Source organism: Schistocerca gregaria, chromosome 7 (genome assembly GCF_023897955.1).
Source record: "Schistocerca gregaria isolate iqSchGreg1 chromosome 7, iqSchGreg1.2, whole genome shotgun sequence".
Taxonomy (NCBI): Eukaryota; Metazoa; Arthropoda; class Insecta; order Orthoptera; family Acrididae; genus Schistocerca; species Schistocerca gregaria.
In genome coordinates, this window is record NC_064926.1 from 251,041,978 (window position 1) to 251,114,066 (window position 72,089).

Genomic DNA, 72,089 nt, shown 5'->3' on the forward strand with positions numbered 1-72,089 from the left:
CTAGGTATCAGAGATACGAGCTACCCTGTAATTTGAGAATATGTCAAGAATTTCAATATTGTCTTATATACGTGGATGGGGTTGCCATAAAGGATTTTGAGAAACCCAATAGTTACAAATAGATAGGCGACAGCTTTCTCAAATATTCCGTAAAATCATGCCCACTGGTTTTAGAACAAGCTAATAAAATAGGTTCAGATGAGCATAGAAGATATTGCTACAAAGACAGCCAGGAGAATTCAAGACGCGTATTCGATGAAGATGTGCTAGGAAGTATACATTGTCACTCTTGCTATTAATTTCCTTGAAAAATTTTTGCTGTGGAACCAAGGACGACATAGAATTGTTCTTTGTATCGGATTACTAAATACAGATAAATTTCCGTATTCTTTCCAACAGATATTAACTTGTTCCTTGAAATGAAATGATTGTATGGCATTGTTGGCCAGGATACCCCATCTGAGGATGCTCAGTGGCCTGGTTTAAGACTCTCTATTTGACGCCATTTCGGCTTCTTGCATCTAGATCAAGATGAGATACAATGAGCAGTACAAAAGAAACATCTAGTCGCAAAGCGAAAAAAATATACAGTGCAACGGGGAATCGGACCTGGGACCCCAAGAACTTCAGGCAGTGACGCAAAACACTTTTACATATTTTTAGTTTCTCCAAGAAGAACATTCCGGTGATAAGAGAATAATCAGTTCTAAGAATGGAGAATGCGTGAATGAACTTCTCATTGCAGTAACACCCAAACTCGGTGGTGGGTTAAGACAAAGGTTCTAGGCGCCTCAGTATGGAACCGCGCAGGTTCGGATCCTGCCTCGGGCATGGATGTGTGTGATGCCCTTAGGTTATTTAGGTTTAAGTAGTTCTAAGTTATAGGGGACTGATGACCTCAGATGTTAAGTTCCATAGTGCTCAGAGCCCTTTGAACCATTTTTTTTCTTTTTTTTTTGTGTCCGCAAATCCACTTCACTGAGTTCGTCTTCGTTTGTGGAAAAAATCTCGATTCCGGAAAGAGGAACAGGTGAGGAGGTACCTTGTGGGGAGTCATACTGATAATAAAGGCCAGCATCTGTCGCACAAAGAAGCAGTAACCTATCGCCGATCAGCACACAAGGCGATGCTCGACAATGCCCAGAATATCACAGGTGGCACACAATGTGGCGTCTGCAAAGTTAAACCCGTGAAGGTTGTACTTGCTTATCATTGACAATAAAGTAATATGCAGATTGCACATCCGTGGCAAAATAGCGAGCGCACCCCGATCACCCTACGGAATGTCAGTAGACGTGGGTATGCTCCTCTCAACCACATTCGGTATCCTGTTCTACTCGAGAAAGCAACAGACCGACTTTTGACGCCAGGCGCGTTGGCAATGTACACTACGGAGATGGCTCAGTTCGAGGAAAAAATGGCGGAAGTAAAAGAAAGGCAGCGGAACATCTGAAAGCGAGATAGGGACTGAGAGAGAGTGTGGTGCAAGGGGCTTCAACAGGCTGTTGGGGTAAGTGGAACAACGACGCCACAGCATTATTTGAGCGCTGACGAATAGGGCTGTCCTCTGACAGAGGCGTGATTCAGTCTAGACCGCACCTGCTCCGCGGGAGGGTGAGGGTCTCGTACCGGATCATGAATTGCAAGTCATGGCAAACGTACAAACCCAATACCATAAATATAAAGCGGCCCGTGGATGGCGGAATGGAGCTGTGTCCGTGCCAAGTGTGGGATACGTGACGCTAAATATGTATAACCATATTGCAGAAGACCGAGGACTCGTAAACGATGATCTACCTGCTCGTTGGGACAGTAGGCGCTGGCGCCTGAGGGCAATCGTGGTCCGCAGATCGCCCTTGAAATCGAGTCCTAGGCATCGGACAGTAGGAGCTACAAGCAACGGAGCAGAGCTGTCCTCAGGAAACCCCGCACCTACAACCAGCGCACTCGATTTTCAGAACGTTACGGTAGCTACTAGAAGCTCCTTCGTAGGTGAGACCCATGCCAAGAACTCCCTGACCTCAGCACCGCTACGAAGAACGTGGGCGAGATCGACCGCATAAGCAATAAACAAAAGAAATGGCCACTGAGAAACGGCCCAGACAGTTGTTAGCGGAAGCCTCAGAGCAACGGTTCCGTGGCGAAAGCAATCAACAACGCAAAGGGCGAGCAGCCCCCGACGCACTGAATGATGGAGAAGTGAAACGGTCATTGTAGAGTACACGAGACGTCACTCCGGAAGCAGACGATTTGCGGTGTCGACGGTAGCGTCTGGGTATCCTAATGGGATACACCCCTTCCAGGTCGTCATGACCGTCCCGATCGAAAGTGTGGCTGAAGTCAAAACCGGCCAAAAGCTCAGGCACATGACGAGCTTGAGCAAGAGCGATTATGTCTCTATAGCGACAGAGGGCAATGCGAATGTTATTGGCACCACCCAGAGAGGTTTGATCAGGGGAAACCACGTACTGTGCCATCCGTTTAAGCCGTGCAGCCAACGCCAAGGACCGCTAATCGTATATCCGTAATGTTCCGCAAGGCTTCCATGTCGACAGTTAAGGACATCTACATCCATACTCCGCAAGCCACCTGACGGTGTGTGGCGGACGGTACCCTGAGTACCTCTATCGGTTCTCCCTTCTATTCCAGTCTCGTATTGTTCGTGGAAAGAAGGATTGTCGGTATGCTTCTGTGTGGGCTCTAATCTCTCTGATTTCATACTCATGGTCTCTTCGCGAGATATACGTAGGAGGGAGCTTTACCCTTCGGTGAAGGTATCTTCTCGAAACTTTAATAAACGCCCGTACCGAGCTACTGAGCGTCTCTCCTGCAGACTCTTGCACTGGAGTTTATCTATCATCTCCGTAACGGTTTCGCGATTACTAAATGATCCTGTAACGAAGCGCGCTGCTCTCCGTTGGATCTTCTCTCTCTCTTCTATCAACCCTATCTGGTACGGATCCCACACTGCTGAGCAGTATTCAAGCAGTGGGCGAACAAGCGTACTGTAGCCTACTTCCTTTGTTTTTGGATTGCATTTCCTTAGGATTCTCCCAAGGAATCTCAGTCTAGCATCTGCTTTACCGACGATCAACTTTATATGATCATTCCACTTTAAATCACTCCTATTGCGTACTCCCAAATAATTTATGGAATTAACTGCATCCAGTAGCTGACCAGCTATTTTGTAGCTAAATGATAAGGGATCTATATTTCTGTGTATTCGCAGCACATTACACTTGTCTACATTGAGATTGAATTGCCATTCCCTGCACCATACGTCAATTCGCTGCAGATCCTCCTGCATTTCAGTACAATTTTCCATTGTTAAAACCTCTCGATATACCACAGCATCATTCGCAAAAAGCCTCAGTGAACTTCCGATGTCATCCACAAGGTCATTTATGTATATTGTGAATAACAACGGTCCTACGACACTCCCCCGCGGCACACCTGAAATCACTCTTTACTTCGGAGGACTTCTCTCCATTGAGAATGACATGCTGCGTTCCGTTATCTAGGAACTCTTCAATCCAATCACACAATTGGTCTGACAGTCCATATGCTCTTACTTTGTTCATTGACCGAGTGTGGGGAACTGTATCGAACGCCTTGCGGGAGTCAAGAAACACGGCATCTACCTGGGAACCCATGTCTATGGCCCTCTGAGTCTCGTGGACGAATAGCGCTAGCTCGGTTTTACACGACCGTCTTTTTCGAAACCCATGCTGATTCCTACAGAGTAGATTTCTAGTCTCCAGAAAAGTCATTATACTCGAACATAATACGTGTTCCAAAATTCTACAACTGATCGACGTTAGAGATATAGGTCTATAGTTCTGCACATCTGTTCGACGTCCCTTCTTGAAAACGGGGATGACCTGTGCCCTTTTCCAATCCTTTGGAACGCTACGCTCTTCTAGAGACCTACGCTACACCGCTGCAAGAAGGGGGACACGACAGGTGACAGAACGTCTCGACAAATTTCTGTCCACGCCGTCAGAAAGAACTTTGCCCCTTGCGATTTTAGTGTCGTCCAATCCCTTCTCTCCTCATTTTAATGTTCTTCTTCTTCCTCTCCATCTTCTACTACTACTATCGCCTACTCTACTACTACTACTTCATTTCCGTTTTTCCTCACCCTCGCTCTTCCCCTTTTCTTTTGTCCTCCATCAGTTTATCGTCGGTCATAAAACTGTGCCATCACGAAAACGACGCCCAAGACAAGTGCTGAGGCTGATATACCGCAACTGTGCCACTGTGCACAGGTTGTATATGTGTAATGCTAGTTCAGTGTGTTGTATACATGTTCACTGCTTTGTATTTTTGTACCTAATACACTCCTGGAAATTGAAATAAGAACACAGTGAATTCATTGTCCCAGGAAGGGGAAACATTATTGACACATTCCTGGGGTCAGATACATCACATGATCACACTGACAGAACCAAAGGCACATAGACACAGGCAACAGAGCATGCACAATGTCGGCACTAGTACAGTGTATATCCACCTTTCGCAGCAATTCAGGCTGCTATTCTCCCATGGAGACGATCGTAGAGATGCTGGATGTAGTCCTGTGGAACGGCTTGCCATGCCATTTCCACCTGGCGCCTCAGTTGGACCAGCATTCGTGCTGGACGTGCAGACCAAGTGAGACGACGCTTTATCCAGTCCCAAACACGCTCAATGGGGGACAGATCCGGAGATCTTGCTGGCCAGGGTAGTTGACTTACACCTTCTAGACCACGTTGGGTGGCACGGGATACATGCGGACGTGCACTGTCCTGTTGGAACAGCAAGTGCCCTTGCCGGTCTAGGAATGGTAGAACAATGGGTTCGATGACGGTTTGGATGTACCGTGCACTATTCAGTGTCCCCTCGACGATCACCAGAGGTGTACGGCCAGTGTAGGAGATCGCTCCTCACACCATGATGCCGGGTGTTGGCCCTGTGTGCCTCGGTCGTATGCAGTCCTGATTGTGGTGCTCACCTGCACGGCGCCAAACACGCATACGACCATCATTGGCACCAAGGCAGAAGCGACTCTCATCGCTGAAGACGACACGTCTCCATTCGTCCCTCCATTCACGCCTGTCGCGACACCACTGGAGGCGGGCTGCACGATGTTGGGGCGTGAGCGGAAGACGGCCTAACGGTGTGCGGAACCGTAGCCCAGCTTCATGGAGACGGTTGCGACTGGTCCTCGCCGATACCCCAGGAGCAACAGTGTCCCTAATTTGCTGGGAAGTGGCGGTGCGGTCCCCTACAGCACTGCGTAGGATCCTACGGTCTTGGCGTGCATCCGTGCGTCGCTGCGGTCCGGTCCCAGGTCGACGGGCACGTGCACCTTCCGCCGACCACTGGCGACAACATCGATGTACTGTGGAGACCTCACGCCCCACGTGTTGAGCAATTCGGCGGTACGTCCACCCGGCCTCCCGCATGCCCACTATACGCCCTCGCTCAAAGTCCGTCAATTGCACATACGGTTCACGTCCACGCTATCGCGGCATGCTACCAGTGTTAAAGACTGCGATGGAGCTCCGTATGCCACGGCAAACTGGCTGACACTGACGGCGGCGGTGCACAAATGCTGCGCAGCTAGCGCCATTCGACGGCCAACACCGCGGTTCCTGGTGTGTCCGCTGAGCCGTGCGTGTGATCATTGCTTGTACAGCCCTCTCGCAGTGTCCGGAGCAAGTATGGTGGGTCTGACACACCGGTGTCAATGTGTTCTTTTTTCCATTTCCAGGAGTGTATTTATTCTGTAACTTAACTGTCCTAAAGTCTCAGAAAGATAGGTGTAATGTATAAGAAAAGATGCATAATGTATTACACGTATAAAAACCAAGAAGGAACAATAACAACACAAGATCAAGAACAAAGTGCTCACATTAAAAAGGGCGTACGACGAAGATGAAGACTTTTTCCCCTACTAATCAATCTGTAAACTAAAGAAGCAACACTAAAGTTGCCGAAAGTCCGATGTGATGTGAACACAAGCTCTAGCTCAAAAGGTATTCCTTGGGTATGCAAATTAAGTGTAATGCTAATTCTATCACCCCAGATCCTATAAAACGTTAAATTATCTACATGGATTAAACAAAGTGCCGAGTATACTGGAAATACCATAAAAAAAGTTCATCAACATATCAGAGCTTCGCCTATTGCTCGGCATTCAAATAGATAAGTTACTTCATTAGTCAGAGAACCAAAGAGTTTGATCTGGTAAATATAGCATTTATTCATAAAACATAGGAATAAAGCAAAACATTTTAAAGGTGAAACAAAAAAGAACTTTACAGTGAATTTACTGCAACAAAATGAAAGAAAAAAGACTATTTCTTAGGGTCGCCACCAGCAAATTGCTCGACGATTAAGGTTAGATTCGTGCCCAGACACATAAAGAACACAGACTATGAATTCAAATCATAATATAAAAATTTATAATAATTAAAAATTACAAAAGAAGCTTGTAAGAGGTCCATGAATAAGGAATTTATTGCCAGCGCACTCGAGCAGATGTAATTTCGATGGATTGCTCAGGCTCTGGCCTGCGGTATGTGTGCTACAGTAAAATCGCAGACCAGAGAGCAGTGTCGGCTGCAGTAGGAGCAGTGGCGGCTGCAGCAGTAGTAGTAGTTGTACCTCGCAGTGGGCGGTTGGGCCGGTCGTGCCTGAGCGATGTACACTCCTGGAAATGGAAAAAGGAACACATTGACACCGGTGTGTCAGACCCACCATACTTGCTCCGGACACTGCGAGAGGGCTGTACAAGCAATGATCACACGCACGGCACAGCGGACACACCAGGAACCGCGGTGTTGGCCGTCGAATGGCGCTAGCTGCGCAGCATTTGTGCACCGCCGCCGTCAGTATCAGCCAGTTTGCCGTGGCATACGGAGCTCCATCGCAGTCTTTAACACTGGTAGCATGCCGCGATAGCGTGGACGTGAACCGTATGTGCAATTGACGGACTTTGAGCGAGGGCGTATAGTGGGCATGCGGGAGGCCGGGTGGACGTACCGCCGAATTGCTCAACACGTGGGGCGTGAGGTCTCCACAGTACATCGATGTTGTCGCCAGTGGTCGGCGGAATGTGCACGTGCCCGTCGACCTGGGACCGGACCGCAGCGACGCACGGATGCACGCCAAGACCGTAGGATCCTACGCAGTGCTGTAGGGGACCGCACCGCCACTTCCCAGCAAATTAGGGACACTGTTGCTCCTGGGGTATCGGCGAGGACCAGTCGCAACCGTCTCCATGAAGCTGGGCTACGGTCCCGCACACCGTTAGGCCGTCTTCCGCTCACGCCCCAACATCGTGCAGCTCGCCTCCAGTGGTGTCGCGACAGGCGTGAATGGAGGGACGAATGGAGACGTGTCGTCTTCAGCGATGAGAGTCGCTTCTGCCTTGGTGCCAATGATGGTCGTATGCGTGTTTGGCGCCGTGCAGGTGAGCGTCACAATCAGGACTGCATACGACCGAGGCACACAGGGCCAACACCCGGCATCATGGTGTGGGGAGCGATCTCCTACACTGGCCGTACACCTCTGGTGATCGTCGAGGGGACACTGAATAGTGCACGGTACATCCAAACCGTCATCGAACCCATCGTTCTACCATTCCTAGACCGGCAAGGGAACTTGCTGTTCCAACAGGACAAGGCACGTCCGCATGTATCCCGTGCCACCCAACGTGCTCTAGAAGGTGTAAGTCAACTACCCTGGCCAGCAAGATCTCCGGATCTGTCCCCCATTGAGCATGTTTGGGACTGGATGAAGCGTCGTCTCACGCGGTCTGCACGCCCAGCACGAACGCCGGTCCAACTGAGGCGCCAGGTGGAAATGGCATGGCAAGCCGTTCCACAGGACTACATCCAGCATCTCTACTATCGTCTCCATGGGAGAATAGCAGCCTGCATTGCTGCGAAAGGTGGCCGACATTGTGCATGCTCTGTTGCCTGTGTCTATGTGCCTGTGGTTCTGTCAGTGTGATCATGTGATGTATCTGACCCCAGGAATGTGTCAATAAAGTTTCCCCTTCCTGGGACAATGAATTCACGGTGTTCTTATTTCAATTTCCAGGAGTGTAGTATAAGGTAAATACAGCCGCATGCATTTGTAACAACTGATTGTGTACTATTGTTATATCAAGTCCCATGTAAATGTTTTTAAAAAATCTTTTAATTATAATCTTTCGTATAAAAAAAACTTATGACAATCATCTGAATTTAAAGATTTTACTAATTTGTCCTATCCATGGTCATACCGATTATCGTAAAGAAAAATCAGTTGTTTCTTTTTAAACATGGCAAATCTAGCGGGCAGCATTGCACTGGGCTGTGCCAGAAAAATTTCTTATAGGAGCACATATATACGCGTTATCCGGCGACTTCATTGAGGTAATAATTTTCAATTTATTGAGAATTATCTTTCAGAGCCATGACGCAGCACTGCTGACGTCCAAAATTTACCAGTTTAAATTCACAGTCAGTTAATTATTGGAAGGTTATATGCGAGCCACAATTTTCATTGGGAGGTTAGTCACATTTTTCTTGAGAGGTTACGGAAGTAACCTGTTGGGAGATTACAAACTGTATGAATCAGAACTCAGCACACAACACATTAAGAAATAAAAAAGGAATTAGAAATATCATCGTAAGGTGTATGAACACCTGTGAATTAGCTAAAATCAAAATGTAAAACACATGCATACAAGTGTCTGAAGTGCATAGAGCATGCGATACAGAAGCTGAGAACAAAGGTCGGAAATGAATTTCTCTCCCCTCACTCTATCGTGATTTCCGAAATTTGATGAGCCCATTGAAATCGCAGTCTTATCGTGGTTACGACTGAGACGGTTGCTGGCAGGTTGTCGTTCGTCGAACTGCAGTGGCTGCTGGATGTGGCAGGTGTCCGACGGAATGTTCTAATTTTGAGTCACTGACCTCATCATCTTCATGATTAGGAATCGTGGATGCGACAAAGTCTCTAACTCCCAAATAATTTCAAAATTAAACTTTGAAAACTCGACAGAAGGCCGAGGTCAAAAAAACACGGACGAGTGTGAAACCATGAGTTCCATCCAGACCCAGAGTAACCGAAGCGTAAGTGTCTCTCTCCTTTTTGATAGCTTTCCTTCAGACATCAGAGAGGCACTGGCATGAACTTTCTAGCCAATCCCTAAAAGGGCGTACATGGTCTTCCAACGATGGATCCAGAAGTCAGCTCATTAGCTCACGCCAACAAGTTAATAATGTATGCCGCAATGAGCTTCATGCTTTCGGGAACAAGAACGAAATGCAGCGGCGGACCCACGGTCGGACTCTCTTGTAGGAAATTCTGGAAACTTTGGTGTGAGCTTCACATTGCGTTTCCAAGAACGAGGAGGGTCAGGAAGTTTTATAGAAACATGTGCGGCCATATGATTAGCTTGTGGAACAGTGTCTGGCGACGAAACACAATGGGATATCAGCAAGCGAACAGGTGAAGACTCCACCGGAAGTTTACTAACAGCTGAATTGTCACCCCTACCACTATTTGGCCCTCCTTCACCATGAAAGCTATTGACGCTCCTTTGACCATCCTTCCGTCCCATTGTCAAAATACCACAGGATTAGCGCTGAAAGGCTCGCTCGGCAGTTTGTGTGGTCTACCACTGCGAAAACCGCACTTTGAGCGAAGCAGGCCTGGCCAAACAGCACTCCGTGAACGAGAGTGCTCCAGCTGCCCAATGGCCACACTCCGGGCAAGCGGCAAATGGACTGAGGGGCGACGAGGAAGAGGGAACTAGACAGTCGCCTTGTCAGACAGCGAGCAGTTTGCTAACAGTACCACTCGCGTTAAATTAGGTTTACGTACTGAATTAGGAATGCTATACCATCTTCTAACTTTTCCAAAAAAGAAAAAGTGAAAAAGCAACTCATTCAATGCTGTTATGTAAATTGTCTTAATTTTAGTATGGTTTAAAGGCCAAGCAAAGAGCTTAATGTGCCATCACACTGCTATGAGGTAGAAAATCATTTATTGAAATGTCATTACAATACTGGTCACAAAGACAATACAATTCACATGTTTTCCTATGAATAGCAGTGAATGCTGGATGGACTGAGGCGGCCGTCAGGGAATAAAAATGAGTTAAGTATAAGCAGAGCGGTGGCAAATTATTTTACTGTTGGCATCACAAATGATTTTGAATTGTTTAAGTGTCTTAATGTAAGGAGAAACTTATTCTGTAGCAGATTTGGTGAACAAGTCTGCCATTAAACAAAAATTAATTTTATGAAAATAATCACGTTCGAGATCGTAACACGAAACGTTTCCCATAACTCAAGGCAGTCATCTGTGGACCTGAGATGACTGAATTGAAACATTTCATCATGAATTAGCAAAGAAATCACAATACATTGCACGACTGAAGCTTTCGATTTATCTCTCAGACGATTTTCGCTATTCGCTGCTATTGTACCTTATTACTTCCAACTTGAAGTGCAAGCTCAACGACCTATTTGTCCAGTCCAGAAATTTACAAGACTTTTATAAAATGTTACCCCTAAAGCAGTATCCTCGACTTCACAGACAAGCCACTAAAGTTGTTTCAGTGTTTGGTCCAAAATGTATGTGAATATTTTCTCTTCTCTTATTAAATTGAAAAAGTCCTATCAACTTGAGTAACTTCACCCATGTTTGACTCTATCACAACCATGGTTTCAGAATTATTATATTTTCTAAAACTGAACTTGTACAAGTTTATAGGCATCAAAACATAATGTTAAATGTCTGAGTGTAATGCTTTTTGTAGCTACGTTCACTGTGTTAGCACTATGTAAGATACTTATTTAATCTAGTGGTAAAAATAATTGCTACAGAAGAAAACTAAGAAGCTGAACATTGGCACATCCTGCTGATAAAAGTATGCTGCAATATTCGTCTCTTAGAAATAGCTACACGTCGTCCTATGTGTGTAGCCTTTAGCACACAGCCATCACACTCATACACCTGCTCAGAATAGTGAAGTGGTGGAGGAAGTCGGAGCACTCAGCAGACCCAACTGCTATCATGGACCGAAAATGTTGGCCAGGCCTGCTCTAAGAGCGTGCAAATGCTTCCACCTGTGGCCAATTCAAAGTGAGAAGAGTCCCTGTAGCACCCTGCCGCCGTTGGATAAGCAGCTGCAGCAGCAAGTCGTATACCCCTAGCTTACTTATTTGATACATAGTTTAAATCCTAATTTCTTTACGTGTTTTTGGGTACTTGCATTGTTTAATTCATAAATTTCGGGCATATTATAGTATTTGAGAGTTGTAGCATCGCGCTTTAGTGTTTATTTCGTAGAGTCTTATTTAAATTGCGTGTGAGTTTCGTATAGGAGGTGTTATTTCGAGTTTTAGTTACTATAATCGTAAATTCAGGCAGACTGTACCGCATTCGTTAGGCATTTGTACAGGTTAGTTAATACATTCTTTGCGTGTTTCCCTTGCGTTATCTAGGCACGGACTCGTGTTTCAGTAACTGTAACTGTTGTTCAACATCGATTAGAATGGACAGGGACTGTGATTGCTGTGTTCGGATGAGGGCTGACTTATACTTAACAGCCGAACTAAGTTAATAATTGGCTCCTTCTACCGACACCCAGACTCCGATGATATAGTTGCTGAACAGTTCAGAGAAAATTTGAGTCTCGTAACAAATAAATACCCCACTCATACGGTTATAGTTGGTGGGGACTTCAACCTTCCCTCGATATGTTGGCAAAAACACTTGTTCAAAACCGGCAGTAGGCAGAAAACATCTTCCGAGATTGTCCTAAATGCTTTCTCCGAAAATTATTTCGAGCAGTTAGTCCACGAACCCACGTGAATTGTAAATGGTTGCGAAAACACACTTAACCTCTTAGCCACAAACAATCCAGAGCTGATAGAGAGCATCATGACTGATACAGGGATTAGTGATCACAAGGTCGCTGTAGCTCGGCTTGATACCGATTCTTCAAAATCCACCAGAAACAAATGCAAAATAATTTTATTTAAAAAAGCGGATTAAGTTGTCACTAGAAGCCTTCCTAAGAGACAATCACCATTCCTTCCGAACTGACTATGCAAATGTAGACGAGATGTGGCTCAAATTCAATGATATAGTAGCAACAGCAATTGAGAGATTCATACCTCATAATATGGTAAGAGATGGAACTGATCCCCCGTGGTATACAAAACAGATCCGAACGCTGTTGTAGATGCAACGGAGAAAGCATGCGAAGTTCAGAAGAACGCGAAATCCCGAAGATTGTCTAAAATTTACAGACGCGCGAATTTTGGCACAGACTGCAATGCGAGATGCCTTTAATAGGTTCCATAACGAAACATTGTCTCGAAATTTGGTAGAAAATCCGAAGAAATGCTGGTCGTAAGTAAAGTACACAAGCGGCAATACGCAGTCAATACCTTCGCTGCGCAGTGCCGATGGAACTGTTACCGACGACTGTGTCGTTCAAGCGGAGATATTAAACGCAGTTTTCCGAAATTCCTTCACCCGAAAAGAAGAATTTGAAACACGGACATCTGCTAACATGAGTCTCTTAGAAGTAGACACCTTAGGGGTTGCGAAGCAACTCAAATCGCTTGATACGGGCAAGTCTTCAGGTCCAGATTGTATACCGATTAGGTTCCTTTCAGATTACGCTAATACAATAGCTCCCTACTTTGCAATCATATACAACCCTCGCTCACCGACAGATCTGTACCTATAGGTTGGAAAATTGCGCAGGTCGCACCAGTGTTTAAGAAGGGTAGTAGGAGTAATCCATCGAACTACAGAGCTATATCACTGACGTCGGTTTGCAGTAGGGGTTTTGGAGCATATACTGTATTCAAACATTATGAATCACCTCGAAGGGAACGATCTATTGACACGTAATCAGCATGGTTTCAGAAAACATCGTTCTTGTGCAACGCAGCTAGCTCTTTATTCGTACGAAGTAATGGCCGCTATCGACAGGGGATCTCAAGTTGATTCCGTATTTCTAGATTTCCGGAAGGCTTTTGACACCGTTCCTCACAAGCGACTTCTAATCAAGCTGCGGGCCTATGGGGTATTGTCTCACTTGTGCGACTGGATTCGTGATTTCCTGTCAGGAAGATTGCAGTTCGTAGTAATAGACGGCAAATCATCGAGTAAAACTGAAGTGATATCAGGTGTTCCCCAGGGAAGCGTCCTGGGACCTCTGCTGTTCCTGATCTATATAAAGGACCTCCTGGGTGACAATCTGAGCAGTTCTCTTAGGTTGTTCGCAGATGATACTGTAATTTACCGTCTAGTAAGGTCATCCAAAGACCAGTATCAGTTGCATAGCGATTTAGAAAAGATTGCTGTATGTTGTGGCAGGTGGCAGTTGACGCTAAATAACGAAAAGTGTGAGGTGATTCACATGAGTTCCAAAAGAAATCCGTTGGAATTCGATTACTCGATAAATAGTACAATTCTCAAGGCTATCAATTCAACTAAGTACCTGGGTGTAAAAATTACGAACAACTTCAGTTGTAAAGACCACATAGATAATATTGTGGGGAAGACGAGCCAAATGTTCCGTTTCATTGGCAGGACACTTAGAAGATGCAACAAGTCTACTAAAGAGACAGCTTACACTACACCCGTTCGCCTCTGTTAGAATATTGCTGTGCGGTGTGGGATCCTTACCAGGTGCTATTGACGAAGGTCATCGAAAGGGTGCAAAAAAGGGCAGCTCGTTTTGTATTATCACGTAATAGGGGAGAGAGTGTGGCAGATATGATACGCGAATTGGGATGGAAGTCATTAAAGCAAAGGCGTTTTTCGTCGCGGCGAGATCTATTTACGAAATTTCAGTCACCAACTTTCTCTTCCGAATGCGAAAATATTTGTTGAGCACAACCTACATAGGTAGGAATGATCATCAAAATAAAATAAGAGAAATCAGAGCTCGAACAGAAAGGTTTAGGTGTTCGTTTTTCCCGCGCGCTGTTCGGGAGTGGAATGGTAGAGAGATAGTATAATTGTGGTTCGATGAACCCTCTGCCGAGCACTTACATGTGAATTGCAGAGTAGTCATGTAGATGTATATGTAAATGTAGATACCTTAAGGCGAATAGCTACTAAAAATAAGAAATGTTAAATTAAGCACAGGGAGATGGGCTACCTACATTGCTACAAGCTGCGCCCTAACTAGTCATGTAATCACCGCTAAATACAAGTACCATGTCAGGAATTAAAAATCTAATCGAAAAGTAAATGCAGTACGAAGGATAAAAACGTCTGAAACAGACCGCTGCCTCACAAAGTTCAAGAATGGGACTAAAATTGATTGCGAAGGAATATTGGTGAAAAGGTTCGCTGATGACATTGCTATCCTCTGTGAAAGTGAGGAAGAATTACAGGACCTGTTGCTTAGAATGAAAAGACTGCTAAGTGCAGAACATGAAGTGGGAGGAACATTAGGTAACTAGCAATAACAGAATGAGATCAGTGACAAACTTAACATCAAAATTAGCGAACACAAAGTACATGAACTAAAAGGAATTTTGCTACCTTAGAAGCAAAATAATGTCTAGATGAAGCAAGGAAGGTATAAAAAAAACAGACTATCACACCCAAAAATGGGCATTCCAACCCAAAAGAAATCTACTAGTATCAAATACTGGCCTTAATTTGGGGTAGAAATTTCTGAGATTGTACGTATAGAGCACAGCATTGTATGGTAGTAAATGATGGACTGTGGGAAAATTGGTGAGTTGCAGTGCTAGGGAAGGATATAGAAAGTTAGATAGACTGATAAGATGGGAAGTGAGAAGATTCTCCGTAAAATCGGTGAGGTAATGAAGACTATATCTTGAAAACAACGACAAGAAGATTCAAATGGCTCTGAGCACTATGGGACTTAACAGAAGACGTCATCAGGCCCCTAGAACTTAGAACTACTTAAACCCAACTAACCTAAGGACATCACACACATCCATGCCCGAGGCAGGATTCGAACCTGCGACTGTAGCTGTCCCGCCGTTCCAGACTGAAGCGCCTAGAACCGCTCGGCCACTCCGGCCGGCGCCACAAGAAGAAGGGACAGGATGATATGTTATGTGTTAAGATACTGTACAAGGGAATAAGTTCTACTGTACCAGAGGGAGATGTAGAGGGAAACCTGCAAGGGAAGACGGAGAGTGAAACACATCCAACAGATAACTGAGAACGTAGATTGCAAGTGCTACGCTGAGATGAAGAGGTTGTTGGCATAGGAGAGGAATTACTGGTTGGTAGTTTCAATCCTGCCAGAGGGCTAATGATTCACGAAAAAAGTTTGCCGATAAAAACGATAAAATTAATAAAGAAAAATCGATAAAAAATAATGGACAAGCATTTGGTATAAATCGCAAACTTGCTGGCTTTTGTAGCTCATTTCGATGTCATTGGGATACGTTCACTGGCCTTGTCGAATATTATGCTGTTTCACAACACCGTTGCTGCATTACTTATTAGAACAGAAACAAGGCGTCAAGCGCAGTACAAAACCTTCTTTTGTTGTAAAAAGATTTTGAAAGGTGACATGTGAGCTGTGACAAGGCAGACTGTAGCGCAGTCGTTAGGCATTTGTACAGGTTAGTCGATACATTCTTTGCGTGTTTCGCTTGCGTTATCTAGGCACGGACTCGTGTTTCAGTAACGGTTGTTCAACATCGATTAGAATGGACAGGGACTGCGATTGCTGCGTTCGGATGAGGGCTGACTTGGCATCCCTTCGCTCACAGCTGCAAGCGGCGCTGACTTCGGTCGCGCAGCTTGAGGCTGTTGCCAATGGGCACCACTGTGGGGAGCCGGACTTGGGTATCACGGGGGATGTCAACCTCGTCCCGTCTGTCCCCAGATCGGTCTGCCGCTGTGGTTGCCCCGGTTGCTGCCCGCAGTGGGTCTGAGCCCTCGCCTGTGGTTGATTGGGAGGTCGTTCCAAGGCGTGGCAGGCAGCGAAAGGCGTTCCCGAAGGCTGATCAGAAAGCCTCCCCGGTGCGTCTGACAAACCGGTTTCAGGCACTGTCTCTGGCTGAGCCAGATGCAGCTGCCTGCCCTGTTTCAGAGGATTATTCTCAGCCTTCAAGGTCCGGGCAATCGCAGAGGGTGGGCTTACTGGTAGTTGGGAGCTCCAATGTTAGGCGCGTAATGGGGCCCCTTAGGGATACGGCGGCTAAGGAGGGGAAGAAATCCAGTGTGCACTCCGTGTGCAGATGTGGAAAGGGTCCTTCCGGATGCCATGAAGAGCACAGGGTGCAGCCAGCTGCAGGTGGTGGCACATGTCGGCACTAATGACGTGTGTCGCTTTGGATCTGAGGAAATTCTCTCTGGATTCCAGCGGCTATCTGATTTGGTGAAGGCTGCCGGTCTTGCTTACGAGATGAAGGCAGAGCTCACCATCTGCAGCATCGTTGACAGAACCGACTGCGGACCTTTGGTGCAGAGCCGGGTTGAGGGTCTGAATCAGAGGCTCAGACGGTTTTGCGACCGTATTGGCTGCAGATTCCTTGACTTGCGCCATAGGGTGGTGGGGTTTCGGGTTCCGCTGAATAGGTCAGGAGTTCACTACACTCAGCTGGCGGCTACACGGGTAGCGGAGGCTGTGTGGCGTGGACTGGGCGGTTTTTTAGGTTAGAAGACCTCGGGAAAGTGCGGGATGGGCTGCAATGTCAAAGGGTGCTTGGCAATTACAGGACGTGCTTGGATCAAGGAACAGTCAGAATTGTAGTTGTAAATTGTTGTAGTTGCGCTGGAAAAGTCCCTGAGCTTCAAGCGCTAATAGAAAGCACAGAAGCTGATATCGTTGTAGGTACAGAAAGCTGGCTAAAGCCTGAAATAAGTTCTGCAGAAATTTTTACGAAGTCTCAGATGGTGTTCAGGAAAGATAGATTAGGCAGAATTGGTAGTGGAGTGTTTGTGTCTGTCAGTAGTGGTTTATCTTGTAGTGAAGTCGAAGTAGATACTCCGTGCGAATTGGTGTGGGTGGAGGTTATACTTAACAGCCGAATTAAGTTAATAATTGGCTCCTTCTACCGACCCCCAGACTCCGATGATACAGTTGCGGAACAGTTCAGAGAAAGTTTGAGTCTCGTAACAAATAAATACCCCACTCATACGGTTATATTTGGTGGGGACTTCAACCTACCCTCGGTATGTTGGCAAAAATACTTGTTCACAACCGGTGGTAGGCAGAAAACGTCTTCCGAGATTGTCCTAAATGCTTTCTCCGAAAATTATTTCGAGCAGTTAGTCCACGAACCCACGTGAATTGTAAATGGTTGCGAAAAACACTTGACCTCTTAGCCACAAACAATCCAGAGCTGATAGAGAGCATCATGACTGATACAGGGATTAGTGATCACAAGGTCATTGTAGCTAGGCTCAATACTATTTCTTCCAAATCCATCAGAAACAAACGCAAAATAATTTTATTTAAAAAAGCGGATAAAGTGCCACTAGAAGCCTTCCTAAGAGACAATTTCCATTCCTTCCGAACTGACTATGCGAATGTAGACGAGATGTGGATCAAATTCAAAGATATAGTAGCAACAGCAATTGAGAGATTCATACCTCATAAATTGGTAAGAGACGGAACGGATCCCCCGTGGTACACAAAAAAGGTCCGAACGCTCTTGCAGAGGAAACGGAAAAAGCATGCGAAGTTCAGAAGAACGCGAAATCCCGAAGATGGGCTACAATTTACAGACGTGCGAAATTTGGCACGTACTTCGATGCGAGATGCCTTTAATAGGTTCCACAACGAAACATTGTCTCGAAATTTGGTAGAAAATCCGAAGAAATTCTGGTCGTATGTAAGTACACAAGCGGCAAGACGCAGTCAATACCTTCGCTGCGCAGTGCCGATGGTACTGTTATCGACGACTGTGCCGCTAAAGCGGAGTTATTGAACGCAGTTTTCCGAAATTCCTTCACCAGGGAAGACGAATGGAATATTCCAGAATTTGAAACACGAACATCTGCTAACATGAGTCTCTTAGAAGTAGACACCTTAGGGGTTGCGAAGCAACTCAAATCGCTTGATACGGGCAAGTCTTCAGGTCCAGATTGTATACCGATTAGGTTCCTTTCAGATTACGCTGATACTATAGCTCCCTACTTAGCACTCATATACAACCGCTCGCTCACCGATAGATCTGTACCTACAGATTGGAAAATTGCGCAGGTCGCACCAGTGTTTAAGAAGGGTAGTAGGAGTAATCCATTTAACTACAGACCTATATCATTGACGTCGGTTTGCAGTAGGGTTTTGGAGCATATACTGTATTCAAACATTATGAATCACCTCGAAGGGAACGATCTATTGACACGTAATCAGCATGGCTTCAGAAAACATCGCTCTTGTGCAACGCAGCTAGCTCTTTATTCGCACGAAGTAATGGCCGCTATCGACAGGGGATCTCAAGTTGATTCCGTATTTCTAGATTTCCGGAAGGCTTTTGACACCGTTCCTCACAAGCGACTTCTAATCAAGCTGCGGAGCTATGGGGTATCGTCTCAGTTGTGCGACTGGATTCGTGATTTCCTGTTAGGAAGATCGCAGTTCGTAGTAATAGACGGCAAATCATCGAGTAAAACTGAAGTGATATCAGGTGTTCCCCAGGGAAGTGTCCTGGTACCTCTACTGTTCCTGATCTATATAAATGACCTGGGTGAAAATCTGAGCAGTTCTCTTAGACTGTTCGCAGATGATGCTGTAATTTACCGTCTAGTAAGGTCATCCGAAGACCAGTATCAGTTGCAAAGCGATTTAGAAAAGATTGTTGTATGGTGTGTCAGGTGGCAGTTGACGCTAAATAACGAAAAGTGGGAGATGATCCACATGAGTTCCAAAAGAAATCCGTTGGAATTCGATTACTCGATAAATAGTACAATTCTCAAGGCTGTCAATTCAACTAAGTACCTGGGTGTTAAACTTACGAACAACTTCAGTTGGAAGGACCACATAGATAATATTGTCGGGAAGACGAGCCAAAGGTTGCGTTTCATTGGCAGGACACTTAGAAGATGCAACAAGTCCACTAAAGAGACAGCTTACACTACACTCGTTCGTCCTCTGTTAGAATATTGCTGCGCGGTGTGGGATCCTTACCAGGTGGGATTGACGGAGGACATCGAAAGGGTGCAAAAAAGGGCAGCTCGTTTTGTATTATCACGTTATAGGGGAGAGAGTGTGGCAGATATGATACACGAGTTGGGATGGAAGTCATTACAGCATAGACGTTTTTCGTCGCGGCGAGACCTTCTTACGAAATTTCAGTCACCAACTTTCTCTTCCAAATGCGAAAATATTTTGTTGAACCCAACTTCATAGGCAGGAATGATCATCAAAATAAAATAAGAGAAATCAGAGCTCGAACAGAAAGGTTTAGGTGTTCGTTTTTCCCGCTCGCTGTTCGGGAGTGGAATAGTAGAGAGATATTATGATTGTGGTTCGATGAACTCTCTGCCAAGCACTTAAATGTGAATTGCAGAGTAGTCATGTAGATGTAGATGTAAATGACACTTGTTGCAAAGTGCAGCAGAATATTTCGAATGAGACTGCAGAAATTCCAGCAATCCACCTTCGATCCGCCCTCAGCAGCTTGCTGACAGAGGCCCAAAAGAGTCAAGGGATGAATAGTGGTCTCTTCCAACATCTACTAGTCATATTTGTACTTTATTTCCTTTCGTCTGCAGTGTTTCTTATTTGTCCCATCGTGTGCATGCAACCCACGGCACTCATAAACGATATCTGTCCTATCAGCGGTGTGATGACATTCTAAACCTGCAAAGCGCTTTACGTGCAAGCCTGCGCCACCACATAGTACAGTCAACAATGAAGGAATGTTTGTTGAGAACAAAATCACTGTTCCGCGCATCCGCATGTTCACTTATATATTTGTGTAAGTTTGTTGGAGCCAAAGAGCAGGTAAGTTCATAAATATATTGCGAAAAAGAGCAGGTAAGTTCATGAATATATTGCGAAATGCTGTAAACAGACCTAAAATCTGCCGAATATTCATGAAAATACGAACAACTGGAGCACTATCCACTGGTCCACGTCGATACCGCAATCAAGGATTGTGTCGCTACCACATATTACAAATGTGCAATCGACTGTCACTTCACAAGTAATAAGAGACGGCTGTATTGAACCTGTTGGTCCCTCCGTAAGCCTTGCCCTCTCAATTAATTCTTTTCCTGGCATTAAAAATTTCATTTGGATAATATTTATCACATTTGCACTTTTCATCAACTAACGAAATTCAACATTTTAGTTCCAACTCCTCGTGAAGTTTTTCATTATTCCATTTCGTTTTATAACTCAATTTAAAACTGTTTTTTATCGTTTTTATGCCAGTTTATAGATGTTTTCAGATCATTTTAGTGATATTTTACAGGTATTTTAAGTCATAAAATCTGAACCCTTTTTTTCACGTGCATAAACTAAATAAATTTTGAGTGGAGGCAGCTGCCCCTCTGGCTGTCCCTGTCCTCCACCCACCACCGCCTCCATATCTGCAGTCCCCCTCCCCATTTTTGCGTGGGCATCTTTTTTACGCGATCAGGCCCAACGGATCGCGCTCTGCTACCAGTTTCCTACTCCATCGTCTTCAGTTCCATCTGCCATCCACCTACATCTATCGCTGACTGCTGCAGGTCTTCCTGGAGGCCATACTTGCACTTCTTCCTCCTCTGTCCCAGGGGTCTACTACCTGTGGGCATGAAATCCGCGAGCTTCTGTGGCGACTTGTCTTCCATCTGAGCCACATGTCCAGCCCACTGTAGTCTCTTGCTTCTGATGACTCCTGCTATACTGGCACCTCGTTACGGTTCATGTAGCTCATGGTTGTGTCTGATCATCCACTCACCTTTGTTTGAATCCAACACTGGACCAAAGATCTTTCGCAGCACTTTTCTCTCAAATACAAGAAGTTTATGACTGTTCCATTTTAGGCTGCTTCAAGTTATGTGTACCAGGGGTTGGATCAGGGTTTTATATAAACCTATCTCGAACCGTCTCGAGAGACACGTTGTGTTAGGCTGTAGAAGGATCTGTTCTCTGCCTGGATCCTAGCGTTAATCTGTATATTGCGTAACACGTTCTCCGTGAAAAGTGCTCCCGGGCATTTAAATTCGCAGACAGTCTTGTAGGACCAGTCCCCCACCTGCAGTGAGTGTAGACGTCCAGTATCTTGGCCTTGTCGACGAGTCATATCGAGGTAATCCTTTTCGGCTTCGTGTATTTACTGACTGCAACCTCCAGTGCCTTGGCCATTTGTTTCAGTTCCTCTTCGAAGCTGCTGAATTCGCAGTATCATCTGCGTAGACTAGATGTGCCAGATTCTTCCCTTCGACATGGATCCCTTCGAAGTTCTCTTTAACCGTTCGAAGTTCTCTTTAAAAGTCTCACATATGATCTTCTCAAGGGCAAAACTGAACAGTATAGGAGATAAACCAACACCTTGTCTGAGATACTTTACAATTTCGAAGTCATCTGTTACTCGATTTTCCAGCTTCATTTTACCGCGTGTTTCACTCAGACTGATTTTTAACAGGTAGGCGAGTTTCTATAGCATTCCGTGCTCTTCAAATAACTGAACACGCTCTTGCGGTGCATGCGGTCGTAAACTTTTTGAAAACAACAAGTCAATGTACTGTTCTTTACCACGTTCTCTCAGTTTTCCATTATTATGTTGGAGAAAGGGGATGTGATCTACTGTTGACCACCCTGGCCTAAAATCTCCCTGGTATTCACCATAATGATACTGTCGAGGGTTAATACTGTGTATGAGCCAGTTGGTTAGGATCTTGTATGCACAACAATGGATAAACAGCAGAGTTTCATCAGTAAAAACGTTTCGTTGAGTGATAAACCACTAATTTTCTGCATCTCACAGCTCCAGATTCCAAGTTCTCTCGGATTACTTTCACTTTTACGTACTAGACACCTATTTCGCAGCCGCGACGCAGCTAATTTATGAAAATAGAGACTCGATAATACGATCAAATGTAGTTCAAAACGTAAAATTAGTATCGGCTATTCCTTCTCTCCCTGTAAGAAAAAGTAACAACGCCTGAGCTGTGATACTTGTCACAAACAAGCGAAATGCTCTCGCATTTATCTCTACAAAGCTTGAAGCCAAGTCATTCCAGATATGGAATGCAAATTGTTTAGATGCCTTCGAAACGCGTGTACAGATTCCAAGGTAATTTTGAATGATATCTGTCTGTGTCAGTGACGTAATAATATTCAAAATCTGCACCCTGGTCAAATGACTTATGGAAATAAAGTGTGTTGGCGACAAAAATTCCCTTCTGCGCATCTCACTTGTGAGTGCTCATTCTTACTCTATAGTCAGGGGCGGTGCCATATTACACCGGATAAAATGACTTCAGAAATCAGCGAATATATTACTGCAACAGATCCAATCATTTTTTATATAATTATGTAGCAATATAGGTTGCAGTGCATTTCAAACACATTTTAACAAAAGAATAAGAGTGGCAAATAACTTACTATATAAACCAATAAATATCATTTAACTTAAAATGGGCGTCTTATTATTTGTTAATACACATTTTTTACCCTGAACTCCAAAACAGTTACCAAGAACTACTTTAAGCAACACCAAATTTTACCAATTTCTCGGTGGAGAACACCAACTCTCCTTTGTTAAGCGACATTCCATTCCCCTAAACCCCCTCTCCACCCCCCCCCCACCCCCCACCCCCATTAGGCCACCCTTGACTGACTTCTAGAGTCGCCCCTGTCTATAGTCGTATGCGTAAGATTACAGAAACAACAGTTTTGTAATATAGATTTCACGACACTGGAGAAGAATAATTCAGTGTAAGAACGATACGACGCTATTGTAAAATCTTTCTAAACAACACTAAAATAATAAAATCTTACCAAGACTCATTTAATATAACTTCATATCATTCACAATGATCCCTTGGTCTGTATGAAAACTGTTATATCTTCCTTGGAATAAATACTAACTCTGATTGACAGTGCAGTCAATGAATTTTTTTAAACATAAACCACTATGCTTTCTGAATGTGTTTCATAACTCAACTAATACAAAAGAATATGAGCAAATGCGAGTTGTAGCATTTTGAATGATAGAAATAAATATTCGCATTAAGTGATGAGTGACTCAGATTTGGAAGAAATAAAGCTGGATCTCGATTTTAATACCGCTCGCAAATCGTCACCGTCCTGTTCATCGAAAAGTGGACGGTCATGGATGGGAAATACCTTCCGCGAGGTGAAGCAAGGTTAGTGTTCCGAATAGTACAATCGAGAAAATAATTAGTTTGTAAGGTACTGTACGTCTCCAGCAAACACATCCTACTGGTGCGACGCTCTTTCGTAAATACATTACATGTTTGTATACACTAAGCGCTGGTTTCATCACGATTTAGGTATATTCCCACATATACAATATTTCTTCCTACTCCTCTTCAATATTATTTATTATTCAATTGTTTCAGTGTTCCTAAATCGTGTCACCAAGAGTAAATGACTATTACAAGCAATAATGCAAAAAATGGTGTTACAAAATACTTATTGTTAGGTTTGTCGGTGCGTTCCTTTGTAATTCATACTGTTTTTTACCAATCATATCTCGTAGCAGTCTGATAAATAATACTGTTCTATGATTCTTGTTCTAACAATTAGTTTACTCAACGTCAACGTAAGCAGAACATTGTTATTTCGCAGGCAACGATTCGAAGAACTACGGTTTTCTTATTACACATGTCATTGACGATACGTTGTTTCTTATATTTTTTGTTGCTTGTCTATTGACCCACAAAAACCTGGGCAAAGTTCTTATATATCAGTATCGCACTTTCAGGTACTGTAGCATAACAAACTGGGAAAAAAAGGACGTCTCTTGGATCGATCTTTAATGTGTTGTAGAACTGAAACTGCAGACGTGCGGAACAAGCAAGTACAAATACGAAATCCTTCAAATACGGCACGATAACTTAGAAAAATGTGAAATCGAGATTGCGCTGTACGATGTATTTTGTTACACAACCTGGGCACAGGATATGTGATCTTCTCAGCCAATCAGAACGCAGAATGAGATTACATTAGACATGTAATCAGATTCGCGAAATCACAAACGACGAAAAAATTCTAAGAAAAAAACATGAATACAGTAGGCATTACAATGTAGTGTACAAAATGTACAGTAGCAAACAAAGCGACACTGTAACACACCTGTAATGTTGAGGAAACTGAAGGAGCCGGATTCCACAAAAGGCACGGAACTGCAGTCGCTAACCGTACTTGTAACATTCTTCGAAACAATTATTGCATTATAATTCCGTCGGTCGGGTCCAGTGTGTCTGCTTCAACAAAAAGGTGATGTAATATCTTTCTGGCTTTGTACTCGACGAAACATATGCTGAACTAGGTAACTCGCGAAATGTTTGGCTTTGTCCCATATCGTGTGGAATGGCAACTCTGACGTCCCGCCACATTCTGTCCACGTTCTGTATGTGAATGGAACTATCTTTCACTACTACGAAGTTCAAACTATGGTTCACTTTAAGATGTTATGTGAACTGTCACTAACGATCGTCGACCCAGGGACCATGTTTTCTTTTATTATTGTGAACGGGCTCAAGGAAGCATTTTCTCGACCCTCGCTGAATTCCACCGAACACTCAATTTCCTGCTATTTCACAGCCTTTTTTTGTTTTCTTTTCCGAAATTCCGATTCGCCAACTCACAACCAAACTCTTTCATTCCAACTAACCTACAACTCTGGCTACGCTACAGATCAATCTGTCACCACAACTAGATGTTTTGCTTTCACATTCGTGGGCTTCGCCAATTCCCATCCAATTTGTTGCATTCCAACCTAATTTAGACCTCTGGCTACGCTGCAGTCAGTCCGTTGCCACAATCAGATTTTTTCTGTCAATACAAGCTGTGCTCTTATGTCCCAGTCTAACAAAACCATAGGGAATCGCGAGATATTCGGAAAATACAGCCGAAAACAGCTTAAACACACTCCCGGAAATCACGACATATTCGTAGAATAAAAGCCAAGTATTTGTAACAATAAACAATATAAAAGTCACTCCTTGACTTCCAGCAATTTAACCGATGATCGCTAAACCCTTGTAGAATTTATGAATTGCTTCCTTCGTATCAGTTTAAGGTGTCTCCTTACATCCCAGCCTATCGATAACTCTGACGAGAAAAAAAAAGCAGAACCAAAATTATATATGAAGCGATAACTCGACGTATTTCTAATTTCTTTACTTTATGTATTATAATTTGTGCGCGCGTGCAAAGAAACAGTCACGTTGTCGTTGGCTGAATACATCACGTCTGCTATGCTCCCTGTAATTGGCTAACTAGATCACATTTCCTGTGTTCATATTGCCTTACAACAGCACATCGTACGGCGTAATCTCGATTTCACAGTTCCCGGCCGGCCGCGGTGCTCCCGCGGTTCTAGACGCTCAGTCCAGAACCGCGCGACTGCTACGGTCGAAGGTTCGAATCCTGCCTCGGGCATGGATGTGTGTGATGTCCTTAGGTTAGTTAGGTTTAAGTAGTTCTAAGTTCTAGGCGACTGATGACCACAGATGTTAAGTCGCATAGTGCTCAGAGCCATTTGAACCACAGTTCCCGGAACTATCGTGGCGTATTTGGTGGATATCGTATTTATACTTGCTAATTCCGCAAGTATGTAGTTTAAATGCTACAGCGCATTAAAGAGCTATTCAAGAGACGTCCTTTTCTGTCTTGGTTTGTGTGCTACAGTGCCTGATAGTGTGATGCCGATGTATAAGCAGTCGGAATTGTTGCAGTTCTATGCCCGGCAGTAAGACCGAATTTTTGACGCTGAACTCTGTCTCGTACCTTCACGTCGAGTCGAAAAATTCATATTTTTGAAGCGCAAATACCAACTGATACAGGCTTTAGCCCCATCACTGAGAGTTTGTTTCCTTTCTGAATCTATAAATACAATGGATTTGCATGACAGACAACCGGCAGAGGCGGAACTTCCAGTTCGTACGGATTTATGAAAGGGAAGCAGTGGTTGGGAAGGGAGTGAGACAGGGTTGTAGCCTCTCCCCGATATTATTCAATCTGTATATTGAGCAAGCAATAAAGGAAACAAAAGAAAAGTTCGGAGGAGGTATTAAAATCCATGGAGAAGAAATCAAAATGTTGAGGTTCGCCAATAACATTGTAATTCTGTCAGGGACAGCAATGGACTTGGAAGAGCAGTTGAACGGAATGGACAGTGTCTTGAAAGGAGGATATAAGAAGAACATCAACAAAAGCAAAACGAGGATAATGGAATGCAGTCAAATTAAATCGGGTGATGCTGAGGGAATTAGATTAGGAAATGAGACACTTAAAGTAGTAAAGGAGTTTTGCTATTTGGGGAGTAAAATAGCTGATGATGGTCGAAGTAGAGAGGATATAAAATGTAGACTGGCAATGGCAAGGAAATCGTTTCTGAAGAAGAGAAATTTGTTAACATCGAGTATAGATTTAAGTGTCAGGATGTCGTTTCTGAAAGTATTTGTATGGAGTGTAGCCTTGTATGGAAGTGAAACATGGACGATAACTAGTTTGGACAAGAAGAGAATAGAAGTTTTCGAAATGTGGTGCTACAGAAGAATGCTGAAGATTAGATGGGTAGATCACATAACTAATGAGGAGGTATTGAATAGAATTGGGGAGAAGAGGAGTTTGTGGCACAACTTGACAAAAAGAAGGGACCGGTTGGTAGGACATGTTTCGAGTCATCAAGGGATCACAAATTTAGCATTGAGGGTAAAAATCGTAGAGGGAGACCAAGAGATGAATACACTAAGCAGATTCAGAAGGATGTAGGTTGCAGTAAGTACTGGGAGATGAAGAAGCTTGCACAGGATAGAGTAGCATGGAGAGCTGCATCAAACCAGTCTCAGGACTGAAGACCACAACAACAACACCGTCAGAATGTATAATTTAGACATTTTGCCCACAAAAATCGTACTGTCCCACATACTTCAACTTTGGAGTAAGTTTTCCGTTGCCATACCATTTCCCTGCACTTCGTGATGAACCTTATCCGTACTACAGCAAAGTTTGTAGGCAGGAAACCTGAAACATGTACGCTCTTCTGAAAATGTACCACTCTACCTGCGGAATAGTCTCATCATGCCGCAACTTGTGTAACTTGTTTTTTGGAATCCTTGTGTATTTATTGTCCTAGCCAATGCCCATGTGGAGGTGGTCTTCTGTTGCCTGTTATCAAGTGTAATGTACGTATTTGCACTCCTGAGCTCTTGAATAAACAAAAGCCACCTAGCAACGTACATCATTCCACTTCGCCCTGATGACGGTAGTGATTAGTCGTGGCGTGAATTCTGCGAAATACCAAAGGCGTTGAGGAATCCATCCTGACCGGTGTCTGTTCGTCCGCCACCAGTGGCGAATCGTGCAAAATATTACAAAAATAAACCCGTTGTGTTTCACTATGTCGTCATGGTAGGCTCGACTTAATATTGTTGCGATTTTTGCTTTACCTAATGCACTAAGATCAAGTATATTGTTTATAAATTTATGATTTATGTTGTTTCTTATTGATGCATTAATATGTCCTAGATCGTTCACTCTCCCTGTACCCCATGTTACACTGTTCCCAAACAACAGACATGGAAAGCAAAAAAAAAAAAGCACTGCGGACATCACACCCACAGATTCAACTCTTTTTATTCACTTTCATACCAAATTTTCTCATATACTCCCTTTTTCTTACCGACACGTATAGCCTTCTGATTTGCAAGGCTAGTAATCAACATATATTATAAAAAACTAAACTAAACTAAACTCCTCCCGAACTACCACCCTCCCGGCCGTATGCCAGTCTCCGAGGCCGGAGCCGCTACTTCTCGATCAAGTAGTTCCTCACTTTGCCTCACAAGGGCTGAATGCACCCCGCTTGCCAACAGCGCTTAGCAAATCGGATGGTCACTCATCCAAGTGCTAGCCCAGCCCGACAGCCGACTTCGGTGATCTGACGGGAACCGGTATTACCACTACGGCAAGGCCATTGGCATATGTTATAAAAGCAAGTGAACAAAGTACGTGCGGCTAAAATTCAGAAAGGAGTCCCGGTACGATCAGACGAGTTATATGATGTGGTAGCCCTGTGTCCCTCATCTGTGAATAAAGTTTTTATCTGAAGGGCATGCTTTTGAAGATAAAAGGGCTGGGAATTTTTGCCCCCTACAAATTTCTAGAACATTCGGGAGTATTCGAGAACATTCGAGAGTGAGAACGTTTCAGAACATTCGAGAGCATTCCAGAATTTTCGAGAGTATTGGAGAGCATTCCACAACATTCCAGAATGATGCGCAATGTTCCACGATGATCTGGGATGTTCTGGAATGTTTGGGAATAGGCTGGAAGAGACGTGAAGATTCCAGAATGTTCTGGAACATTCTGGACCATTCGAAGCCTTTTTAGCATATTCTGGACTTCGCCACTGGTAGTTGGTAGGGGTATAAAAAGCAAGACCAGTCGAGGGTTCGAACGGTAGTTTCTTACCACTGACGATAGGAGCAACCGAAAAAGTAGTGCTGCGAGTGAACAAAAACAGTGAAGTGTTGAGTAGTCACATTGATATAGTGACAAAATATACATTGAAAATAAAATGTGTAAAGTGTACCTAATGTATTTGTTTATAAAAAGTTGATTTGATTTATATTTTAGACAATGCCCCAACGTAAAAGAGGAGGAGATCTTGTCAGCAAAACGGCGAAACCAAAAATAACAGACAAAAAACGAAATAGACGAAGAGTGCGAAGAATGTTTAGATTCCGAACGAACGAGAATGAGTACCGTGAGAAGCAGAGAAACCGAATAACAACGAAATGAGCGGAAGTAGCGACACAATCTTATAACAAAAGACTGCAAACTCAAGCCAGCCATGAAAATATCACCCTACGAGAAGCACAGGCGAGCAGAAGTAAACAGTTCAGTCTTACAAATGAAGCATTCCACTACGACCGACGAAAGAATATAACAAACACGCCGTTACCGGAAAAATGGATATCATCTGCCAATTTTGGAATGCAAAAAAAATTCAGTAGAGAAACACCATGATTCTGTTGCGTGCATGGAAAAATTCGGTTACCACCACCGGAAGCACCTTCGCACGAATGTTTACATTACTTGACCGAGGAAACTCCAGAATAAAAACACTTTCTTCAAAATATAAAAACGTCCACACAATTTTATATCAACTCCCTCAGGGAGTATATACAGGGTGTTACAAAAAGGTGCGGCCAAACTTTCAGGAAACATTCCTCACACACAAAGAAAGAAAATATGTTATGTGGACAAGTGTCCGGAAACGCTTACTGTCAATGTTAGAGCTCATTTTATTACTTCTCTTCAAATCACATTAATCATGGAATGGAAACACACAGCAACAGAACGTACCAGCATGACTTCGAACACTTTGTTATAGGAAATGCTCAAAATGTCCTCCGTTAGCGAGGATACATGCATCCACCCTCCGTCGCATGGAATCCCTGATGCGCTGATGCAGCCGGAGAATGGCGTATTGTATCACAGCCGTCCACAATACGAGCACAAAGAGTCTCTACATTTAGTACCGGGGTTGCGTAGACAAGAGCTTTCAAATGCCCCCATGAATGAAAGTCAATAGGGCTGAGGTCAGGAGAGCCTGGAGGCCATGGAATTGGTCCGCCTCTACCAATCCATCGGTCACCGAATCTGTTGTTGAGAAGCGTACGAACCCTTCGACTGAAATGTGCAGGAGCTCCATCGTGCATGAACCACATGTTGTGTCGTACTTGTAAAGGCATATGTTCTAGCAGCACATGCAGTGTATCCCGTATGAAATCATGATAACGTGCTCCATTGAGCGTAGGTGGAAGAACATGGGGCCCAATCAAGACATCACCAACAATGCCTACCCAAGAGTTCACAGAAAATCTTTGTTGATGACGTGATTGCACAATTGCGTGCGGATCCTCGTCAGCCCACACATGTTGGTTGTGAAAATTTACAATTTGATCACGTTGGAATGAAGCCTCATCCGTAAAGAGAACATTTGCACTGAAATGACGACTGACACATTGTCGGATGAACCATTCGCAGAAGTGTACCAGTGGAGGCCAATCAGCTGCTGACAGTGCCTGCACACGCTGTACATGGTACGGAAACAACTGGTTCTCCCGTATCACTCTCCATACAGTGACGTGGTCAACATTACCTTGTACAGCAGCAACTTCTCTGACGCTGACATTAGGGTTATCGTCAATTGCACGAAGAATTGCCTCGTCCATTGCAGGTGTCCTCGTTGTTCTAAGTCTTCCCCAGTCGCGAGTCATAGGCTGGAATGTTCCGTGCTCCCTAAGACGCCGATCAATTGCATCGAACGTCTTCCTGTCGGGACACCTTCGTTCTGGAAATCTGTCTCGATACAAACGTACCGCGCCACGGCTATTGCCCCGTGCTAATCCATACATCAAATGAGCATCTGCTAACTCCGCATTTGTAAACATTGCACTGACTGCAAAACCACGTTCGTGATGAACACTAACCTGTTGATGTTACGTACTGATGTGCTTGATGCAGAGAGCAATGAGTCGCATGTCAACACAAGCACCTAAGTCAACATTACCTTCCTTCAATTGGACCAACTGGCGGCGAATCGAGGAAGTACAGTGCATACTGACGAAACTAAAATGAGCTCTAACGTGGAAATTATGCGTTTCCGGACACATGTCCACATAACATCTTTTCTTTATTTGTGTGTGAGGAATGTTTCCTGAAAGTTGGGCCGTACCTTTTTGTAACACCCTGTATAAACTGAACTGTTTAAGAAATATTTGGATTTTATAATTAATATTGTGAGGAATGAAAATAAAATTTAAAAAAATATGTTTGCAGCGGTAACTGATCCGGAGACAAAAAATTTCCAGTCCGGCCACTTGATCACTGCGCCACTGCACCGAAACATCAACTGTCCTTCAAAAACCCTCATGCTCGGCCCTTGCACAGTAGCTTTAAGCCCTATCAGAGAGTGCCGGAAGTGATGACATTACATCAGAATATGTGCAGTAGAAAATAGACAGCTGCATCCTTCCCCTGGATTAATCGTAGCCGGCCGCGGTGGTCTAGCGGTTCAGGCGCTTAGTCCGGGACCGCGCGACTGCTACGGTCGCAAGTTCGAATCCTGCCTCGGACATGGATGTGTGTGATGTCCTTAGGTTAGTTAGGTTTAAGTAGTTCTAAGTTCTAGGGGACTGATCACCGCAGATGTTAAGTCCCATAGTGCTCAGAGGCCATTTGAACCATTTTTTTTTTTTATTATTAATCGTAGCGCCACTAACCATCATTTCAGCACTGACACTAGTGTCTAGTTATCGCGGAGAGAGCGGTACAAAACATATTCTGGTCAACTTATATTTGTGTACCAGCACGCTCTCGAAAAGAAATGGCATACGTTTAATGTGATTTTTGTTTCGCATTCGAAAGAAATGGCACATGAGAACGACGACTTTCTAGATGGCACAGTTGTATAAAACATTCGCGAATTTCTTGCCACGTCAGTTCAGGGTAAAACTTCGAGTTTTGGACAATTACTCCCATCGTCCTCGTGTGGAGCAACTGACTGTCTAAACTACTGCTGTGGTGGCCTTATATGGCCCATATACGGCTTCTGATTGGTCGGTAATTGCAAATGCTTCGCAGGTCGTGTCAACGTGTGCACAGGTGTTGCCGACACTCCCGTATTAGTTTGAACGTATTGCGACGAAAACCTCTGCTTTATTTCGACGTCGAGAGTTCGCTTCCACGCACTGCTACGACTCCATCCACTGTCATGGTTGAAATTTTTCTCGCACGTAGTTACCTCTACAGGCTCCTTAATTACAGAACCCCGGTATGGAGGCACCTGGAAAAAAAATTGTTCAAATGGCTCTGAGCTCTATGGGACTTAACATCTATGGTCATCAGTCCCCTAGAACTTAGAACTACTTAAACCTAACTAATCTAAGGACAACACACAACATCCAGCCATCATGAGGCAGAGTCACCTGGAACAAAGGTTTTGTTTTGTCAAATAGTATTTTGTGTTTGTGAGGCTGTTCTCAGCAACTACAGATTTCTCCATTTCTCGACTTTTGACATGCGTTCGATGTTCTGCACAGTGGTCGGAAACAGTACGGATGGGCTGACCGATGTAATTGCTTCTGAGGCTGAGACTGTCCTCAACAGAGCGTAGCATTTCTATTGCCTTCTTAGGAGATCGGGAAATAGGTCTTATACCTCGTCTTCCCAGGACTCTGCTTATTTTGGTGTGGCTCTTCATGCGTGCTTATTTTGGTGTGGCTCTTCATGCGACTGTTTAACACGTTCATGTTTCCTTTTCTTGGAGAAAGCTGACTTCATATCATGTGAACCATAGCCGTTCTTGTGGAACACGTACTTCAGACGATTGACTTCGGAATCCAAGTGGTTCTTGTCAGAGCAGGTTTTGCTCTTTGTACAAAGTATTTTAAACTGCTCTCTTCTGGACTGAATGACGAAAACTCTGGAAGATAACACGTAAATCAGTGTGAGCTGCCTGCTCAGCAGTGTAAACAGATGGACTCCGTAGTTCGCGGAGAAATTAAGACCTCGTGGTACTTCTGGCTGACAAGGGAAATGCCACGGCTTTTCTTAACACTACTGAATATCATAGCAAAGTGGCACTGTTATTGGAGGATAGCACGTACAAATACCTAAAACAGGACCCAACTCTGTTATACAGCAGACAAACGGTGGAGCTTCTAAAGAATTATGCCGGCCAGAGTGGCCGAGCGGTTCTAGGCGCTACAGTCTGGAACCGCGCGACCGCTGCGGTCGCAGGTTCGAATCCTGCCTCGGGCATGGATGTGTGTGATGTCTTTGGGTTAGTTAGGTTTAAGTAGTTCTAAGCTCTAGGGGACTGATGACCTCAGAAGTTAAGTCCCATAGTGCTCAGAGCCATTTGAACCATTTTTCTAAAGAATTCTGGCCTACCGGAGGTGGTCATGGAAAGAAGTCGAGCTCTTAGACCTCCCAGGCTGCACGGCTTATCGGAAGTCCACAGTGGAAGTATTCCATGAGACTGATGTTAGTGTTGTTGGCTCTCCTACCTGTAGACTACCCAGATATGTAAGTTAATGAATCCGATAGTTGACCACTGCGAAGATCACTTCAAAAACTGACAGTTGTTCATTGAGAAAATCAAACAGATTAGCATTGGCCTAAACGGTATTTTAGTCAGCACAGTTGTGGTCTCACTATTTACAAAAGTTTCTTCGAAGGACACATTGAAACTGACGGCACAGCATTTCCCTTCTGAAACCATAATGTTGTTCCGACATGTTGTAACGACAACCTGCTCCTTGTACTGCGCCAAATTTTATGAAATGATGGACGCAATGGGTGTGGGTTATCCATTGTCTCCAGCATTGTCCAACTTCTTTATAGAACATTTTGAGGAATGTGCACAGATTTCTTTTCTTCCTCATTCTATCGTTATGTTGGCGACACGTTTATGGTCTGGCCACACGGCATAAAAACTCTTTAGCGCTTATTTGAACACATGAACAGCATGCACTCAGGCATTCAGTTCGCTGTCGAGACAGAGAAAGAAGGGAGCATTGTTTTATGCAATACATTAGAGTTTTTATCACCCAGTCCAGAAGAGAGCAGTTTTAAATCCTTTGGTACACAGAGCAAAAACTGTTTCTGACGATGTGATGAGGATGACATGGATTCCGAAATTAATCATCTGAAGTACGTGTTCCGAAAGAACAACTATGGTTCACATAACATGAAGCCAGAGTTCTCCAAGAAAAGGAAACGTTAAAATGTTAAACATACATGTGTAGTGGCTAAAGTGTCGCCGATTGTATTCCTTCCCTTCCGCGGCGGCACAAGTAGCAAAATAGGCCGAGTCCTGGGAAGACGAGGTATAAGACCTGTTTTCCGATCTCCAAAGAAGACAAGGAGATGTTACGCACTGTTAACGATGGTCTCGGCCTCAATATCCCTTGGATCAATAACATCTCTTGTAACTGCGGAAGCGATTACATACATGAGTCCATCCTTACCATTTCCGTTGTGCAGAACATCAATGGTATATTAAAAACTGAGGACTGGAGAAATCTGTAGTTCCTAAGCACATCCTCCAAACAAACAAACACATACTGTTTGACGAAACAATGTTTGCCCCAGGTTCTTTCATAATGGGATTCCGTAATTAAAGAGGCTGTAGAAATAAGAATGTGCGAGAAGAGTTTTAACCATGACAGTGGATATCGTCTCAGCGTTGCACGGAAACGAGCTCTCGACAGATTTTCATCGCAAGGTCCACACTACAACGGGAGCGCCGGCACCACCAGCGCAGACATTGAAAGCATCTGCGACAGCATTACATACATAGTTACCGATCAATCAGAAGCCATCTATGTGCCATATAAGGACACCACAGCAGTAGTTTAGACGATCAGTTGCTCCAGACGAAGACGATGGAGGTAATCGCCGAAAGCTGGAGAATTTAACCTGAACTGACTTGGCAAGAAGCCCGATAATGTTTTATACAGAAATGGCATAATTTAAGTGCGTCATTTACAGTGTGCTGTAGCACTTTAGCACATGATCACTGACCACCACTACTTGTGAACCACAACAACTCATGAAGACTGATCAGATTCGGGCCCAGCAATGACATATCGCGCAACATGTCTCAGATTGACCAAACAGTGCTGAGGTCCGTTGAAGTAGGATGCTTTTCATGCTCCCTCACGACTGTACAACTTTTCTCAAGTTTAACAGCGATGGTGTGGTTCTTGGTCTTGCAGAAGATGTAGGTCGCATGAGGCTCACTGCCGTTACTTCATGTTTCATTCGCGGGTTGTTATGCTGAAATATATTAATATACATCATCAGGTGGGATCTCAAACAACAAAATTTCACTTATCGTCTTTATATAATAAGTTTGGGTAGTCTTTGGTGGCCCGCAGGCCCCATTCACACATTTACTCGTAGGCGTCTCGCTACATCACGTGACAGCAGCGCGCCACTCGCTTGAAGTCAAAACTATGGGGTGCATGATGCCTCAAACACTCGTTTTTATACTACTTTCATTTTACGAGTTAGTCACTCCATCTTCAGCTGTTTACATGTATTTGTGCATCGTGAATGCAGCTCCTTTACTACAGTGTTTTACAACAGCTGTCTTAAAAAATCTGCAACACGGTATGTGTTGAAAAACTTCCTTCTACTGTAGCAGTAGGTGCAGGTAGACAAGTGAACATAAATGTAAAAATTTATAAGATTTATTGATAACCTATATTCAGAAGTAATATTAGTTTGACATCTGGTGAACTGGATCTTCTGAAGAGGTGGATAATATTATGCTACTATCTTTCCAAACCAGCGTCTGTAGCTTGCAATCAGGTGAGCCGGAAGGTTGCCACCACATTCCATTGCCAAAAGTTGGAAAGACGCTGTGCTAGCATGAGCCAGTTAACACATTTCTAGCTGTGTTGTGCTGTTTCTGCCCCTGACCTGGATTAGACCATGCATGGGCGTGATACTGGTCCACTTCTGTGGTCTATGTGATCAAAAGTGACGTCCTGTCACAACGGGGCCTGACAGAGTGGGAATAAATAGTGTGCATTCGAGCCATTGAAACAGCTACAGCCTGCCTAGAGAAGTGCTCCAAACTAGTCATCGATCTGATGTGAGTCATCCAGCCTCAACAATTTCTGACAGCCACAGGTCTTTGGGATGTGCCTGTTTCTGATGCTGCCAAGAAGTGGACTGGTGCCTTCCAGGTGGAAGCCTACAGCTGGCTGATCTCAGCTGACACACACCCAGCTATTTTCAGTTCGCAGACTGTGCCTGAGGACATCTTGTTCCCGGTCTGCTGTCGCCAGCTGTTGGCGTACGGCACTTTGTGCCTTGCCGTTGGCGAGCCACTATCACTGCTTTGGCTACAGGACCGCTGATGTAAGTGACTCCAATTGCTCTTGTCCCAGCCAGCAACCAGTATTGGGCTGACATGGTTTTGGCTGCCTGAAGGAATTGCACGCCATCTAGATGACACCTTCGGCTGCTGTATAAATTCTGTTAAACAAACTTGTTTACTGGCTGTATTATTCCACAATGGCTAAAGAGCTGGTTCTCCATGGTCAATGTCCTGTCTAAGATCTTGTAACATCATTGCTACGTCCTATAACGTCTATAATGCTCAGAATATGTGGACTCTGCAACACATCAACAAGTTCATGGACCTCCAGCGGGGAAGCCCTGCAACTGTGACATTTTTTGTCACATAAAAAGTTTCTTTTTACCTCCTCTGAACACACTAAAATTCGATATACATAGCTTTTTATACAATTTAAAATTTAAAGCTGTATTCTTCCTACTATGTTTCATACCACGGGAGGGCAACCGGCGCTCCGTGGGATCTATCTGGTCAGTGATTTATTTTAATTCGGTCCGATGAAGAAATTCGTGAGAGAGAGAGAGGGAGGAGAGAGTTAAGGGCCCATCACATGTTCAATGTTGTTGTTAGTATGTCAATATAAAGACTGTCTCATGGCGAGTATTGTCGTATTGTTAGTACTAGAAATACTGACGAACACTACTGATACCGAACAAAATATTCTCAGTACTGCCAATATAGACTGAGCGTGTGAGGTCGAGTATTTTCGGTTTTACTATTCTCCATTTTGGTGCTCACATTTTTTTCAGTTTCGCTTCTGTTATACAGTCGATATACTTTAAGTTAAAGGAATTTAGACTTTTTAACTCTTTAAAATGAACAAAAAATGATGGTGTAAGTTATTCATTGTTACAGAAACAATCAATGCACATGCGATCAGTCATCAAAAGTATTTTTGGGGAAATATTTAAAAACTGCATGTTAATAGTTTTGTGGATATTAACACAATCGAATGACCTGCCTGTGGCCGTGAAGCGCAAAGTTACTCCTAACTGCTTGTCAAGTGGTATTGCCTATCTGCAACAGCATAGCAATAGGACAATCAATGTCAGGGTGAGTGTTCAACAGAGCTAAGCCATTAAGCCGGTCCTCCTTCATTGTCGACTGTCATGTCTTTGTACACTGCAATGTTGAAAAACTTATTTCTACTGTAGCAGTAGATGCAGGTAGACAAGCGAATATTTTGTACAGCATGTGCAAAGTAGGATAGTCATATCTAGGACAAACAGATAATGCTTGCATAACAGAATCACAATCATTAAGGGCGTTAATACTCGTTTGCTCTTGCGGGAACAATCTCTCCCATTAGTCTCTTTTTAATCACAAAGAGTGATTCTTCTTCAGAGAACAGTAAGCCAGTTAGGCACCGATTCAATTTATGTGCCAGATCATTACCGTCATATTTCAGTAGTTGTGAGGGCAAAAGTATGTTGAATTTTAAATGATAATGCTACATAGGAAAATACGTCTACCAGTACACGATAACTTGATTCAGTCGAGTCGACTGTCACTGTAATTGTTTAACCTGGTACATGGACACTGCTAGCAGGGTCGAAAATTTAACTCACCTAGCAGCAAGGTGTAACTGTGTTTCAAATCAGTTTCTGAAATCACCCTTCTTAACTGAACAGTTCACACACTGTGAGGTCTACCAGTTCCATTTTGATGTGGTGTAAGGACTCTTGTTTCATGAAGAAAGGTATGAAATCTTCGAAATGTGAGTTGATTTGATTAACTCTTGCCTGGAAATCATTTTGCACAAATAAGCATTGCTACTCAGCTTGTTGCAAAATGTCTCCCCATAAGTAAGATGCATGTCAGTTAACACAGTTACAGTGTAATTAGCATCGAGTACATGTAAACATCAGTAGAAACTTTCATGTAAACATACACAATATAGACAAAGGATGGCTACCTAGTGATGTGTTCCTCTTTGTCTAGTGCGGAAAATAAATAATTTGTGAGTGAAAAAGATAATAATTCGGTTTAAGAAATACAAAAATGTTTACATTACCAACGGCGTCATTTGAGTGAAGACAGTTTTTGCGAAATTTTCGAGTTCTAATTACAGAAAACAGTGTGTGAAAGTTCTGCAGTTTCCAGTGTTTACATCTCGAGTGTAGAGTGCGAACGAAATACGTGAATTAAAATTAAGATGCAAGCTGATGCGCCACAGACAAGGTATGCGATGTGCAATAATATTTGGACAGGAAAACAGTTCTCGTGCTACAGTTAAAATGCGATGTATTCTCCATATCACATGGAAAAAATACGGTCAGGATCGAATCCACGGCAATAGAATACACAAAGGATCCATGTTTGCGACTATTCAGGGAAATGAAACGGAAAGTGATAATATAAAGGGAATGAAGAGATATTACGTCTTTAAAGCTATGCTTAACCAGTTTCAGTAGTGACTTAAAAACTATAGAAGAAGATTTTCGTAATATGAACTATCACATCGGTAAACATAGCCAGGATTCCGTAAAAATACAGACAGGACAAAAATGCAGGTTAACACCAGAACATAAAATAAAAAGTCCCATCACAAGAACAGGAGCTACAGACAGTTAAAACATCTATGTGGAAGAAACGACAAAATTCGATCGTCAAGCACCACACTAAAAAAGGACACAGGCAGGAACTCAAGCAAAGTGAATTCGCTACACATTGGTCCAAAGTTACAGAAAACATTAGTGAAAAGACCAAATGTTACACTAAAACTGACAGAGTAACTAATAGTAATTGCTGGAACAAACGACAGCTACAATGGAGAAAAACCGTACCTATTTCGAATGTGAATGTGAATGAAGTAATACACAACACAGGTTCAGACGAAATTAATATTGCGTACAATCCCATACAGATACTACACTCCAGGCAAAAACAATTCACTTTATAAATTAAACAGTCAAATAATGAGAGCTGCAGTTGAGCGTGATCAAGTTACAGTAATTGATGTTAACACCTTTCTGAGCAGAAATGGTTACACAAGGCATGGCCTGCATCTTGTGTCAACAGGAAAAATTGCTTTGTGTAAAAGATTGAAAACAGAGTTGATAAGTGAGGCAAATAGGAATACATCAAGAGCAACTAACATATATATTGAAAATAAAACATTTACCCAAAACTTGTCAGACAGTAGTGAGCTGTACTTGTGAGATCTCCGCAGAAGTGATGAAAACAAATCCAAATCCATTATATGCTGCAGAAGAAGAAATAATGTCACTAGAAATTAACCAAAAGACAAACTCAGTGATGAAGAGCAACAACAAACAGTTAGACCTAACGAGACTGGGCTGAACTGCAACATATCCACAGTAGAAATGAAGACAGTAATTCAAAACCAAGAAGTGGTGAATTCTGAGAGCCTCATAGTAGAAATGATAAAACCAATTCAAAATCCAAAATATCCAGCACCAGAAAAAGTAATATCATTGCAAATTAATCTGAAAGGCAAAACTACTGATGAAGACCAACAAAAAGTATCTAGGCCTAATGAGACTGAGCTGAATTGTAACATATCCACAATAGAAACAAGGACACTAAATAAAAACCCAAAACCCACCGCAGAAGAAGAGCATATATTACTGGAAATAAGTACAAAATTCAAAAGAAATAAACATGACGAACAGCAGCAAACTGCTGCACAAAGGAAAAAGGAAAGCCTAATTAATTACTGCCGATGAGAACTTTAGTAATTGGAAAGATGACGCTTCAACATTTGGGAGATGATTTTTTTATGGTACAGCCAAAGGAAGCAAAAAACTGGAAGTTAAATATTAGTGGCAAGAAACATGAACATGCTAATCAAATAGAGACAGAGAAATTTATTAGTAATCAAAAAGAAATTACGCTCAGAATTCTGCATCAAAATCTGCAATACATGGGTAATAAAAAACTAGAAGCAGAACTACTGCCAAATGAAATATTGCCCAGACATATAGCGTATAAGTGAATATGGCTCAAAAAGAAATTTGCAGTCTTACCATAAAAATTATGTTCTTGTAAACTATTTCTGCAGATCAAAATACAGAGATGGAGGAGTAGCAATATTTGTCCAAACAGCAGAACATTGTGATAGTAGTATGAATGATACATACAAAACCTTACCAAAATGTAAAGAAAAAGATTTTGAAATTACAGGTATGGTCTACAATGAGTTAAGTGTATTCTGTGCGTACCGATCACCAAGTGGCAAAATAAATCCTTTCCTCAAAAAAATTCCATTCTAGTAGAAAAAAATTAAAGATTGTGTAATATGTGGTGATTTTAACATTGATATGAGAAGAGAGACAGAGAAAGCAAAAATTTGAGGAGCTGCTACTAAAATACAACATGAAGTCAACTGTTATGGAACCAACAATAGCGGCTTTGGAAACAGAGTCAATTATTGATAATATTATCACTAATATAGATAGCAATGCATATACAACAAAGGTTATACAAAGAGGAATTTCTGATCATTTTGGACAGCTTTGTGAAGTATATGGAAATCTGAACTCACAAAAGGAAGATAAAAGTGAAGAAAGAGATTTTAGGCTTATCAGCCAACAAAATATCAACATCTTCAAAGTGATGTTAAGAAAAGAATAGTGGACGTACACACTTCAAGCCCAGGGAACAGATGAAAAATACAATGCTTTCCAAGACACCATAACACATTACCTAAATTTAGCATTTCCAAAAACCAAGAGGAACAGAAAAAATATCGAAAATAACCAGTGGGTCACGAAGGAAATAATAGAACAGAGACCTGCCTTAAGAGAAATGAAACAGAGAGAAAATATTGAAACTTACGGGCTGCACCACAAGAAATACAGGTAGTTGATAAGACAAGAAAAAGCAAAATCAATTAATGAGACTATTTCAAAATCAACAAATAAAATGAGAGTAGCTTGGGATAAAATTAACTCTGAGAGGGGCAGGAAAAAATACTCACAGAAAACAAATGAAACAGAAACTATGACACTAAATGACAAAATCATCACAGATAAAACAAAAATTGCCAACATGCTGAATGATAACTACACAGATGCAATAGAAAAACTAAAGCATGGATATAACAGCCAAGGATCTCACCAAACTACTGTGACAGATAAGCGAAGCCATTCAATGTTCCTAAAACCAATGTCTGAAAAGGAATTGACATTGTTATCAAAAAGCTAAAAGAAAAAAGTCTGTTGGACATGATGAAGTGTCAAACTACCTAATCGAGCAGGTGACAGCAGAAATAATTACGCCACTACTGGATGTTGCCAACTGCTCTTTCCAGGAAGGAGTATTTCCAGATAAACTCAAATCAGTTAAAGTAGTACCTGTATACAAAAAGGGGAAGCATGATGACCCCAACAACTACAGGCCAGTATCTTTAGTATCAGGCTTCTTCAAAATATCAGAAATTCTCATTCTAAACTGACTAACTGCTTATTTGGAAAAACATAATGTAATAACTCCAGCATAGCACGGATATCAAAAAGGGAAACCAATGGAAACAGCAATTGAATCATTAACAGAATCAGTCATGTAGGTCTTGGACAACAAGATGGGAGTGTCTGGAGTTTTTCTTGATCAATCCAAGGCCTATCCAAGGAAGGCCTATGCAAGGTGTTTGACACAGTTGATCATACAGTCCTAGAAAAGAAACCAGAGAATGCTGATATTCGTGGGCATGCAGCAAACTGGATAACACCATATCTAAGTAACAGGAGGCAATATGTAACCATTAATAATGTACACAGATCAGAAGTTAGAAGTATTAAGTATGGTGTACCTCAAGAATCTGTAATGGGACCTGTTCTCTTTAATTTATTTGTGAATAATGTAAAAAATGTGAAACTTAAATCAAAATACTGTATGAAGATGATATGACTGTGCTAAATGTTTCCAACAATTTGGAAGCACTTGAGCAAAATACATTCACATCAGTCAGTAGTACAGCAATGGCTCTCTGAAAATGAGCTAATTATTAATCTGAAAGAAACTATGTACATGGTCTTCAAAAATAAACAAAAAGAAGAACGTATGGATGTTTTCTTAAATGAAAAGAACTGGAAGAAGTAGCTTCAGTTAAATTTTTGGGCATTACAATAGACAGTGATCTAAATTGGAAACAGCAGATAAATACTGTGTCCAGTAAGCTAAGCTCAGTAATGAAACAACTGGCTCAGTATACTCACTGAGACCTCTTCTGCACTGTCTGTCATGGACTTTTTAAACCATACATGCAATATGGAATCACAGTATCGGGGAACTCAACCATCACAGGTATGAAGAGAATATTCACATTACAGAAGCAAGCCATTCAAATTATATTGAAAAGGAAGCAAAAAGAATCATGTAAAAGTTGTTTCAAAGAACTAAACATTCCAAAGTTCCCATCACTGTATACATTCAAGACCATTCTGAGTGCATTACGTGATCACACAAAACTGAAGACTAATGACACTGTTCATACACACAACACAAGGCACAGAAACAACAGTGGTGCATTCCACATAGACTTAAGATTTTTGAAAAAGGACCCAAATGCTCTGGTATCACGTTAATACAAGCAATGCCAAGGGAATTACAAGACCTCAAAACTGAGAAAACATTCCCCACAACTGTAAAAAAGTTGCTGCTACAAGGAGAATTTTATAGTGTAGCTGTCTACATTAGCAAATAGTGATAAAAAAGTTTATCCTGTGAGTGATAAATCTCATGCACCATAAAAATAACTAGCAACAGAAACCATTGTTAAATAAATTGACTATAATTAGGAGCCACTGATGTATAATATGAGATAATTATAGCTCACAAAATTATTATTTTTTGTGTGTATCATAAGTCATTTTGTATTGTGTAATATTATGAATATACTGCATCATAAGTCATTGTGTATGATGTAATATTATATGTATACTGTGAAAGCTCCTATGTTTATTTAATGTGTGAGCTATTTTAGATACTTTTATATTTCATATTATCTAGATTGTAAGCCTAATGACCTGTCCTATGTTACAAGTACATATCAGTACAAAAGGTAATTTACAGAACCAATAAAAATCACAATCACTGTAATTGTTTATCCAGGTACATGGACACAGGTAGCAATTACCAAAACTTACCTTACCTGTCAGTAAGGTGTAATTGTGTTTCAAATAAGTTTCTGAAGTCAATGTGTTGTGTATAAAGAAGTCAAAACAGCCATGAATATTGGCCCAAGGGTAGTCCAATGTCAAATTGTTCAAAGTGTTTGCCTGTTGTAGATAATAGTGGATATTGTCAAAGCTTGGATTTGCATAAAGAAGTAATGCAACAATTGCATCCATGACAAGTTGATCATTAAAGACTTTATAGCTATATCCTCCCGTCATTTCATTCTCATTGATTTATTATTTTGGTGATTCTGAAATCATTTAAATGTGCATTGTGCTCCAATATGACTTAATTTCCACACCTGTAGCAAGCATTTCTGAAGATTTTTCTTGATTCTTAATGCTTACTGTGACTTTGCTATGAGACAAATGCTGTCACAATGCCGGCTCATGTAATGGCTTTCCACTGCATTTAGAATTAACCCTTAACTATTATGGACATTCACAAGAACACAATTACTGTGGAGGGCTCTCACAGACTGCATTTTTATATTTTATACATCAAACCAGAATTTCGCTGAAAGTATATAGTTTCATGACTTCCTGTCATTCATTACACTTCTTAGAGGTGGGCTTTGTAGAAATTTGATTTTTTTTTAAACAATGCAATATTTTAAACACTTCGACAATTAAAACAAAGCGAAATCTGAAGTACATTTTTATATCATGAGTTACGAAACTAACAGCAAATAGTTAGCTCTCTACTCACACACAGATTATCATCAGAGAGATTATATTACAAATTGGTGGAAAAAATTAAATTGACTTACAATAAATTGTGTGCAAAGTCAACTTTCGGTTTATGACTCATCTTTGCAATGTAGAGCGAGTATTTCAGTCCATAAGTTGATGAATGGAGAAATTTTGCCACATTTTACTTCTAAAATTACAAGTTAAAACTAAATATGTGTTCTCATGTGCCACTGAATCATACTTTAGTCAATTTCCACCTACAAACATTTCACACAGACCTTCCTGGAACACTCCAAACAAATTGGAACACCACACTGTTGACACGGATATCTTGTTTTCCTCTTCAGACACGGAGGTCAAAAGGCACCTTTTTTCGATTTTCGAATTCTTCTTTCGGTGTCTTAGGCTCATCTTGTAAGTGAAGTATTTTTTTGATGGTGTCACTCAACTCTTGCAACAAGCGTTCAATAGTAATTCTACACCTTTGGTCGAAAGAGTCCACACCATCTTTTGTTGGGTTATAAAACAGGATGATCTTAGGTTCTCCTGGTTCAGGATCATTGTTTACTGAAGGGTGCACAGGAGAGATCAGCATTGCAGCTTTGGACTTCTTGGGCATGTCTTCTGTAAAACCATAAACAGATGTCTTCACACCAAGTTTCTTATTAGGTAAGAAGTTCTATGGGATCTTCTTTTTGTTCTTTTTCAGTGTACCATCATATGTGAGACTTTTTTTTTTTTGAAAGTTCATTGACTAGCTCTGCTGATGAGTACCAGTTGTCACTTGTAACATTTCTCCCTGTGTTTTCAATGGGTTTCACCAATCAAAGAACAGCCTGTGTGAGAAGACTGTGACCTTTCTCCTGGCTGGGAAGAAAAAATGTATGCATTGTAGAAGTAATTTGTATGATCGTCAGTCAAACATTGAATTTTCGGGCCATACTTTGTTGGTTTGTTTGGCATGTACATTCTAAACTCCCACCTTCCATGAAAAGGAACATATATTTCATCGACACACACTGTTGCACCTACAGAGCAGCAAAGTTGACTGTTTTTGATGAAACATAGAAAGATTTGTGAAATTGCTGCTGATCTGTGTATTTTCTTTCTTTCCACCCGATCATCTTGATTGTCAAATCATAATGCAGATAAAAAAAAAAGAGAAATCTTTCTTTGCTAATCATCTGAAAACATCTCTCCCCGTTCCAACGGTTGCAAACAAGCTGTAAACAGACACGTTCCCTGACTAGAAAATGGCTGAATACACTAATAGACCAATTACAGTGTTCAATTGAATGACATCTACATCTTGTAGATAGGATAAGTGATCGTTAGCACACTGTGCTCTAAGCTTAGATATTTTCAGATTTGTCCATTGAATGATTTAATCTAGAATGTCTGGTGTAATGAACAGTTTCCATACCTCCAAGATGATGTTGTGCTGCCTTGCTCTCACGTTAGCTGGTGGCTGCTTTTTTCTCCATCAAAAACATCTATTCTTACTGAAGAAGTAAGCTCCATCGTCATCAGCTGTCCCAGCTTCATCACTTTCAGTTTCCTGCTCTGAGTTAGTGTCATGATCACTAAATATCTCAATCAGGGTCATTATCACTGTCATCAAAAAGTCTTCATTCAAAGATTCAATGGGGTGATCTTGAACATCCACATCTGTCTCACATAACACACATTTCATAGAAGGTCCAGCTTTCCCCACCATGTCTCAAGGCTGATAATTACGAAACAAAGAGCAGCAACAATGCAAGAATGTTGGCACGTGTAGCTTGCCAGCCAATAGGAAGGTACATGGAAGAGTCCATTTGGCTTTGTAAGGGTGTGAGAAATATCTCCACACAAAAATTCGTAGCGGTCTGAGAGACGGTCAATAGTCGGTAAGGGTTAATACATTTTCCTTCTTCATTCACCATTTAACTTTTTGCAAAACTCTGTTTTAATTGTTCACTTCACAAACTCTCCAAAACACTAACAACACTTCGTATTCTGAAAGTATTGGTAACAACAAATTATACATGTGGCAACACTGATGTGCCATAACATCTCTGGCACGAAAAAACTCTTTAAACCAAGGTGGCCATTATGTTCTGTCTATGTGATACTTTCGATGTGTAATGACGTATATCTGAAGTGTGACAATAAATGTGTTCATTGTTTTAACAAGTGGATCAACGGGTTGTTATTTATAATGATAAGGACCCGAAATCCCACAAACATAATATCATTAAGTGAATAATTTATGGTGGAGGGAGACTACTGAATGAATAGCAGAAGTACTGAGTCACTGGCAGGAACACACAAAAGAGAATGAAAACTTTACTAACTTTTGGAAGAAAATCCTGTATGAGCTAGGTACAAATATACACACAGAAACACTTACACATTCTTCCCTCCAGCATCACCTTTTCTCAACTACATAGATGAGAGTCTTAATCTGGCACACAGTTTTAATCCACTAGGAAGTTTCATATCAGTGCACATTCTGCTGAAGAATGAAAGTTTCATTCTGGAAAGATCCCCACAAGCTGTGGCTAAGCCATGTCTCCCCAACATCCTTTCTTCCAGGAGAGCTAGTCCTACAAGTTTCACACGAGAACCATGGTGAAAGTAAGAGATGAGGATCTGGCAAAAGTAAAGCTATGAGGACTGCTCATAAGTAATGCTTGGGTAGCTCAGTTGGTTGAGCACTTACCCACAAAAGACAATTGGTCCTGAGTTCGAGTCTTTGCTTGGCACACAATTTTAATCGTCCAAGAAGTTTCCATAAATGTGTTTACAATATTTTTACTGCTGAGTGACACCTCTCCTTATGCACTGTACCTAGCAAGAGTTTTATGCAAGATAACTGTAGTAGCTTAATGATGAAATAGCCACCACATTATATTTGGTTTTACTATCCCCACAGTTTTATTGTATCAGTTTACTGGTAACACTGTTGTAAATAAACCTTCTTAATTTGTTTATGCAGCAGTGCACTTTATTATGTAATCCACATTAATACATGTAGCATCCACTTGACAAGCAAAGAGGGTAGCATCACCTGCCCTAAATAGCTGACATTTAACAAAAGTGCCATACACACATTAATTTTATTACTTGTATCCAGATTTTGAAGTAAGTGTGAGTTGTTGTATCAGTTTCTCACCATATATTTGAAATAATGTTATGGAGGCACAAAATGTGTGGCAGCTAGGCGAATGTTACCTTAGTCAACCGAGAGCTGGAGCAGTATTTGTATTGCACGTGAACTTGTAGGTCTGATTGGAATGAATTACTGCTTAGTGTGCAGATGATGCTACATGGTTTCAAAATCAGTAATTGTGCTGCAATGTCATCACTGCATTTTCAACTGATTACAGCATGTTTAAGGTAAGTTTTGCAATGAGCATAAATTTGATGTTGTTTTTGCCCACATTGTACCTCTCAACGCCTGAATTGTACTGTTCCTTATCCTGCAGGTATACACAATAGTCGCCACAGATGTTATGAATGCAAATTTTGCCCTTTATTAAAGTAAGTTTTTCAGTAAATCTTTTAATTTTCAGTCTAATGGCAGTACATGACAGAACCCTGATAAATACTAATTTCTTTTTCCTATAGATTTTCTGATGAAGCCGCAGAAGGGCAAAACATAAATAGAAGTATTGTTTCCCCTGCAACCAAGAATGTTTTTCTTTTGAATGGTTTCCGTACTAGGTACACCACGGAATGAGACGAATTGTACACAATATCCTGCTGCATAGCCTTCTCTACAACGTGAAAGTCATGATCTTGATGCCTGTTTCACTGCACATACCATCTGGATTCTCCCTCCTGACACCTATTTCTCAGAACCCTGTAGGTGGGAACTGGTGTTACAATATGTGTTTGGTTCTTACCATCATCTGGCCTACATTTTTATCAATTTCTTTGACCTCAGCATTTCTTTTCAGTAACTATTCGTTTTTTCACTTTCTTTTAGTTTCTGTATCTTTTATTCTCTGACTAGTCTATCTGCCCCACCTCCCCCTCCCACCAGTCTACCAAACGTAATATACTTAGCTTTCTGCTCTTATTAACTCTTGCATGATTTTTTTTCAGTAATTTCTTTCTTGCAAATCTTCCACCTGTAAGCTCTCAGGTTCTCAAATGCCAGCCAGTGCAGTTCCCAGCAATCAGTCTTTCCCTCTTATCCCATGTGGTAAGTGTCCACTGCCCTGGGGCTTTGGGTGGCTTTTCTGTAATGCTTACAATTTTTCCTAAGCCTCGCCAGTCATTTACCACTCTTGCTTTCCTTGCAACCCTTCTGCCAGAAGAAGGAGTCACTGGCTCCAAAAGTTCATTTCCAAAATGTTTATAAGTGTTTTCTTCTGCCATCACTTATTGAGTAGATTTTCTTATATATCCAATAACTGTATTATATTTTCGAAAATCAAGCTATTAAGTTAGCCATTTTTCAGAAACAAAAAGAGAGAAATATTTAATCATCAGATAATGATTAGTCCATAGCAGTCCATCCTTTCCTCAGAACTACAACAAATAAAAGAGGCAGGGTCCTGAGCAGACACGGCATTCATTCCATTTTCTGATCACCTAAGGAAATTAAAGAGAAGCTGCACCTAGTTGGAGACAGCCTTGCTCCTGGTGTTCCTGGAACTTATAACAAACACAATGCTTGTGATAGCAGTTACATTAGTCAGTCAATACAAATAATTTCAGAGCACCACTACCACATTAAATATCACAGTTTCAACAAATCTGCTGTTGCCAAGAACAACCTCATGGGCAAACATACAACATTTGATAAAATGGAAACATTATCCCATAAGTCTACCTAAGGGATTCTATCATTGAAGAACCTATAGAGATAATTATGTATTACAACAACTTTAACTGAAACAGTGGCTACGTCATTAGCAGTGCATGGAAAAATGGGTGCTTGATGCTGAAAGACAACAGAGATATTTATTGACTATTTAATGAAATCAATATCACTAACAATGTTCTTCAGTCATAGACAGTGATCTCTGTACTATCTGGACATTAAATTCCAAGTATCTGAACATGCCAACCAAAGATGATCGTATTTCGTTTCTTGCCTAATTACAATATGGGTGCATAAAGTTTCACGAGAATGCAAAATGAAAATTCTTTTTGAGTCTGTCCCATCTCAGCCTCTTCATTGCATACTGATATAAAGTTCAAAATCAGAAATAAGAATAGAATCCTTTATCACATACAGACCACTGGGAATTGTTTTGCCTAGCTACAACATGATGGATTACACAGATGCCAAGAATCTGCAGGCATGTTAAAATTCCTTCTTCTGAAATCAGAGATCTACATCCAGGTAGTACAGATGTCACTTGTCATAGACACTGGCATAATCTCTGATAGCGCATGAAAGTTCTGTGAATTCGTGAGGTCTCCATGACATAATTTGTCCAACTAAAGTACCTAATGGTCTACTGAAATCTAATCTCCTCATGATAATGAAAGAGGAAATTTTGGAAAGCACTGTGCCTGAAATCATTAACTGTTGTAATAACTGAAAATCAGCTGTTAGGTATCATAAAAATTGGAAAGCAGATTGACTAATAACAGCATTTTTCTTTCTTCCCATACTTCACAAAAACACGATGGCTCAAGTCAGGAATGAACAGTACATTTGCAAAGAGATATATTGATCACTGATCACAGGTCTTATATATTTAGACAACTGTTCACATTTCGACAGCTACAGTAAACAGTTTATACAGTGAAACTCCCTGATATTAAAACTGTATACCAGACCGATTCTCAAACTCGGAACCTTTGCCTTTCATGGGCAAGTGCTCTACCAACTGAGTTATCCAAGCAAGACTCATGACCTTTTTTCATGGCTTCACTTCCATAAGTACCTCATCAACCTTCTAAACATCACAGAAGCACACAGTTTTAGTCTGCCAGAAAGTTTCATATCGGTCCACACTCCACTACAGAGTTAAAATTTCATACAGTTTTTGGATTAATGAATGGCTCATGATTTCCATACTGGGGACGTCTGCAACATTAATTGATTGGTACTAACATACACCTCAGGCTACACTACAGAACTGCATGTCACCACAACCAATATTTCAGATATCAGACACTAGCCAAAAATGTACATACTGTATCTTATTTCTGTTTCATAGTTTCATAGGAACTACTAAATAACATCAAAAACTAATTCAAAGATAAAATCTGTAGATAGCTTATTTATCCCCTGCCGTCATACTTCTCACCAATTTACCACGGCGGGGAGGCAATATCACACATCGGAAACGGTTCTTGAATTTATTCAGAGTCTTCACATATGCCTATGAATTGATTGTTGACCCTCTTGGCATCACATCCATGGGAATAAAGCCCTCACAATCACAGAAGACTGTCACCATGACTTTTACAGCAGAGGGGGTTGTCTTGAATTTCTTCTCTCATGGTGAATGAGAATGATGCCACCCCATGGACTGCCTTTTTGTTTCTGACACCAAGTGGTACACCCAGACTTCGTCCTCTGTAACGATCCATGACAGAAAGGCCTCTCTGTCAGTCTCAAAACACTCCAACAATTCAGATGAAATGGCCTTTCTTTGAATCTTGTAGTCCACTGTGAGCATTCATGGAACCCATTGTGAGCACCTCTTTGAATATCCAAGAGTGTCAATCATTACAGACTCACTTCCAATGCTTACTGACAACTGTAGAGCCAGATGCCGAGTTTTGATGTGCTGGTCGGCATGAATAATGACATCTGCATAATTCAGCAAGTCTGTGGCTATGACAAGCATTGCTGATTATGGAGCTCAGTTTCAGGATTTCCTGAGTCTGTAACATTCTTCACCCATCACCCAGCTATAATCCTATGAACAGCAGCATCACCATACACCACACACAAATGTTTATGGATGTTCACCACGGTTTCTTTTTCTGCACACAAGAATTCAATAACAATACACTGCTTGTAACATGGACCATATGTAGACACCATTTTGACCCTGTACTTTGCCACAATGGTTTGAAACTTCTTCGGCGCACAGAACAAACATCAAATGTGAAGCACGATCAAGGATGTTTGTCTATGTATATTATGGGGCATTACTTATTGAATGACCCTCATATTTAAAATACGCATTTTGGAAAGATCTTTAATGCAGTATATGTTAACTTTGCTGCGTGCTTAATGTTTCTGCTGTTTTTATTTCTAAATTATTTCGAAGTAATACTAAGAGAAAAATAAACAGTAATTGCTTGCTCCTGCCACATATATTTGGATGTACTAACTAAGCTAAAAACATACTACTCCTAATCACTATAATTATTAGCCTGCAAATGAAGTAAATACTGATGTGATAGTGATCAGTATACTTTCCTGTCACCAATAAAAATATCTGCACTTACACCCCTAACACCCCGTGTATTGAGAAGCCAATGTTATAATTCCCAAACTCCTGAACAGGGGTTGAAAAGAGATTCTCAAACTTCCATTTCTGAGCCAAAAATATCTTTTGTGCTTGGGAAGAGATACACTAGAATAAAATGCCATAAGTCATAAGTCTAAATTATAGCTTGTTAGAAGATAGTTTCACATAAATGATGTCACTAGAAATAAAAAAAGAAGGTGGTCTTTGAATTACTGTAGCCCTTGAGGGGTAGACTGCTTACTTCTGTAGTAGACCAAACACCACTTAATAGCAAATACATTTTCTGCTTTCAGCTGATGTGGCATCCCTGGCCAAGGAAACAAACAAAGCAAATACACAAAAAATAACAGAAGAATCTCCAATAACAGGAACGTCACAAAGTAATCGGAGAAGACTTTCTAGTGCACCCTGTCAAAAAATAAAGCAATCCTCTGGTAAACTGTTTCGTAATATTGCATCTGCAAAACCAAAATACTTGTATAGTAATTCAGAATATTCTACAGAAAACCTCGTTAATGCCAACTGTTGTGATAAACGAAGCACAATATTTGATCCAATTTCTTTTCATAGTGTCGCAGGTGTTTCATCTGACAAAAGTGGTTTCTCATCTCTCAAGAGGAATCTAGAACCTATATGTCTCAAAGCAGTTCCTCCAGAAGATAGCTGTAAGAACAATGTATATGATATGCATGTTAATAATAAGCAAAATTTCAGTGCAAAAGTGTCCCAATGTATGTTCTTTCCATCTTTAAAAACAAAGGATTTCATTCATGGAGATTCCAATATAGCTACTGAAGCATCATCTTGCTTATCAAGTGAAGAAAGTAGTAATCCTTCTGAGTCATCTGTATTTCGAGAAAACAGACTTAAGTGTAAGAAGGAAAAACATTCATTCACTGTCAAATCAGGCATGTACTTTCCTTTGCACAAAAGTGCCCAAATAGAACCTGAAAAAAACATTTCTCCAAGGTACAAACAGAGAGAATATAATACAGCCACTTCCAACTATTATAATACAACAACAGAGTGCTATAAAATACCATGTACAGTTGTCCATTGTGGGACTCAGACAGATATTTCATTTTTGGCGTCAAGGGACACCCAAATTTTGGAACCAGTGCCCAACAGACCTGTTTCTAATCCATGGTTTATGCTGCATAAAGCAACAAATACAAGCAATGAAAACTGCAGCTTGTTTGAAACATCAAATGAATATTTAAATATGAAAAGTGTGAACTTTTTACACTTAAAAACACGTGAGAATGAAGAGGTATTCTCTAAAGGCAGCTCACATAATAATCTGCACAAAAGTAGCCATAACAATACCATAGACAAATGTGATCAGAAAATGAATCAGACATGTTGTGGGAGTGGTTGTTTCTCTAGAATTTTTAGTTGTTGTTTCTGAATAAGTGTAATGTGATTTGGTAGTCATACTGTAAACATTCTTTTGCTGTATCAAGTAGAGTCTCAATGAGTCAAGTGCTATTTTATGAAAAATGTCATGTGTTATTTTATGAAAAAACTTTAACTTATAGCCATCATGAATAACTTTTGATGTTTCTGCTATATCTGTTTTTTCCAGTAGTAGTTCTGTGCGAGTTTTTGCAAAAATAAGGATGGTTTGACTAAAATATTATCCTAATGCATGTATATTTCATTGAAGATCAGGAAGGTAATTAATAAACAAAAACAAAGTTAATGTCATAAGAGTAATCATTATTGCATTTTGTTAAAATGTATGACACCTATAAGCATATAAAATCCCATGCCCATGTGTGCACATCCACACACACATTTAAATTAAGGGATTATTTCATGGTACTTATATGGATACAGGGATAAGTGCAGGAAACATAAGCATCAGACAGCAGGCAATATTAACACACTAAAGACAAAATAAATGAAGGGAAAAATGTTTTAATATGAACAAGAAAATCTTGTTACTGTCATGGGAATGGAATATCAGAACTAGTACAGAACTCTTTATGAAGTGATTACCAGATAAACAGTAGCCTACTCATATTTTTAAGACAAGTGCAGGACTCAAGGTTGTTTCCTTTTATTTAGGCACTTTGACGAAGAGTCTGGTAAAAGATGCTCATATAATAATGGTAGGGGGTGCAGATAGACATTTAGACTGTAATCTTAGCTGTATAACTGAGGTTGATGGAAGGAACACTGCTGATAATGTTCCTCACTCCAGTGTGAAAGTCATGTCACTCTTTGAGTAGTAAGATAAGCCCTGAATAAAGCATTCTGTTGAACATGTTAATGCAGAGACGGAAAATCTCTCAGGGAAGAGGGATGTGATTGAAGCACCATCCCTCATTTGGTTACACCATGTATTGCATGGTTTGCACCTAAAAATTCTGGTAAGAGACTATAAAGATGGCTAATTGCCAGGAGCTTATATTCTGACCAAAGTACTAAGTTGTCTTACAAACTTGAGTACATAGTATTAATGTTCCACAATAATATTTATTTAATAGTTTATTATGAACCAGCTTTCAGCTTCTTAGGACATTTTCAGTTAACTTAATACTAAACAGTTAGTCCATACAACTTAAGCAAGAGTTCATAGCTGTACAAAGGTTGTTGTACAAAGATATGTGGCATTTTATACCGACACAAAACATAAGATACTCTGAACAAATAAATCTTATGTTAAAATATATTCAAATATTAAAATTATGTGAATTCACAAGCCAAATGTGTTGTACAATTGAATAATGGCACAGGCTACTACATTATACAGGGTGTGATCAATAAGTAGGAAGACTTCATTTATGTAGCACAAATGGAGCAGTGGAGGGGGATTGGACCACCCTGGCTATGATGGTGGGGAGCCTTCCAGAGAGACCAATATTTTTTCCAGTTGCCTGCAGGTAAGCAGACAGTGAGAACGTTTTTTGTGGTCCTCCGTTCAGTAGTGCAGTTGCGTTTCAAGATGGAGAAAAATCTCGAGCAGTACTATGTCATCAAATTTTGCATGAAACTCAGGAAAATGGCAATAGGGACCCTCTAAATGATTAAGGATGCCTACAGAGATGCTGTCATGACCCACTCAACAGTGTTCAAGTGGCACAAGCTGTTCCGGGAGGTACAGGAGCTTGTCCAACATGACCATTGCACCGGTCACCCATCAACTTCAAGGACTGATGAAAATGTGGCAAAAGTGATGGCACTCCTGGACTCCGACCAGCGCTTAAACATTTATCTGATGTTTGATGAGTTGGAAATTTTGTATGGTACCATCCAAAAAATCGTTATTGGGATTTGGCAATGCAAAAGGTGTGCACCAAGTTTGTGCCAAAAATTCTGGGTCATGAACAAAAACTGAATCATGTGCAAATTTCCCAGAAAATTCTGAAATGTGCTCAAGAAAACCAAATTTTCTTCATAATGTGATTACTGGTGACGAATCATGGTGTTTTGAGTATGACCCACAGACCAAATGCCAAAGTGCTGTGCAGCACACTCCCTACTCCCCACATCTGAAGAAAGCCAAAATGAAGAAGTCAAGGGTCAAAACCATAATCATCTGCTTTTTTGACTGTTGTGGTGTGGTTCACCAGGAGTTTGTGCCCCCTGGACAAGCTGTGAATGTTACATTTTATGTGAGAGTACTTAAAAGGTTGTGCAAACGTGTCCTCAGTGAGGCCAGACATCGCCACTTGTTGGAAGCTGCACCATGACAATGCACCATGCCACTGCATGCTGCGGGTGTTGTAACACCTGGCCAAGCACAGGGTTGCCACATTGCCTCACACTCCCTACAGTCCAGATCTGTCAATTGCGGACTTCTTCCTCTTTCCCCAGCTCAAGTGGGACCTCGAGGGACACCGATTCGGTTCTGTAGAAGATGGCCTAAATGCTGTGATGGCATCTCTAAAGAGCAATATGAAAAATGAATTCTAGAAGGTGTACGTGCAGTTGGAATCATTTTATATGTGTTGTGTTGGACCACAAAGGTGCTGGTTCAAGGAAAACTAAGTGCTTGTACCAGTTAGTTCAATAAAAAAATTGGATTTGTACCAGTTAGTTCAATACAAAAATTAAATTAATTTTGTCCTACTACCTATTGATCACACCCTGTATGTACTAACTGGTGAACATGATGAACAGAATAAAAAAAAAAGGGGCAAGCGGGAGAAAGAAGTCTATGGAATGTGGGTACAGAACAGTTAGAGCAAGTTTATTATCTAATGGTAAGAGAAATAATAACTGGCTGCTGCTACTTTAGTAAGGGTGTGTAATGGAACTGTGTCTGATCATTAGGGACAAGGTCAGAATTCTTTGACTGGTATAAATGGACAGAATTTCTAGTAATGTTAGTTTTCTTCCTTTAGTACCTCTACGGAGAATATAAAATTTCATATCATATGTATCACTTTCATTCAGAGCATGTTCAGCAAAGGTCGAAGCTTTCTTTTTCTGTCTCCAACCTCTTTGATGCTCAATCAGTCTAGTAGTTATATCCCTACCTGACTGGCTGACATATAATTCTCCACATAGATTCCATAGACTTCTTTTCCCAGTCTCCAGCCCCCTTTTTTCAGACTGTTGATCACATTCACCAGTTTGTCCATATAGCATAGTAGGTGTGTCATTATTTACTTGTACAATGTATTTGGCTTATAAATCCTGTTGTGTTGTGTGTTCATACAGTGCGGTCACCTCACGTGAGATGTGACCACCACCTTCTCGATGGCCGTGTACCAACACTCCATACTTCAAAGTGCTCACAGTGAGGGCACCACAAGAGATGCAGCAGTCATTCCACTGGAGTTGATGGAGCCAATCAGGGTAAAGCCCCACATGATTAAGTTGCGTCATGGCAGCCTGAAAAAGGTGTTATCTTGTGGGCCTCCTTGAGTACGGAGCATGTTTTCTCTCAGTCACGATGCTGTTACTGGGATAGTGTTTATTTGGCTATGGACCTTGACACGAGAGATTATGCTGAGTTATGTTTCATCTTGTTTTCAGAATAACTCCTCTAAGTTGTAATTAATTCCAGCTTTCGATTTGGTAGTTTGTACCTGGAACAAAACAAGTTTCCCAGGCATCTAGTCAGTCCTCTGTCAATGAGTTAAGGACTTTGGATTTTTTTTTCATCTGTCAATGATATGATAGTGTTTCTATGTCTGTTAATTGAGTTGGTGGTTTTTTTCTCATCTTATGACTTATTTAGATATTCTGTTTTCAGAAAAACAGTCCACTCAAATCCTGTTTTGTGGTTCTCTGCTGTCACTTGTTTATTTTGTCCTGCTGTTCTTACTTTTCATGCTAGTATATTTAGTGACAGTCATCGCATAAGAGCTGTTAAATTTTCAAAACAAGAAAACCTGTTTCTGTCGTTCTCATTACTGAAGTTCATAATTTGCAAGCTCAACAAATCAATGAGTTGATTGCAGCGTTAAAACAGTTGCCCTGAATACTCAGCTGCAGCAACAGTGAACACAGCCTGTGCTACCAGTTCCAGTCATATCTCCATTCTGTCAATTTGACCCACAGCAAGAGGAATGGGACGTATATAAACATCAGCTGGAGGCACATCTCAGCATCAATAATGCATCACAGGAGGTACAGAAAATTTTTATCTTACCCATTGTACGCACCTATACCTATAACCTTTACCTGAAACTCACTCCTGACTGCCATCCTGAACAGTTGTTGATATACCATATCCTTTCATTGCTAGATAGTTATTTTGAACAAGTGTTTGCAGCAGCTACATGATTCAAATTTTTTGGTCTACATAAATGTTCGAATCCGTTGAGCCATCAGTGGGTCACGGAACTACAGGTGTTGTTACTATAGTGTCAATTAAATTGCGACTGTGGTAATAGTTTCAATGATCAAATGTTGCGTGACGTGACAGTGCAGACTCTAGAATACGTGCAGGTATCTTAGGGCATCATAATGCTTCCTTTTAGGACATGCTAAACATTATTGAGTCATGGAGTTGGTTTCATGTGATGTGTGATAGTACAAGGTGCAGTCCTAGTGCACATGTTAGTGCAGTAAACACTCTGCCCCGGCATCACATTACTCACGTGAGCCACAGCTCATGTAAATGAGTTCAAACTGTGTCAAGGTTTTGCTCTCTAAGTCCCATACAAAGCAATGGTTAATTCGAAGACAGTGGTTGATTCATTCCCACTCCCTCACCCTGAAGATTTGATGGACCACCTGAATGGATGAAAGTAAATTTCCAAAGCTGCTCTCACTGAAGCATACCTTCAGCTGCTTCTGGATGATGCTTTCAAACAGACCGTGGTTATCAGCACACATATGGGACTCTTTCAGTTTCAATGTCTTCCTTATGGATCGGCATCTGCCCTGGATCTGTTCCAACAGTTTCTTGAGCAGCTGGTCACAAAGGTTCCATCCTGCTCGAACTATTTGGATGACATGATTGTGTCTCGTAGAATTCCTGAGGAACACTTATCAAACCTAGAACAGTTATTTCAGGTCTTGTCCAACTCTGGTTTGCATTGCAACAGAAGCAAGTGTATGTTCTTTGCCACTGAAGTTGAGTATCTTGGACATGTAATAAATGGACTGGGTATCCATCCCAGTCATCATCATTTGGAAGCCATCCAGCATCTTGCTGCACCTAGTCTTCTGAACTCCAGGCAGTTATGGCCAAACTGTCTTAATACGTCAAGTTTCTCCCAGATCCCGCCCAAATTGACGCCCTGTTCCAGGGATTCGCTGTAAAGAAGTACCATTCCAGTGGACTACCGAGAATGAGCAGTGTTTCCAAGTTGAAGAACAGTCCTGCCTCGATACATTTCCACTGGACGCCAAGTTTATTGCTCAAAAGACAGGCAAAGATTCTGACCTTGCTTTGACTCTTCCATTATGTTTGGGATGGATGGCTGTCTTCGAGATCTTCAATTCGCAGGCCAGCATTCGCCGCACATCGGTATCCATCACTTCTTATCAAGTCACTCAAGGGTCCTCCTCCTGCACACAGAGAATGGTCAGATGCATGTCATCATCTCTCAGTCTTTGTGCCAAAGAATTTTGAAATTGCTCCATCAACGACATTGGAGTGTAGTGAGAACTAAGCAACTCACCTGTCAGCATTGCTCATGGACCAGCACGGATCGAGACATCGAATACATGACTGGATAGTATTGCACATCTGCTGAGAACCAGGCAGCAATTCTGCAGCTGGCTGAAACCTTCAGCACCACGGTGATGTGTTCACGTCAATTTTCTGGCTTCCTTCTGGGATGTCCGATGGCTTCTGCTCATAGACGCATTCAGACAATTTCCTTTCATCCTTCCATTGTCATCAACAATGAGATCAGCAACCATCTGGGCCTTACAGAATGTCTTCTGCATTGCAGGACTTCCAGAAAGTTTGGTCAGTGACAATGGCCCGCAGTTCACATCCACCAAGTTTCATCACTTTTGTCAAGCTGATGGGGTTGTGCACATAATGACTGCTCCTTTCTCTCCACAGTGAAATGGTGAGGCCAAAAGATTTGTTCGAATGTTTAAGTCTTAGATGATCAAACTGTGGTGTCACCGCCAGACACCACACTTGCTAGGTGGTAGCCTTTAAATCGGCCGCGGTCCGGTAGTATACGTTGGACCCGCGTGTCGCCACTATCAGTGATTCCAGACCGAGCGCCGCCACACGGCAGGTCTAGAGAGACTTCCTAGCACTCGCCCAGTGGTACAGCCGACTTTGCTCACCAAGAAAGTCCACATACATTGTCAAGTGTGTGGGGTCAATGGGGTGGAGGTGGAGTCTGAAGTCATAGTGGGAGAGACCAAACGCTCTCACACTGTCAGATCCTCTTCGAGGTGTGCAGACTTTTGACATTTGACAGGTATTGTTTCCTCTCAGTTGTTCCACCAGATCCTGAATGTGTTTGTTCTCCCCTGGGTAACTTCCAATGGCCCTGATTATGGTGGCTGAAATGGAGAGCAGACAGTATCATGCCACAACAAAATATGCTAGGTTTTGTACAAGTCCTTGTGGATGAAAATATGTTTGGTGCCATATGGTTTAGGTGTAGAAGAATGGAGCAAGGCCATATTCTTTTGTAGTTGTTTCCCAGACTCTGTAATTTCCTCTTTCAGTGATAACACCTGAGGCTTCTCTGAGAGTAATTCAGCTGGCAGCCTTACTAAAGTTTTCACCCTAGACCGGCCGAACTGCAATGCTGAGATGGTGGTTATTGCTGAAACAACCGTTTTTTGGTTATATTATTTTTTTCAGTGCCAGTTTAAATGTACTGTAAAAACTACTCAGGATAACTGGTTTCTTAAATAAACATTTTGGATGTTTTACTTGCTTTACTTCCTGTGATAAACGTAGAAATTGGACAACACCCTCAGTTTCAAGATACATACAATCAAAGTAATAAATTAACTAGGCAAATAAAAGAAAACTTAATCTGTCATCATTCACTGCTTTTCTGAAAAAGTGATAAGTCATTAGCATTCATCTCTTAATTCTAATTTTTTGAAAATCAGCTCAAAAATCATGTTGTAATCAGGAATCATACCATTATTTGAATGAGGTTGCAGAATTCTAAGTTTTGTATTAATCTGTTTGTTTTCAAGGGCTACAAGCAGATACAGGCACATTATGTAACCACAGATAACAGATCAGTTGTTTTCTGTTTTTCTCATAACTTTGAATAAACTGCCAACTTTTAAGTTTTCTTCTTGTAATATGCCACAAGTTTGTTTTGGCTTCCCCCATTTTTAATCCTTTAAAGAAAATGGAGCATTTTACTTCATTGATACTGCACTTCATAAAATACTTCCAGACTTGGGATGGTTCCACACTATAGTACAGGTGATGTCTGATGACGTCTTGCACACTGCATGCACATGTGTACCTTCTAATAGGCCACACCACATGTCGATAGATGTGTTATTGTCTCAAAAATGCTGTACTAGTTCTTATGCCATATGTTTGTTGCTTGTTTCTGTTGGAATTGTTATTAAAATAGCACTGATCTTTTTTCCCATTTTCTATAATATGCAAATTTTATGAGTAAAAATTATTAGTTCTTTAAAAAAGGTTTATTTGTAAATGATCACTACTAGCAGTGCTGCTATGACTCATTGATATTTTGGTTTTTTTTACTCGGTTGTCAGTAAAAAATAAAAACTTTTGTTATAAGCAAGACCAAACAGACACTGAAAATACCGATAACTCAGAACTAAAATACTGGTATTGGCTTTAACTGGTCAATTTTTTTCCATCCCTATTGCAGTGTAATACACATCTTCCTTCAATGTGGTCTGCAAACAAAGCAGTACCAAGAGTAATGCATCAGTCCAATGCTCGTCTCCGCATATTAGTCCAGTCTTCAAGATGCAATATAGCTACTGCACCCACCTGTTACTTGCAGGATGTAACTGGCAATTCTAATATGTGAGCAACCACAGAGTTGTAGGGACTGTCTGCTATGGTCAGTACTAATTTTTTGGGGAGCACCAAATTGGGAAATTCAACCACAACCAATGCTGTGGCCTAAGTTATTGCTACAATATCTGTAACCAGAAGACCCTCTGGCCAACACCCAAAATAGTCCACTATGTCTATCAAATAACAATAATTACAGAGTAAGGAAGTAGGCACACCAGGCCCACATGCACATGTGAGAAATGAGCTATAGCTGTAATTATGCCAGACCTGCATAGTTGGCATTTAGAACAAGCTTGGGCCCACTTGCGACCCACAAGCACAGCACTGACACAGGAAGTCAGTGATCATATTACTTTTTTCGCAGATGTGATGTACATCCATTGTGAACTGTGAAATGTACTCAGTTTGCTTGCACTATCTCGGTGATCCATGAGTGGTTACCTCAGACAATGAGAATGTGAGATGAGCATGATCTAAGTAACAGTGAAATATTTTCCCTCTATTTGATCTTGGAAATATTTTATCGTCATATGCATGGCATACAATTCCCTGTAAATGCCACTACATTTTTGCTGTACCGTCCCAAGTGACTGCAAGAAAAACACCAAAGGCTGCCACTCCCCATTGATTAATTGTTATAGAGTGGCTCCCACAGCAACTTGAGCTGCATCCAGCATTTGGGCTGTAGGTGCGTTGTGATGTGGGTGAGCGAGTAGCACAACCCATGGCGTCTAGTCTTTGGCGCAGTTGAACGCCATCAACCGTTCCAGACTCCACATCAGTTTTCTGTTCCCAGCCATATATTTTAATATACAACCATAGGAATATTTTGCAATTCACACTTAAATGCCTGGCAGAGGGTTCATCAAACCACTTTCTCACTATTTATCTAGTGTTCTGTTCTCTAATAGAGCACAAGAAAAATGACCGCTTAAATTCCTCCTTGTGAGCTCTGATTTTTCTTACTTTACTGCAATAATAATGTTTCCCTAGATAAGTGGGTGTCAGCAAAATATTTTCACACTTGAAGGAGAACATTGAAGATTGAAATTCCACAAATAGATCTTGCTGCGCTGAAAAACACCTTTGTTTTAATGATTGCTACCCCAATTTACTTATCATATCTATGACACTCTCTCCCCTATTTCATGAGAATACAATGCTTTCCTTTTAACAATCACATTAGTGATGCCAGCAGTACTGCAGCTGAGGTGGGTAGTGTCTATAATAACTGAGCAGACCAAGCAAATTCTGCAAGTGTGTCTTAAAGCTTCTGGAAGAGGCCAAATCTAATGTTATTTACCCTTTCTGGCAAAGGCTCAAAGCTCATGGCTCTCAGCAGTTCACCAACACATCCATCTGATGCAGCTCCCAATAATCTGCCAGCAGTCAGAAAGATTTTGAGCTGTTTATCAATTTCAAGAAACTCATTCTGAGAACAGCAGAGCTGCATTCTTACTCGTTCAGTATTTATGTGGTCATAAAATAACTTTAAATTAGCCTCACTGGTTTTTTTAATTTGTTATACTACAAGCACTGCAAGCTGCCCATGAAAGTGGAGTGTGTAAATAAAGAGAGAAAAACCTGGTTTAAACTTTACAGATTTCTCCAAGATTACTTTCCAAACTCTTGTCAATAATATGCTCAGTAGCAAGCTTCTGTGATGTCAAAAACAATGTGCAGGTGTGATAAACGTTTACCTATAGTATTAACTACTATTGAAATGGAAAAATATATGGAACACAATATAAGAGTTGTGATGCGTGAAAAACACAGATTGGGTTCGAGGGGTTGAATTTGCTAGAGCTAAATTTACATAGCTATTGTAAAATTTCAAACCCTGACATATAAGAAACAGGCCAATGACACTAAAAAAAGTGGAAATATTGACAAAGTTTACATAATATACAATTTACTATAGAAAAGTCACTCATAAGCAACCAAAAATTCTCAAAATTAACGTTTTTTATATGAATACATAATGAAATTAGGGATAAATATTTTCTGAATGAGAAAACTATTGACAAACGTTTCTAAAATGCACAAAATAAGATTACAGTTCATGTTGTGGAAAAAATTTCTGTGGCATTACCAAATGTTTGAAAATACAGTAGAGCGTCGATTATCCGAACGTCGGTCAACCGAACGACCGCTCAACCAAACTGCGTACTCGCTCACACCTGTTACTCTCCCACCCTACCGTCAATCATTCCCCTCACTCCCAAACCAAGTTTCCCATAGTAGTCGCCGCCGAATGATATGTCTGAAATTCTCGGTATGCTAAAAGAAATAGATTGCCATGAATGTGATGAAGAAGATGTTCACGAATGGATGAATATCGATGATGCCAATCCAGGAAACCAAATCATGCAGGACAGTGAGATTGTAAACGTCGTCACTGATAAAGATGATGCTGCCAGCATCTCATCAATCAGTTCTCAAGAAAGTGAAGATGAAAGTATACCAACAGCTTCTGAGATGTTCACTTGTTTAGATACTGCCTTGCAATGGTTTGAAGCCCAAGATGAAAGTGACCAGTTTCAGATATCTGTAATGAAAAAAGTATGTGACTTAGCTGCTCGTAAGTGTGTAGGCTTGCTTAGACAGACCAAAATAAAGGATTTTTTTAAACGTTCATTTTGTATACTGTGTCTATTGTTCATGCAAAACGTGTATGTAATATGTATATTTTTTATTTAATAAACTGTGCCACATACTATATATTCCTACTGAAGTTGCCTTTGTATGTTACTTCGTAATACTTAAAGAGATGCCCATTTTTATGAATAAATTTACTGTACAGTACTTCTTTTTGCCAAATAAACATGTAAAGTTTGATTATCTGAACAAACCAGAATTCCGAACACACATGTCCCCCAATTACTTCGCATAATCGACGCTCTACTGTACATCACATATCATAATACACACAAGCCTTGACACAGTCAGTGAAATATTATGCGAAAATGACACAAACTGGATTAGAATCTAGAATTTTTAATTGGACATATTTAGTCTCATACAACAAAAGTGTGCAAGTTGGCTTGTATATATGAATAAACATGCAAAATTCATAGATTTTTCACTTGGCTTCCATGCTGTATGAACTCTGCATCCTCAGTTTATAACAGTCAAAATAATGAAATCTGATGACCACTAACAAAGCACATTTTCGCTTCAGGCTGCTAACAATTGTCTGACCATTAGAGGTAGATACCCAGGCCAGGTACAGACACATAGACATCTGCATAATGAAATCTAGCCAAACAGATATGAAAAATATGGAACTAAAGCAGAAAGCAGTAATTGCAGATATCAAAGATGCTATATGCAACTAAACATAAGGCTGGAATGCTTTCAGAGACAAACTTTCTTGGCAAGTGTGTGTGTGTCTTTAGTACTGGAAATGAACATGTTATGGAACAACAACAAAAGTTTTTACAAAATAATTTGAATGGTGAGACAAAGAAGCCAAGCTGGCCAAACAGATGGATAGATACACCCACAGTAATTTTTTTGTAACACCAGTGGAGAGATCCTCCTTGTAAGAAACACTTCAGCACTAAGTTTCATGTGTACTGTTACACCTTGCGTGAGGAGCTTTAGCATATGTTGCAAGGTTGTACAAATCTTTGCTTATGCATGTATATGACAGTCAGATCAATTGCTGTTAGCTCCAGGGGTTGGGTGCCATCAAGTCCACAAATACTCAAGAACTGCCACTCTCGAATGCTCCAGAAAGGTGCAGCCACTATGATTCTCATGATTTAACTCTTGCAACACATGGCAAATGATGTGTATTTAGCCATTCCTATCACCAGCCAATTTTTGATTTGTCTCAGACTAAAAATAACTTCCTAAGAAGAACCTCAAGAGTTTTCATTAACATAAAGGGCATGGTATTGTTTTGTTGCTTTAATTATGGTATTGAGAAGATAATAATGGTTTGAGTATTGTGTTTCTTCTGTACACCAGTGACAATTTGTGTGTGCCTACTGAAAAAGAAACACTCTTCACACATAATTCCTGTAATTATCTATCTGAGTACAAAAGCACTAGTCATACATTGTTCTAATTAACAGAAGCAGCTTTCAGTGAACATTCTTATTGGCAACTTCATACTGAGCATTTGTATAACTCTAATTATTTCATAGCATGTTATCTGCTGCCTGTATACTGGAGACAGTTAAAAGCCTGTAATAATGTAGTAGTGTTAATGGGAATTTACCTCAATGAGAATAGATAGTCTAGCAGTCTCAGCTATGTGCCTTATTACAATTCTTTAATGTGCATTTCAATGTGCAGTCCAAATTGTTGCTTGAAACTTCAACTTATGTTAGATGATCTTTATCGAGATTTTTCCCAAAGAAGAACTTATGATTTAAATTACATTCTTGAACACAACACTTGCACTGAAAATACTGCTTGCCTCATAATCAAAACCCAAAGAATTCTGTACCAATACTGACATTACCCTCCTTTGGTTACTACATAATTACAGGATTCTGTTAATCATCTTAGCTCTTTCTTTCTAAACTGAACTTGTACCTACTGTCCTTTACTGTTGGAATACCTCTAAGAGTTTTTGGTCATCCATACAATAAGCTACATAAACAACATAATAACCCATTCACCCAATGTGTTCGGTAAAACTTGTTATGAAGGCGAGCTCTCGGGGTTATACAAAGAGTCAAACTATCCGTTAACTGCAAGAAGAAGACACTTCGCAACATCTGTGAACTATACCGACACCCACATATCTACTAGTCGGACTCACATATAGTTGTTAGCATGCTTTAGAGATTCCCTTTTGGGACTGAAATGAGCAGAAATCATAGCATGTGGTACCATACTAAATACATACTGCCATGCACTTCACAGTGGTTTACAAAGTATGTATGTAAAAGTAGCACACAATGGATGCTTCTGTATGGAAAATCATGAATGAAACAACAACACCATGAAAGTCTACATAATAAGAAAGATGGCTAACTAATGTTCAGCTATCAGCCTAAGTCCTTCATCACGTTGTTGTTGTTGTGGTCTTCAGTCCTGAGACTGGTTTGATGCAGCTCTCCATGCTACTCTATCCTGTGCAAGCTTCTTCATCTCACAGTACCTACTGCTACCTACATCCTTCTGAATCTGCTTAGTGTATTCATCTCTTGGTCTCCCTCTACAATTTTTATCCTCCACGCTGCCCTCCAAAACTAAATTGGTGATCCTTCGATGTCTCAGAACATGTCCTACCAACCGGTTCCTTCTTCTTGTCAAGTTGTGCCACAAACTCCTCTTCTTCCCAATTCTATTCAATACATCCTCATTAGTTATGTGATCTACCCATTTAATCTTCAGCATTCTTCTGTAGCACCACATTTCGAAAGCTTCTATTCTCTTCTTGTCCAAACTATTTATCGTCCATGTTTCACTTCCATACATGGCTACACTCCATACAAATACTTTCAGAAACGACTTCCTGACACTTAACTCAATACTCGATTTTAACAAATCTCTCTTCTTAAGAAACACTTTTCTTGCCATTTCCAGTCTACATTTTATATCTTCTCTACTTCGTCCATCAGCAGTTATTTTGCTGCCCAAATAGCAAAACTCCTTTACTACTTTAAGTGTGTCATTTCCTAATCTAATTCCTTCAGCATCACCCGACTTAATTCGACTACATTTCATTATCCTCGTTTTGCTTTTGTTGATGTTCATCTCATACCCTCCTTTCAAGACACTGTCCATTCCGTTCAACTGCTCTTCCAAGTCCTTTGTTGTCTCTGACAGAATTACAATGTCATCGGTGAACCTCAAAGTTTTTATTTCTTCTCCATGGGTTTTAATACCTACTCCGAACTTTTCCTTTGTTTCTTTTACTGCTTGCTCAATATACAGATTGAATAACATCGGGGATAGACTACAACCCTTTCTCACTCCCTTCCCAACCACTGCTTCCCTTTCATACCCCTTGACTCTTATAACTGCCATCTGCTGTCTGTACAAATTGTAAATAGCCTTTCGCTCTCTGTATTTTACCCCTGCCACCTTCAGAATTTGAAAGAGAGTATTCCAATCAACATTGTCAAAAGTGTTCTCTAAGTCTAGAAATGCTAGAAATGTAGGTTTGCCTTTCCTTAATCTTTCATCTAAGATAAGTCATAGGGTCAGTATTGCCTCACGTGTTCCAACATTTCTATGGAATCCAAACTGATCTTCCCCGAGGTCAGCCTCTATCAGTTTTTCCATTCGTTTGTAAAGAATCCACGTTAGTATTTTGCAGCTGTGACTTATTAAACTGATAGTTCGGTAATTTTCACATCTGTCAACACCTGCTTTCTTTGGGATTGGGATTCTTATATTCTTCTTGAAGTCTGAGGGTATTTCACCTGTCTCATACATCTTGCTCACCAGATGGTAGAGTTTTGTCAGGACTGGCTCTTCCAAGGCTGTCAGTAGTTCCGATGGCATGTTGTGTACTCTGGGGGCCTTGTTTCGACTCAGGTCTTTTGTGCCCGGTCACACTCTTCACGCAATATCATATCTCCCATTTCATCTTCATCTACATCCTCTTCCATTTCCATAATATTGTCCTCAAGTACATCACCCTTGTATAGGCCCTCTATATACTCCTTCCACCTTTCTGCTTTCCCTTCTTTGCTTAGAACTGGGTTTCCATCAAAGCTCTTAATATTCATGCAAGTGGTTCTCTTATCTCCAAAGGTCTCTTTAATTTTCCTGTAGGCAGTATCTATCTTACCCCTAGTGAGATAAGCCTTTACATCCTTACATTTGTCCTCTAGCCATCCCTGCTTAGCCATTTTGCACTTCCTGTCGATATCATTTCTGAGACGTTTGTATTCTTTTTTGCTTGCTTCACTTGCTGCATTTTTATATTTTCTCCTTTCATCAATTAAATTCTTCTGTTACCCAAGGATTTCTACCAGCCCTCATCTTTTTACCTACTTGATCCACTGCTGCCTTCACTACTTCATCCCTAAAAAGCTACCCATTCTTCTTTTACTGTATTTCTTTCCCCCATTCCTGTCAATTGTTTCCTTATGCACTCCCTGAAACTCTGTACAATCTCTGGTTCTTTCAGTTTATCCAGGTCCCATCTCCTTAAATTCCCACCTTTTTGAAGTTTCTTCAGTTTTAATCTACAGTTCATAACCAATAGATTGTGGTTAGAGTCCACCTCTGCCCCTGGAAATGTTTTACAATTTAATACCTGGTTCCTAAATCTTTGTCTTACCATTATATAATCTATCTGATACCTTTTAGTATCTCCACAGTTCTTCCATGTATACAACCTTCTTTCATGATTCTTAAACCAAGTATTAGCTATGATTAAGTTATGCTCTGCGCAAAATTCTACCAGGCGGCTTCCTCTTTCATTTCTTAGCCCCAATCCATATTCACCTACTATGTTTCCTTCTCTCCCTTTTCCTACTGACGAATTCCAGTCACCCATGACTATTAAATTTTCATCTCCCTTCACTACCTGAATAATTTCTTTTATCTCATCATACATTTCATCAATTTATTCGTCATCTGCAGAGCTAGTTGGTATATAAACTTGTACTACTGTAATAGGTGTGGGCTTCGTGTCTATCTTGGCCACAATAATGCGTTCACTATGCTGTTTGTAGTAGCTTACCCGTACACCTATTTTTTTAATTCATTATTAAGGCTACTCCTGCATTACCCCTATTTGATTTTGTATTTATAACCCTGTATTCACCTGACCAGAAGTCTTGTTCCTCCTGCCACCGTACTTCACTAATTCCCACTATATCTAACTTTAACCTATCCATTTCCCTTTTTAAATTTTCTAACCTACCTGCCCGATAAAGGGAGCTGAAATTCCACGCTCCGATCCGTAGAACGCCAGTTTTCTTTCTCCTGATAACGACGTCCTCTTGAGTAGTCCCCACCCGGAGTTCCAAATAGGGGACTATTTTACCTCCAGAATATTTTACCCAAGAGGACACCATCATCATTTAATCATACAGTAAAGCTGCATGCCCTCGGGAAAAATTAAGGCTGTAGTTTCCCCTTGCCTTCAGCCGTTTGCAGTACCAGAACAGCAAGGCCATTTTGGTTAGTGTTACAAGGCCAGATGAGTCAATCATCCAGACTGTTGCCCCTGCAACTACTGAAAAGGCTGCTGCCCCTCTTCAGGAACCACACGTTTGTCTGGCCTCTCAGCAGAGACCCCTCCGTTGTGGTTGCACCTATGGTACGGCTATCTGTATCGTTGAGGCACGAAAGCCTCCCCACCAACGGCAAGGTCCATGGCTCATGGGGGGGGGGGGCTCCTTCATTCATCATAAGAGACAAGTAAACTCACACACACACATGGCCACTATTATCTCCAGGTGCTTACACCCAGCTGTGACTGTGTCTGAAGTGAGCAGCAATCTTTGCTAGTGTGGGTAGTGCATGCACAGAAGAGGCAGGTAGCAATACAGGGTAGGGCTAGGGGATGATAACAGTAGTGCCTGTATGAGCATGCAGGGACATGGTGACAGGATAGTGGGCTCCTAAGGGCAGTATTGGGAGGCTGTGCTGAGAGGTGGAGGGAGAGGGGGATTAAGGAGAGAAGCTGAGAAGGAGAGTGGACAATGCTGATTTACTGACAGGATAGAATGTGTGTTTGTAGGCCTGGAGTGGGAGCAGCAAAGGAGATAGGCAGGTGGAGGATGGGGACTTCTGAAGGTTTATCTGGGTGGGAAGGGAGGGCGGGGGCCGGTCAACGAAATGATGATATAATCAAAGAAGAGTTTCCATCTTGTAACAACTCAGAATCACGGGACCTTTGATCAACAGTAGATTATGATACCAGGCGGACTGACGGAATTTTTGATTCCATTCTTTTTTCGTGTATTTTTACCTAACCTTATAAGTCTGAGGTTAAAAACAGAGCCCATGGGATCATTATATTCTACTGAAATATTCATTTAAATTTCACTCTCTTAACCATGTTTCTCTGTAAAATTTTCTAACATTATCTTATCTTTGATTTTAAAGAATTTAATTACATTATAAAACCCATTTGTTTCATTTGACCATAATTGGCATATATTTTGGGATTTGCATTGTTTTGATAACAAAATTTTATGATAACATTTTAGTATGCTTTAAATTATGAACTGTTATAATTGTTCATAGAATCTAGTCACATGATAGAAAGATCAAGATGTTTGTTAAGCTGGTGATGAGACATACTTCCTAAATGTTACAAAAACTCTATTTCAAAATTGTGCTCTGTGATATATTGTTATTTTATTTCTGTAAATTTTGCTAATCTCAAGAGTAATGTCTTCTTTGTAACTATTCACTCAAGTATGCAAAAATACATACTAAAGTTATTTTGATTAATAACCAGTTCTGGAATGAACTAGAACTCCAATCTGTAATATATCACTGTGTTATGTTCCAAAAGTTGGACAGTCTTTGCTTCATTATCAAGTTAGTCAGTTAATGTTTGGAGCTCATATAGAGCAGTCTTTGTTTTGATCTCAAGTACGGTAACCTTTGTTTGAAACTGAAGCAGAACAGTCTTTGTTTAGAAGCTGCATAGTATGTTTGGTCTTGGTACTATCGACAAATTGGTGTTCTATATACGTCCTTTTTATTGAAAACTGAGACTTTTAACTGAAAATGCAACTGAAATGCTTTACAGTCTTGATAATTTGCAGACAGTGCTTTTTATGATAATTGTGGAAGACTGTTTAACTATGTGAATAAATGTCATGCATTAGAAATAAACCACAATATCATGAAAATGCAAAAATGTATTGTCACTTAAGCTTAAAACCCTTGACATGTACATGATGCCCTATCCCAGGAATTCCCAAAATGTGTTCCACCAAACACTCATGTTCTGTCGAAAGCACATACGTGATCCACAAAAAACTATTAATAACATAGTATTTCCTTTTGACAACTTTTCTTATTTGTTAAAAATGTTATTGTGGTTTTTGTGTTATTAGTTATTATTTAAAGTTGATGTAATCACTAAATAAAAAGTCCTTTTTATTCACTTTTGTTAACATTCTACATAAACAAGGTGGTCCATCAAAGTACCAGGTAGTCTAAAAGTGTTCATCAGAGGAAAAGTTTGGGAGCCCTTGCCCTAGATAAAAAGAAGACATAGTTTGATGCCACTAATTTATAGATGAAATGAGTATTAAAACCTTTCTACTCACTGCAACAACCATTTCTGAATGGTTTTTCTGCACTGCTGTTGCTCACCAAACATAATAATGCATTTAAATAGATGTTTTAAGTAGCTCAAGAAAAGCAGTTTATTGTTTTCATAAATACATAATAATGACTATTCAGAAAAGCAGGTTTTGTTGGGAAGAATCTAGGTGAAATAGGTTGTGAAGCAGTTGTTAAAGTCAAGTGCACTTTGTGGGGCAATATGCTCAGCAACTGGATGGTCCAGATAGAATGCACAATGGTTGAAGCTCTACTGTACATTTGTAATTCGCATGCCTACTCTCACAGATGGCATTGTCCCTGAAGGTGTAGGCTATGCCTGTGGCAGGACTGGAGTAGGTGGTAGTGGAAAAATGTATGGTTTGTTTCTTGCATATGAGAGTACTTTATACAGGAGGGTAGGTTGAGGGTAGTGGCCGTATGTGACAAAAGACCATTTCATCTACTGACTCTCCACAGTTCCTGTTCCTTCACCATCCAATGCCCTGCTCATCAATGTCAACACTACCTACCTCCAAAGTAAAATCCCCAATGCCTGTAGCCCTCGTGATAACTAACACTACCTTCCCCAACCTAACACCTATCTGACTCCAAACCTACTACCTTCTTATTTGGTCATCATGATCAACTACAATATCTCCCACAATTACCTTTTCCTTTGAGGGTATCACCTACTAAAAAATCCATGGTACAGCAACTGGCACCTGCATAGCAATATCCTGTTGTAACCTATTCAGAGGCCATCTAGAGGACTCCTTCCTAATCACTCAGAATCCCAAACCCCTCACCCACTTCAGATGTATTGATGACATCATAATCCGGACCAAGACTGAAGGCACTGTATCCACATTCCCCCAGAACCTCAACTGTTTCTGCTCCATTGACTGCACCTTGTCCTCTTCAGCCCAACAAGCCACCTATTTTGATCTCAATGTCCCCTTCAAGGATAGCTACATTTGTACCTCTGTCTACATCAAACCTACCAACCACCAACAAACTCTCCACTTTGACAACTGCCACCCATTCCACACCAAGATGTCCCTTCAAAAAGATTAGCTTCCCAAGGTCATCCCAAATGTAAGTATGGATA

At 41.1% G+C, this 72,089-nt stretch overlaps 1 protein-coding gene across 1 annotated transcript; it reads left to right on the top strand.

Moving 5' to 3' along the window:
- Positions 1-23,244: 23,244 nt before the first annotated feature.
- Positions 23,245-53,025, top strand: LOC126281627 (uncharacterized). Its single transcript, XM_049980751.1, has 2 exons — positions 23,245-23,322; positions 51,654-53,025. Exons 1-2 carry the CDS (start codon positions 23,292-23,294, stop codon positions 52,766-52,768), a joined length of 1,146 nt encoding a protein of 381 aa, XP_049836708.1. The 5' UTR covers positions 23,245-23,291; the 3' UTR covers positions 52,769-53,025.
- Positions 53,026-72,089: the final 19,064 nt, after the last annotated feature.

Coding starts and splice junctions, on each gene's coding strand:
- LOC126281627 (XM_049980751.1), top strand. CDS start 23,292: ATGGGAAATACCTTCCGCGAGGTGAAGCAAG. Junction 23,323..51,653: donor CTTCCGCGAGGTGAAGCAAG/GTTAGTGTTCCG, acceptor TTCTGCTTTCAG/CTGATGTGGCATCCCTGGCC.